The 72,089-nt window shown below is 39.6% G+C and overlaps 2 protein-coding genes and 1 pseudogene across 5 annotated transcripts in view; all 3 read right to left on the bottom strand.

Moving 5' to 3' along the window:
• The window catches only part of Cyp2c55 (cytochrome P450, family 2, subfamily c, polypeptide 55), a 35,751-nt gene extending 21,710 nt beyond the window's left edge, over positions 1 to 14,041 (bottom strand). Inside the window, exons 1-4 of one of the 2 annotated variants that reach the window (XM_006527355.2) lie at positions 13,768 to 14,041; positions 9,799 to 9,961; positions 9,142 to 9,291; positions 2,178 to 2,338 (exon numbers count right to left, since the gene is read on the bottom strand). In XM_006527355.2, the coding sequence (XP_006527418.1) occupies positions 2,178 to 2,338; positions 9,142 to 9,291; positions 9,799 to 9,961; positions 13,768 to 13,935 (642 nt within the window). In that variant the 5' untranslated portion in view covers positions 13,936 to 14,041. The remainder of the gene's footprint in view (positions 1 to 2,177; positions 2,339 to 9,141; positions 9,292 to 9,798; positions 9,962 to 13,767) is intronic. The other variant, NM_028089.3, reaches the window with a different exon arrangement.
• Cyp2c52-ps (cytochrome P450, family 2, subfamily c, polypeptide 52, pseudogene) lies at positions 17,354 to 44,319 on the bottom strand (annotated as a pseudogene).
• Positions 50,511 to 72,089, bottom strand: part of Hells (helicase, lymphoid specific) — a 40,209-nt gene continuing 18,630 nt past the window's right edge. For 2 of the 3 annotated variants that reach the window (XM_006526699.4, XM_006526700.3), the window contains 12 exons: positions 70,597 to 70,793; positions 69,050 to 69,146; positions 67,277 to 67,438; positions 66,151 to 66,290; positions 65,929 to 66,067; positions 63,863 to 63,946; positions 63,664 to 63,783; positions 61,821 to 61,937; positions 61,153 to 61,312; positions 56,288 to 56,384; positions 55,498 to 55,574; positions 50,511 to 53,248 (listed from right to left, as the gene is read on the bottom strand). In XM_006526699.4, coding sequence (XP_006526762.1) covers positions 53,154 to 53,248; positions 55,498 to 55,574; positions 56,288 to 56,384; positions 61,153 to 61,312; positions 61,821 to 61,937; positions 63,664 to 63,783; positions 63,863 to 63,946; positions 65,929 to 66,067; positions 66,151 to 66,290; positions 67,277 to 67,438; positions 69,050 to 69,146; positions 70,597 to 70,793 — 1,485 coding nt within the window. In that variant the 3' untranslated portion in view covers positions 50,511 to 53,153. The remainder of the gene's footprint in view (positions 53,249 to 55,497; positions 55,575 to 56,287; positions 56,385 to 61,152; positions 61,313 to 61,820; positions 61,938 to 63,663; positions 63,784 to 63,862; positions 63,947 to 65,928; positions 66,068 to 66,150; positions 66,291 to 67,276; positions 67,439 to 69,049; positions 69,147 to 70,596; positions 70,794 to 72,089) is intronic. The other variant, NM_008234.3, reaches the window with a different exon arrangement.

Below are 72,089 nucleotides of genomic sequence, written 5' to 3'. Positions count from 1 at the left end.
GAAGAATGCAAATTGAGCCATTCTTATCTTTGTACAAAGCTCAAGTCCAAGTGGATCAAGGACCTCAATATAAAACCAGATACACTGAATCTAATAGAAAAGAAAGTGGGGAAGAGCCTTGAACAAAGGGGCACAGGGGAAACTTCCTGAACAGAACACCAATGGCTTATGCTCTAAGATCAACAATCAACAAATGGGACCACATAAAATTGGAAAGCTTCAATAAGGCAAAGGACACTGTCAATATGACAAAATAGCAACCCACAGATTGGGAAAATATCTTTACCAACCCTACATCCGATAAGGGGCTAATATTCCAAATATACAAAAACTCAAGAAGTTAGACTCCAGAGAACCAAATAACCCTATTAAAAATGGGGTACAGGACTAAAGAGAGAATTCTCAACTGAGGAATCTTGAATGACTGAGAAGCACCTAAAGAAATTTTCAACATCCTTAGTCATCAGGGAAATGCAAATCAAAACAACCCTGAGATTCCACCTCACACCATTCAGAATGGCTAAGATCAAAAACTCAGGTGACAGCAGATGCTGGCAAGGATGTGGAGAAAGAGGAACATTCCTCCATTGCTATTGGTATTACAAGCTGGTACAAGCACTCTGGAAATCAGTCTGGTGGTTCCTCAGAAAATTGGAAATAGTTCTACCTGAAGACCGAGCTATACCACTCCTAGGCATATACCCAAAAGATGCTCCAACATATAACAAAGACACATGCTTCACTATGTTCATAGCAGTCAGAAGTTGGAAAGAATCCAAATATCCCTCAACAGAGGAATGGATACAGAAAATGTGGTACATGTACACAATGGAGTACTACTCAGCTATTGAAAACAGTGACTTCATGAACGTCACAGGCAAGTGGATGGAACTAGAAACTATCATCCTGAGTGAAGTAACCCCCACACAAAATAACATATATGACATGTACTCAGTTGTAAGTGGATATTAGCCCAAAAATTCACAATCCCCTTGATACAACCCACAGACCATATGGAGCTTAGGAGGAAGGAAAGCCCAAATATGGTGCTTCAGTTCTGCATTGAGGGGGAAATAGGATGATTGAGGGAGGTGGAGGAAGGGGGGACTTGGGAAGGAGAGAGGAGGAGCAGAAGGAAATAAGGGGGCCGTATCAGGTACTGGAGAGGACAGGAGAAAGGTTCAGAGGATCAGGAAATCGAATAAAAATAGGTAGCATGGCAGATGAGGAACTGGGGATAACCACTGGAGGGTCCCAGACACCAGTAAATGAGAGGCTCCCTGGACCCAATGGGAATGATTTTAGCAGAGAAGGGGACATAGAACCTGTATAGACCACCTCCAATAGATAGGCACAGTCCCTGGTCAAGGGATGGGGCCACACATTCATCTCAAAGTTTTTAACCCAGAAATATCCCTGTCCAAAAGAAGAACAGGGACAAAATGTAAATGAGGAAAATACCTAATAAAAATAAAAAATAAAAAATAAAAAGAAGAAGAACAGGGACCAAAAATGGAGCAGAGACTTAAAGTAGGGCCATCTGGGGACTGCCCCACCTGGGGGTCCATCCTATCTGCAGACACCAACTGTTGCTGTTGCCAAGAAGCACTTGATGACAGGAACCTAGTGTGGCTGCTCCTTGGAAGGTTTAGCCAGCAACTGACCAATACAAATGTGGATGCTTGAAACCAACCATCAAACTGAGCTCAGGGACCCTGGTCAGGGAGAAGCATGAAAGACTGGAGGAGCTGAGGGTGATTGAAACCCCATAGGAAGAAAACCATCAGCTGTCTGGACCCCTCAGTGATACCAGGGGCTAGACCATCAACCGAGGAGTGTACAGGGAGGGATCCATGGCTCCAGATACAGAGGAAGCAGAGAATGGCCTTGTCTGACATCAATGGGAGGGGAGCCCTTGGTCCTGTACAGGTTTGATGCCCCAGCATAGGGGGATGTTAGAGAAGTGGAGTGGGAGAGGGTGGGTAGGTGGGAGAACACCCTCATAGAGGCAAAGGGGAGGAGAAGGGGGGTTGTGAAGGGGAGGCCAGGAAGGGAGAATAACATTTGAAATGTAAACAAAAATAATTAGTAGATAAAAATATGTATATTAAGAACTTTAAATTTGATAGAGAAATAACTGTACACGATTCCTTGTGAAGAGAATATCTTTGACTCACCTGCATCCATGGGGAGTTCAAGATTTTAAAGTTTTCATTGAGTCTCTCCATCAAGTTAAGAAACTTCTCATCTTTATAATCAAAACGATTGTGGAAAATAACTGAACAGATCACATTGGAGGGAGCACAGCTCAGGATGAATGTGGGATCACAGAGTGAACCTGAAGGATTGAAAACCGCTTAAAATACCATTAAAACATCCATATAAACGTCTTCAGAAATTACTATATTGGCTTCCATTTAGAATACCACTGATTCTTTAGTCCCAGCTTGCTTAATAATCATTGGCTAAACCTTTAACAGTTGCTCCCTGTGTAAGCATCACTCTTTGTGTACATATTCTAAATTAAGTTCTAAGAAAATACATCATCACTTTTGTTGTTGTTGTTTCTTGGAGACAAAGGTTCTCTGTGTAGCCTGGTCTGTCCTGGAACTCTCTCTGTAGACATGGCTGGCCTCAAACTCATAGAGACCCACCTCCCTCTGCCTCTCAAGTATTGGGACTAAAGGTGTGGGCCACCACTGCCAGGCTATACATTACCAATTTTTTTAATGATGGCTTTATTATTATTATTATTATTATTATTATTATTATTATTATTATTTTATTGCTGTTGACAAGAAGCGCTTGCTGACAGGAACTGGGTATGGCTGTTCCCTGAGAGGCTCTGCCAGCACCTGACAATACAGATGCTGATATTCACATTACCACTTTTTTTTTTTCTGAGACAGGGTTTCTCTGTGTAGCCCTGGCTGTCCTGGAACTCACTCTGTAAACCAGGCTGGGCTTGAACTCAGAAATCCACCTGCCTCTGCCTCCCAAGTTCTGGGATTAAAGGTATGCGCCACCACTGCCTGGCACATTACCACTTTTAAGAACACATAACAATTCATGTCTTCAATATAGAACCTCACATCTCTTTGTGATTGCTACACAATTAAGGAAGAAAATAGCAACCTGGAAATATTTTATGCCCAGTGAATATCTGAAGGAGTCATGTCCACCACAGCCAGCAGAGAAGACTACAAAGGAGAAAAGATTACCAGAAATGCAGCATTCATCAGAACCAACTTAAAAGAACAGAAATACCTAGATTAATAATTTAAAAAAGGGGAGGTAACAAAACACAAGCACCAATTATTATAGATTTGTTTACCTAAAATAAAGGTGAAATTAATTTCAAATGAAAATTCAGATGGGACAAATATAGAGATTACATTAATAAGTGGAGCCTTTTAATTCCTTCATTTCAAATTGAAAAAAAGAAAAAATATAGAATTTTGTGTCCCTAGTCACCAGGAATATAGATTTCATTTATTTAGATAAAGCCTACCCTCTACTGAAATCCTGGGTTATTGTCCTATCAACTTTTTTTTTAATTTGACAGTTATTTAAGTCAATTTGATCATAAGAAATAAAAGCAGAAGAAATATTAATTTTGCATTGGCATATTTAAATAAGATAGTGGTGATTCAGACAGTGTGGTATAACAATCTGAATTCCATGCCCTTCAGGATGAGAGCATAGCAAGCTCGGGAACAAATTCTGGGTTACAGAGTAAGATGCTGTCTCAAAAACAGTTTTTAAATAAGTCCCCAAATTCATATCATAGATATAATAAACTAAAATTATGTAATGAGTAAAAAGTGTGTGCCCTGTATAGCTTGCAAATGTCATTGTCTCTTGACAACTACAAATGTGTGTGTATATATGTGTGTGTGTGTGTGTGTGTGTGTGTGTGTGTGTGTGTGTGTGTGTGTGTGTGTGTGCAGGCAAGATACCCATTGACATAAAGTAAAATTGAAAATAAATAAATATCAAAATTTCATTAGATTTCTAATTTCTCCTTACATTTAGGGAAGATAATTAAACGTGGGGTAACTTGGAACCCAAGCTGAAAATCAAATTCACTTTGACAATAATTATAATAAATGTTCCAAGCCAAAAATTCAGTGTTTTAAAATGCACCCAGAACTTCCTTTTTATCTAGATATGTAAAGGGCAGCACATCAGATGAGAATCATGGGAAAGACTGGTGGTTACAAAGCCCAAGAGGAGACACACAGTTCCACATAGACACTCGGGGAGAACATCAGGGTTGGCTTGCAGACAGGAGAAAGGAGAGGTCAGGAAGCCATATTAAGTCTTGCACAGGAGGAAGGCATGAGGCAGAGAAGAAACACTGGGTGAACTTTATTGAGAGTAATGTCAGTGGAATCTGGATGCTCTTAGAGATCCCACACCTTGCTTGCTGCCATGTGACCTGGAGCAAAGAAAACACAGGACTGCCATGTGTGAATTTGGTAAAGAAAACATTTGGTAGGAAGAACTGGCTGAAAAATCAAAGGCATGCTTTCTATGTCTAGGAAATAGCTAAACCTGGGTGGAGAGGCCCCTCCCAAGATCTGGAAGACATCTGTGAATCAGAAAGAGTTTAGAGAAAACTAAAACATGGCTAATAGGCAAATTACAAATAGACTGAAAGCTAATTTACAATTAGCAGAAGATAGGGTAGAGTTAATAGTAGTTGAAATACAGTAAATAAATAATGCCATACATATTAAATAGTAGCAGAATTCATCATAGTACATATTTACTCAAGAGATATGAAAAGCCATAGCAAGTAGTTATTAATACCAAGTAACCACCTGACAGCTTTTAAACAGCCCTTTGTTTACAGGGTAAACACAAAAGAAAATAAAAATATGATAAGCATCATTACTGGCAGAAGTTGCAGGCATGGGTCTTGAAGCAAACATGTGTCACTAAAACTGACCAAACAGATATAGAATACCTTAATGACAAAACATGTCACTTTCTCATCTTCCATGAAAATATGATGAGCTCAATCATATTATGTACAGTTGACAAATAGTGTCCAAGGAAATATTCTAAATAATAAAGTCACTATGACACTACAGGAAAATGTTACCCTGCATGAATTTTTAATGAGGCTTAACACATTTTTGTTGTTGTTCAGAAACAATGGCAATTCAATTTCTGGGCACAACAACTAAAACCTAATCTTGTAAGCTTTATTAAAATCAGATTCCTTCAGTGACAAATCCTTACGGATCCGCCATAATACCAGGAAACTAGCAGCTACATCTTACCCTTCTCTGTCACCATTCCAAACAGGAGCTAACTCTCCTGCTTCCTCTCTTCTTCCAAGCAAACCAGAAGTCCCGCCTACTTGCCCAGTGATTGGCTCCTTTATTCATTAGGCGATTGGCTCACAAGAACAGCACCAGGCCCGTCCACAATACTTCTCCCTTTCTGTTCTAATAAATAACAAAATCTTTCTCTCAAATCTAGAGCACAACTATTACCATATTGTAATCTATAAAGTATAAGATAGACCTAACACCCAGTTCATCATTTATGTCATTAAGATAGAACATTGTCTTCTATTATAAATTAAAAGACTTATGATTCTATCTTGACTTTTGTCCTAACTTTAGATAGTATGCCTTCTGAAAATCATCCTCTCAAATCTATTCTCTCAAAGTAAATAGCCTGGGTTGAAACTATAAGTAGTTTTTCAACCCCATCAGAAATCCAAGAATGAGTGATATTAACTGAGAATATATAGGAAGCCTAACACAGCTTCCAAAAGTTAACCAGTTTATAGAAACTGCTGATCACCTGGACAGTCCCTTACTTCAAAACGTTGGAGCATCGGTCTTCAGCCTTCTGGCCAGTATCATCTGACAGACCTAGAGAAACAAGGTATTAAGGACTAGCCTACTCTGTCTTGTCAGAATCAAGCTGTCCTAAACCTGTAATTGTGTCCTTTCTTTGGACAGTATTATGTCTGTAGATAAAAAGAGGAAATTTTTGCCTAGTGGCTGTCTTGCCACGACTGAAGCAACTCCATTGATGCTCAATTTCTTCTTTGAATCCAAAAAAAGGAAAGCTGTCAAGAGCAGACTAGTCTCAACAACAAGTGAATAAATAACATTAAATGTCACATTATGTGGATTTCTGACATTTTTGAAAACCAAGTATCTATGTAAAGTAATCTGGACTATTGTCTGATAACTACTCTTAGCTCTTTCTATTTAGAAATCTTGAAAACACCCTGACAATAAACTCAGAGCCATGAATTTTGCTATTTGGCTCTAAACTCACAGGCTTAAACATCTCAGATCAGATTAAAATAACAAGTATAGAAGGACTGGGTTTAATCCCTTTACTTACAAAATTTTGTATCAATAGAATAAATTTATACCAATGAAACCCTTGATTTTGCATCAAAATGAATTATGTGCTATTTAAGAAATTATGACTTCAGCTTAGTAACAATTAAAGAGATTTCTACCAAAAGAGATTATGGCTATGCAATCAATTCTAGCTATTCCTCCCTATTCCAATATTACCATTTCTACATTCCCTAGAAAGACAACCTACTAATAACCCTCTCCAGCCCCGAAGCCCAGGGAACTGGGTTGACAACTCTTCATAACTTCTTCAAGCTGAATATGGATGATAAGGTATTTTGAGGGGGGAGGGTAGGGAAAATGGAGGAGTTGGCTGGCCTTAAGAAGGCCACACCAACGATTGTATTAGTCTCTGATGTCTGCGTCCTGACTAGATCCAGCTGAAAGTTCAAGACATCAGGAGTTCAAGCAGGTGAGTTCAGAATGTCTGACAAGAAACTCACCAAGGCTGTATATTCTGTAAAATGCAAATCTCAAAACAAAATTTTAGGATCATCAAGATAATCCTTTTGTTTGATTCTTTAGATTCTAGTTCTCTGTGGGTCTCCTGCTATTAAATCTTATTCATTTTACTCTAGAAGGTGTATAGACCTTAATCACCTTTTCTAAAATCACAAAGACAAACCCTTTCTCCCAAATCAGCATATCCTTGAGCCATTAACCAGAAAAACCTTTATTCTGACCTCTATACCAGAGGAATTATATAACCACAAAACTCAACATCACACCCATTTTGAAAATCAAAACAATCTAAAACAAATGATGTAAATTAATGTTGGAGACCATACCGTGAGAAAGCGAGCCCTTCACAATCTCCCACCTTGACAAGCCAAATGGCCTTGTGCTAGGAGCTGGTCGTCACTCCCTTCTCCCTGTTCCCTTCCTGGCACCTGAGGCTGTAAAAGCTGAATTATAGTCCCCTCTTCCTTATCTCTTCCTGACTCCTATGACATCCAAGGACATGAGTTACGTGCTGAGCCTGGCCTAATACCCAAGGCTGTTAAGGAGGATCTATGTTCTGGAGATAAGACGCAGAGTGCCCACAGCCTGACTTCGGCCCTCATGTCAGCAGATGCCTACTTCTTTGTTCTTTGTTAATTCCCCCTCAACCCCTCTCTATTCCCCTTGATGTATGCTTTAAAACCCGGCGTCTCAGCCTAATAAATGGAAACCTTGAGAGGAACAATCTACTTGGTCTTCGGCTCTTCTTTCTCTCCCACCCCATTTTCTCCCAGGTTTGCAGTCCCCCTCGCACCCACGAATAACTGAGTCCCACGGGACAGGATAAATTAAGATACTGTATGTGCCTATACTTAGGCCTTTCCTATCTTGCCAAGCAGGAAAAGATACTCAAGACTCCCATGTAAACTACACTAGTAGAATATGAGTTTCCTGTGGCTGGTTAAACAGTCTATACCCACCTTTCCATTTGGCTCTCGGCCCAGAGCCACAGACATATTTTAATAATACCTGTATAATATCTGTCCGTTGATCTCTCTATATCTGGAGCCACAGACATTGGTAACTAATACCTGTTCAAAGCCGGCAGTGATTATCACTGCACTCTCGACTCTGGAGTCAGTGACTAAATTAAAACAATACAAAACAAATGAGGTAAAATAAAATACTGTATGTGCCAATACTAGGCCTTTCCTGTCTTGCCAAGTAGGAAAAGACACTCAAGATTCCCGTGTAGACCATGTTAGACAGAATATGAGTTTCCTGCGAGGCAAGTAAAGTAATCTTATACCATCTTATGGTTCGGCTCTCTGCCTAGAGCAGCCAACTTCATCCTTTTTCTCTCTCAGAGCAGTTTGTACTTTCTCACAGCAGGGGACCTCAGAAATATTAGCAGTGTCTTTGTTTAAACTTTCCTCGCATTTGAGTCACATAACTCGTTTTTTAGCACCACCCAGCCAATCATCCAGCAAAAAAATAAAATAAAATAAAATAAGACTGTAATTCTCAGGCTAATAATCTTAAATTTCTAATGGATTCGTGCCCATCCTCATGTTGGGCACCACCTGTTGTGGGAAATATTTTTTAAAAGTTAGAACTGCACAACCTGCGCTTGTGCCTCTGCCCCGGTGGCCTGGCTGGCCATGCACTGGCAGGCAATGGCCAACCTGTTTTTATCTAGTGGAAATTCTGACTCAGAACTCCATAATTTCTCCACCAAGCTCGATAGATTCCCACTGGCAGGTCACTACCACGCCAACCCCATGCTTCAAGTCCCCCACAGCCTTTGTGGTGCACATCTGGCAAACCCATGCTTTGCTGCCATATCTTTCTCTCAAACCCAGACAAGCCACACACAAATGCAACACAAACTCAGTTCAGAAACAGTGGTAACTCAATCTCTGGGTGCAACAACTAAAACCTAATCTTGTAGCCTTATTAAAATCTGATTCCTCCAGTGGTGAATCTGTGGATCTGCCATGATACCAGGAAATTCTAGTAGCTACATCTTACCCCTCTCTGTTCCCATTCCAAAAAGTGGCTTAACACTTTCTATCTTCATGATGTTCTGTTCTGAAAGCAACTGGGTCAGAATGGGATAATATGACTATTATATAGTCACACTGTGTGCACAATCAGCACGTACAGACGTGAGGACGGACAAGCAAAGCTCTGTCCTTGGGCACTAGCATGAGAGCTAACAACCACTACCCAGAAATAGCTGACTACCACTGCAGTGTTGAAAAGGGCATGTAGAGGTAGAGCCAGGCAAACAGGTACCCACCATTTGCTTTTCTTAGCTCTTCCACAAGACAGGATGCTTCCTCTTGAATGCGATCCTCGATGCTCCTCTTCCCCATCCCAAAACTCCTCAAGGTCATGATTGAGAAGCGCCGAAGCTCCTTCCATTTTGTTCCATTGCTGAAAATCACCCCTACCAGAACAGGAAACAGAAACTAGAAAGGAGAACCCAGACAATGGAGGGAACAGGACCCTGACTGCCACTTGGCTCCCTGCCGGTGGTGGTTTGAATATGCTTGGTCCTGGGAGTGGCACTATTTGGGGTATTGCTGGAGTAGGTGTGGCCTTGTTGGAGGAAATGTGTTACTGTGAGTGTGGGCTTTAAGACCCTTGTTATAGCTGCCTGGAAGTCAGTCTTTTTCTAATGGCCTTCAAATGAAGAGGGAAAACTCTCAGCTGCTCCTGCACCATGCCTACTTGGACACCCCCTTGCTCCTATCGTGATGATAATGGACTGAACCTCTGAACCTGTAAGACAGCCCCAACTGAATGGCATCCTTATGAGTTACCTTGGTCATGGTGTCTGTTCACAGCAATAAAACCCTAAGACACTGCCTAAGGAGATTTTCCTGTCTAGTCCCTATGATCCATGCTCAGCATACACATGCATAAACATGCATGTGCATACATGCACACTTACCCAGATCATTATTTATTCTTTCAAAAATTTGAAAACTACCCCTCCCAGAAAACTCCTCTCCAAGGTCATCCAGAGCTTCCTTTACTGCTTCATATCCATGTACCACCACAGTAGGCTTTGAACCAAAGTACAGAGTGAACACGGGGCCATAGACTTTTGAGAACTGCAAATAAGAAAGAAATTATAAGTAACAGAAGAAGATTCTAGGCTGATATGAGCATCTTACTGTCCACATCTGTAGTCTGCCAATCACAACTTCAAATTTAGATTCGATACATAAAAAGCTGTTTGCTATAACTTTCATATGCAGCATGTATCTTGTTTACCAGTAGATTTCCAGACAAACCAATGTGCAAATTGTCCGAACTGTGACACTTTGAAGGAAGTTAATCTGTAAACTTACAGATAAAGACACTGAGGATGAAGAATCTCAAATTCATTTAACTTTTCCGTGGGTAAAAATTCAACACTCAGATTTGAAACCCTTTTCAGTGAATCTCTGATACTTGGGCAACGAACCAGTGTGGGAAGCCTTTTGTCACTTCTCTGAAGCAGAGAGAGAAAAAGAAAAAAAGAAAACAGAAAACTCCACCTGCTAGGCAGAGTCAAAGTGGATCAGGGTCTGTTGGCAGATTTCTACAGAGTGGTGGATCATGAGAGGAGGAAGTCTGGTAAGCTGAAGCTAAAGGCTTGCATCACTAGAGACCCTGACGGGATGGTAGGAGCTTCACCGGTTCCCAGCACAAGGCCCAACTCATGTATCAACAGCCACCCATAGATTTGTGACTATTAGCCATGTAAGGGCAGTACCCTAAGCCCTTCCATATGTAGATGAGGCATCCCTAACATCTCAGACCAACACAAAAGGAAAAGAGCCATGACCACAGTCAAGTAGGCTCAAAACAGAGTTCTTCGTGCTAATGCAGTACCTAGATGCCCAGGCATTGCCAAAGCTTCTCTTCCCAGACAATCCTCCCTGCAAAAGGTATTTTGATCTCAGGCCCACCCTGAGAAGTGGGGTATGGTTTTATGCACTCATTATCTACCAAGACTGTCTCTTTTCATTGAGATCCATTGTGCGGAGCCATGGAGAATGTCTTCACCTATAGAGCCTCAGTTAGTCTCCCCTAGAAGACCAATCTGCACTCCCAGCCATGATCGCCATACAGCCAAGAACTATCGCTGCTGGGACCAGCCAGAGGTTCTCATAACTCTCCTCACCCCATCCCGACCCCAGGCTAGATGCAGCCTATGAACCCCCAACTCTGTTCTCTGTTCTTCTGCAACTCTCAGTGGTGCCTGGATGTCCAAGAGCCTGAGAACCCCACAGCCCCAGCCATAGCAGGCCCGGGACCCCCAAACCAGCTCCAGCTTTCCCATGCCTCAGACTGCACTTTCCCACCCCCAGAGTTCCCACCCCCAGAGTGGTATCTCAGTGCTTCCCTACAGCCTGAAGGTAGCATGGGCCTCCCCAAGCAACTATGCCCAAGGGTGGAGTGGACTTGGGCTCACAACCCTACAGATTTTCTGACCTGATAAGGAATAGAATGATAACAGCAGGAATATTTAAGGCTCACAGTGAGAAGCTGAAAATTCTATTGTATTGACCTTGGTGGAAGGAATAGGGAGTCTTTTGGATGGGGACAGATATCTTATATTTCAGCAATTATTTCTGTTAGCTTGTGGCTATGTTTCCCATGGTACTGTGAAGTATACAAAGGCTAAGGAAAACAAACTTGCCTCAAGGCTGGTGGGATATTGAGCTGCAGCCCTTCCAATTCTAAATCTTAACTTTGAATCTTTTTTCTGCTTTCCTATAATCATGCTCACTTCCCCCTCAGAAGCTGTTCGACTTCAAGCTAGCAGACTAGCACAAACCAGTCCCCTGTGTCCACACTGAAACAAATACTTAACTCTGAAGGACTTTGCTTCAGGATTCTGCTGAGCTCTTCTCACAGGGTCACTCGGTCACCCTATGATAAGTACTGAAAACTTATCATTTGAAAACTCTCCCTAGGAAGCTGCCAGGAGTCAATGTGGGTGACCTTAGCTGAAATGCCCAACAGTGGGACAATCACCTCCAGGAAACAGACAGGACCCCCAGTGGAGGAATGGGGACACCAACCCACCTTCAAAATTTTTGACTCAGAATTGGTCCTATCTAAAAGAAATGCAGGGACAAAAAAATGCAGCAGAGACTGACGAAATGGCCAAACAGAGACTGACCCAACATGAGACCCATCCTATGAACAGGCATCAATCTCTGACACTATTAGTGATACTATGTTGTGCTTGCTGACAGGTGCCTAATATAACTTGAGAGTCTCTCCTAGCAGCTGACTGAGACAGATGCAAGTACTTACAGCCAAGCATTGGATTGAGGTCAGAGACCCCTATGGACGAGCTAAGGGAACGATTGAAGGTCCTGAAGGAGATGGCAACCGCACAGGAAGACCAACAGTGTCAACTAACCTGGACCCCTGGAAGCTCCCAGAGACTGAGACACCAACCAAAGAGCATATACCAGTCAGTGGCCCAGGCACATATGTAGCACAGGGCTGCCTTGTCTGGCCACCATGGGAGAGGACGCACCAGGGTGAGGGTATACCTGGGGGTGGGGGGCACCCTTTCAGAAGTAAATGGGAGGGAGCATGGGGGAGGAATTCTGTCATCAGGGACCGAGAACAGGGTAGCATTTGGGATGTTAATTAATTAATTAATTTTAAAATATTGTCATATTACTAAAATCAGAGAAATCTCTCTCTAGTTGAGTGTGATGCCAGGCTGTCTGCAATCCTGATATAAGTGACTAAAGAACAGGCAGCAGGCAGAACAGCACATGCAGCATCCCACAGGACAATCTCTCTCTTTTTTTTTTTTTTTTTTTGAATTTTCAGTGTTCTATTTATTTATTTATTTATTTTTTCCATTTTTTATTAGGTATTTAACTCATTTACATTTCCAATGCTATACCAAAAGTCCCCCATACCCACCCACCCCCACTCCCCTACCCACCCACTCCCCCTTTTTGGCCCTGGCGCTCCCCTGTACTGGGGCATATAAAATTTGCGTGTCCAATGGGCCTCTCTTTCCAGTCATGGCCGACTAGGCCATCTTTTGATACATATGCAGCTAGAGTCAAGAGCTCCGGGGCACTGGTTAGTTCATAATGTTGTTCCACCTATAGGGTTGCAGATCCCTTTAGCTCCTTGGGTTCTTTCTCTAGCTCCTCCATTGGGAGCCCTGTGATCCATCCATTAGCTGACTGTGAGCATCCACTTCTGTGTTTGCTAGGCCCCGGCATAGTCTCACAAGAGACAGCTACATCTGGGTCCTTTCGATAAAATCTTGCTAGTGTATGCAATGGTGTCAGCGTTTGGATGCTGATTATGGGGTGGATCCCTGGATATGGCAGTCTCTACATGGTCCATCCTTTCATCTCAGCCAGGACAATCTCTTACATGCTGCTCATCCACAGCTCTGGCAGCAGCTTTGCACAGAAACACTGAGGCCCCACTGGACCTTACTAGTTCTCTTTCTTTCACATAAGTTTATGTTGACTCGGACTCCTTGATATCAGACATAACTTGTTTCCTTGAAGAAATGTAATTATTTTGGTTAGCTAACCTAAAGATAATACGCAACATGTACGTAGATGATGTCTCCAGTAAATACTAAAAATAATTCCAATACTTTTTATCTTATGCAAAAATTGCAGCTAAGAATCATGAAACAGTGAAAGAGTCACTGTTCTCTCTGCTATATGGATTTTACCTTACAGTGTAAAAATGATTATCCTGGACAAATATGTTATCTCTCTTAATCATTTCTACAATGAGAAACCAAATGTGAAAATCCACAGTGCACATTTGCCATATGATGATATAGTTTAACCCCAGAAATGTACTTATTTAACAGCAGAGAATAATTCTTACTTTTCAACCACTATATAGCAAGAAGGATACTTACATAGTTGAAGGATTTGCTGATGTTCTTTATATCTATCTGAAGGATGTTTCCAATAATTGGGAAAGGGGTGGGGCCAGGAGGGAGCTTCCCTCTCCCAGAGTTTTGTCTCCAGAGGGAGAGGAGAAGCAGACAGGAGAGAGTGAGCACCAGGACCAGGACTGGATCCATGGCAGCTTTCTCTTCTCAGGGAGACTCCTGTGAGCTTGCAGCCCAGGGCTTTTATAATGCTAGCTGCCAACTTAACAGTGCTTCTGAGACCTAAGTGACCAATCAGTTATGTGCAGTTTTATCTTCTGAATGGACTCTGGCCTGCAGCAAACATGAAAAGAAGCTGCTCTTTTCAATCTCCTGGGAGGAGATTTTACCAACCATGGTGAGCTAGTCTGGAGTTGGACTTAACCCAGATATTGTTATGAGTCTTTTATTGTTATTGTTGTGCTTGTTTTTAATGTGGAGTAGGGCAGATTTCAATACCTTCATAGTTCCAGTTACATCTTGAAGCCTGAATTAAGCTGCAGTGAAATAAATATGTGTTCATGTGTGCATCTTGGTGTGCATGCATTTGAGTTCATACGCATGTGTCTGTGGAGGCTAGAGATCGACTTTTGGTGTCTTTCTCGATTCCACCTCTCTCTCTCTCTCTCTCTCTCTCTCTCTCTCTCTCTCTCTCTCTCTCTCTCTCTCTCTCATTGATACAGGATTCCTCAGTGAAGCAAGAGATCTTCACTGAGGTTGCAGACATGTACTACAGAGCCCAGCTTTTACGTGACTACATGACTATTGGAGGAACTGAACTCCGGTCTTCGTGCTTGCACAGTGTATATTTTACCAACTGAGCTATTTTCCCAGAACCTGAAGTAAACTATTTGTGCAAAAATCATTCCAGCACTATACTGTTGACCGGCTGGGAATTTAGGATGTTGAAGGCAAGCCATGTATTTTATACCTAGTCTATAAAATACTATTTAGCCAGTGATGCTTCTCAAAACCTAGGGTAGTCTCCTTGAGACTGAAAATCTTATGCAAGATTTCAGCATTCTGTACCAATCTTAGAGTTGCCTAAAGAGGAAACAGGTACTATAACTCATACATCTATGATTTGGTTTCTTCCCCGCTGGGTATCTCAGACTGTCCACAGACTCAGGACCCTACTGCATCTGCCTCATATGTAGGCCACCACTTGGGAAATATGCACATTTTAGCTTACCCATCATGTGCCAAGTAATTAACTAAGTAAATATGTATATTTTACTGTTAAATTCCCTCTTTAAAAAAAAAACACTTAAAGCAGGAAGTTTTGTTTCTAATTTTTTATGGGTAAAGGAAATCTGGGAGCATACCATACATGTTATATATTGTACCTCGTACATGGAAAAACTTAGCTTTGAGATAAGATCTGTTGGCCTTTGCGGTGACCTATGCCTTGCACTGAAGCTATCCAGAGGGCAAACAAAATCAACCCCCCATCTTTAATTACTCCAAATGTACAGCTCCCTGATTTTGTTCCTAGGACATCAGCTTCACACAACACAGAAGTCCTTATTTGACTCTGATGTACTCAGGAGAACAAAAACAAAAACAAAACAAAACTGAGCAAATGTCACCTCTGCAGAGACAAGGAGGAAGAGTTAGGCAATGTTCTACCCATCTTTGACGGAATTTTGATAGTTTCATTTCCAGAGGTTTCACACCAAATGTATCCCTATGGAGTCCCTCAATTAGCTTTGCCCATCATGATAAAACCCTTTCTTTTTCAGAGCTGAGGAAGCTGGGCCTTAGAGAGTCACACAGACTGAGGGTAGTACAGTTAAGCTGGAACCCAAGTCCCCTGTACCTTACACTCTTCTCTTCAGGCTTCAGTTCAACTGGGTTCACCAGGATCAACTATGCCCTGAGAGTCAATATTTCATGACTCAGGCTGTGACTTTCAAATAAAAATGAGTTTAGTTAATAATTACACTACCTGTGGATTAAAATCTGTGTCAGAAGTTTACTATATAATACTTATTGCCTGAGTGAATACAGGTGAATTCTTTATCGAGGGCAAAGAGAAGCAGCTATATGGTACCTGACTCACATAACCCTAAAATCTAATAGCTGTAAAACATAGTTATCTCCCTGTAGAACAATCATGTTTTTCTTTTTTCTTTAAATTGGATACTTCATTTATTTACATTTCAAACGTTATCCCCTTTCCCAATCCCCCCCCCCAGAAACTCCCTATCCCATCTCCCCTCCTCCTGCTTCTATGATGATGTTCCCCCACCCAACCACCCACTCCCACCTCCTACTCTTACATTCCCCTACACTGAGGCATCGAGCCATCACAGGACCAAGGGCCTCTCCTCCCATTGATGCCTGACAAGGCCATTCTCTCCTACATAAACGGTTGGAGCTATGGGTCCCTCCATGTGTACTCCTTGGTTGGTAGTTTAGTCCATGGGAGCTCTGGTTGGTTGATATTATTGTTCTTCCTATGGAGTTGCAAATGCCTTCAGCTCCTTGGGTCCTTCTCTAACTCCTCCATTGAGGACCCTGTGCTCAGACAGCATCCACCTCTCTATTTGTCAGGCTCTGGCAGAGCTTCTCAGGGACAGCTTTATCAGGCTCCGGTCAACAAGCACTTCTTGGCATCCACAATAGTGTCTGGGTTTGGTGACTGTATGTGGGATGGATCCCCAGGTGGGACAGTCGCTAGTTGGCTTTTCCTTCAGTCTCTGCTCTACACTTTGTTTCTGTATTTGCTCCAGTGAGTATTTTGTTCCCCTTTCTAAGAAGGACCGAAGCACCCACACTTTGGTCTTCCTTCTTCTTGAGCTTCATATGGTCTGTGAATTGCGTTTTGGGTATTCCGAGCTTTTGGGTTATCTTGGTCCCTTTCTGTATAAATTTTTATGAAAACAAATATGGCCTCTTGAGACTTTGTTTTCTTTACTTCTTCCTTGAATTATGCCATAAGAAAGACAGTCTATGGCCAACAAGTGCGTGCTGACAGGAGCCTGATATAGCTGTCTCCTCAGAGGCTCTGCCAATGCCTGACAAATACAGAGGTGGATGCTCTCATCCAACCATTGGACTGAGCACAGGGTCCCCAGTGGAGAAGCTAGAGAAAGAACTGAAGGAGCTGAAGGAGCTTGCAGTCCCATAGGAGGAACAACAATATGAACCAACCAGTACCCCCAGAGTTCCCAGGGACTAAATCACCAACCAAAGAGTACCCATGGCTCCAGCTGCATATATAGCAGAGGATGGCCTTGTTGGACATTAAGGGGAAGAGAGGCCCTTGGTCCTGAGAAGGCTCAAAACCCCAGTATAGGGGACAGGGACAGGGAAGCAGGAGTGGGTGGGTTGGTGAACAGAGGGAGGGGGGATGAGATAGGGGGTTTTTAGAGGGGAAACCAGGAAAGGGGATAACATTTGAAATGTAAATAAAGAAAATATTTAATAAAAAATGTAAATGAAAAAAAATTAATAAAAAAAGAGAAATAAAGGAAGGAAGGAAGGAAGGAAGGAAGGAAGGAAGGAAGGAAGGAAGGAAGGAAGGAAGGAAGAAAAAGAAAGAGGAGGGGAGTCTAAGAACTGGTCCAAAATTTGTTTTTATTTAGCACATGCAGGAGACAGATAATTCTGAATTGTCATATTCTAAAGATTTTGCTGTTTATAGTGAAAACATAGTATTAACAGTAACTAAGCCATTAAAGTATCAGCACTTACTATGTAAGTATTGCATGGGAGTGTCACAAAATACAGGAAACAGGGAGAGAAACTGTGTATTGACTCTGGCAACTCTGCTCAATGAGGTTTGATATTCACTGGATAGGAAGGAAATGGAGAAATGTGACTGAAAGCCACTATTGTACCAATAATGAAGTAGGCAGGACCCTCAGAGGAGACACTACAGATGAGACCATAGAGAGTCTGCCCTTTACACAGGAATAAAACGAGCCTGGTACAAAGGGGGCACATGGCCAAATCCACTGACAACTGGTGTTGTATCAATGTCCTTTACATCAACCAGAGGCTTCAAGTTAAAATTCTGTAAAATGATGGTGAAGAACAGAAACAGCTCCATGCCAGTCAGGCCTTCTCCTGCACACATCCGCTTTCCTGTAATAGCAAAGAAAAGAAAAAAGGGGGGAAAGATTTGTTCCTGAATCATCTGTGAGTTGACATGGAGATGCATAGTAGTCAATGAGTTGTTCAGTATGTGGATAGAAGACACCCATATCACGGTCCCAGCCCCAGAAACAACTCCATTCACCCATCTCCAACACCATAAAGTTGAAAGCTTCAAGCTCCCATTGACGAAGCACTGTTCTGACACTCCCTTAGGAGCTATGGCCTCTGCTCTTTATGAGTCTTGTGATCCCAATAGAGTCTTACCCTCTGTGAGTTTCCTCATCATATACAAGATTCTACATAGCAGAGATTGTTTGAATTCTATGCTTTCTTATCTTTTGCCACCTTGCCAAAGTGAGTGCCTTAAAAGGAAGGGCTCTTTATACACATCTTGATTTGTACTAGTAGTCTACCACCAGCATAAGAATCAAACCCTATAGCAAAATGTGTAAGTGACACCATGCACATATAATGGAGCACTAGGGTTGGACATTCAAGGTATAGAATCATAGTAAAGGAAACTGTAGGGGCTCTGGAATCACTGTGCAGTGTCCCTCTACATGCCCAAGGTCTTTCCCAGCCTGCATTTGCTCAGCAGGTTTTGGCCTCCTGCATTGACAGAAAATGTCCCCTCCTGTACTTTATTTTCTCTGTATGGTACCCTGCCTCCTCTTTTCCTAATTCCTTGATCCCTATGAGACAACCACCTTTCCTCTGACCCCTTAGGGTAATTCTGTTTGGCTGTGAAAGAAGATCTGAGCAACTTCCCTCTGACTGCCTCGCTCTCTCAGCACTAATCCAACCAGATTACAGTGTCCTGTTGACTCACCTACTTCCCTAACTCAGATTGAGTCTCTGCGGAGCCTGTTATATTTTCTAGGACACTTGCATTCCCAAAGCTGTCTGGAAGACAAGGATACCACAGAGGGTATACTCAAAATGTGAAATTAGATCCCTCTCTTATGGCAGAAGAGCAAAGTCTAAAAGAAGAGTCCCTAGGCAGCTGGCAGTTACATACAAAGGCCATGTCCAGTTAATAAATGTGGGGCCAGAGAGCCATGGGACTGTGGGGAGCAGGCTCTGGGGTTGAGGCATGTTCAAAGCCTGGAAATCTCTTCCTGAGATCCACAGGAGTAAGAATGCTTGCCCTGGGCCTTACCCTTAAGGGGAAGCTGGAATGGGGAAAGGATTTCTGGGACAGGATGGTTACTGGGGGAGAGCAGGGGCTGATATTGGGATGTAAGCTGAATAAATAAATAAATTTTTTAAATGCCCCCCCCCCCGGCCAGGCAGTGGTGGTACACACCTTTAATCCCAGCACTTGGAAGGCAAAGGCAGGTGGATTTCTGAGTTTGAGGCCAGCCTGGTCTACAGAGTGAGTTCCAGGACAGCCAGGGCTACACAGAGGAACCTTGTCTCAAAATTAATTAATTAACTAATTAATTAATTAATTAAAAATAAAAATAAAAGTGCCCCCCTTTGCCCTGGGCCTACATCTTCTGGCAGACATAGCCCTGTGCCTGCACCTTTGCCCCACAACATTCTGAGCTCAGTAGCCAGGTTAAACTTCCTCTTCCCTCCTATTGTCATGTCCAACAGCACCTGTGCTAGACTCGGTGATTCTCACTACTATGGTCTAATAAAGAGGAATTATTACAAGTAGAGAAAATATATAGTCATTAAAGTGGAAGTTCTTGTGACATACAAGCAGAAAAGCTACCAGTCCCAGCAAAGTCACCATAGAAGTTGTATCTTATCCTAAAATTCCATTATGTCCTCCAAAGTACAAATGGAAAGAAATTTCTTTTACCTGCTGAGAATGGCACAAAGTAGTCACTCTTCTTAACGTTTCCTCTTTCATCTAGAAAGTAACCAGGGTCAAACTTCTCTGGATTAGGAAATTCTTTGTCATCATGCAACATGGATGTCAGGGATGTAATCACAGTGGTACCCTGAAAACAGCCAACAAACTGAAATGGGAAGGATTGAAGGAACTCACCTAAACCAATCTGACTTATGAATGAAAGTATTGCATCCAAAGCAGAGCGATGACGTTTACACATAGACCAAACAGGAACAGAGATGAAGTGACACTAACTCTTCAGCTAGGGATGGAACTTTATGCCTACCTCCCCTCTCCATGTTCTGGTTTGAGCTTGAATGAGTCTCATGCATGTTGTCATATGACATAAGTTCATAAGTATAATGTCACCCTGTGTCCAGAAGATACTGTTTCCTTGTATGCATCTACCACCTCCGGTCCTTAAAATCTCTCTGCCCTCTCTTCTACAATGATCCTTTAGCCTTGGAAAAGGAAACGTGATATGGATGTTCCATTTAGGGCTGAGCATTCTGAGGTCTCTTATTTTGTGCTACATTTATCACGTCTATTCTCATTTAACTCATATTGGCTATGGCTTTAGATGGAAGTCTATGTTCATTCTGGAAAAGTCAGGATAATTGAGAATCCTTTGCTTCAGCTTTTGTTAAATGGAGATCTGGCCTGATTAGTGATAATGTTGAATATACCATTGACAGGTATACCATCACTTGAGCACTTGTCATTGAGGTGTACTACATGCTTCATACACTTCAAAACTGTGGAAGCCTTATCATCACAGATGAATCCTACCTTAAAAAGTGCAAGAGAGGTGAAAAATGAGAACAACCATAATTTCACAACTCCGAATGATCAATTCAGACAAGGATTACTAATTAGTGGTGTGACCACTTAGTCCCTCAAGATCCAATGGATATAGTGCCACACCCATGCAAATGTTGTCGGCCCTCATTAAGCAAGGTAGGTAATAAAAACAGAACAAAAAGATATGAGAATGAGAAGAGAAACTGTTGGAAGAGGTTTGGTGTAAGACAGAGGGGGATAAGAAGGGAAGGAGAAGGTAAGTGTGGTCAGGCTGTATTATAGACGCGTGAGAAAATGTCAAAAATTAGATTTATCTTTAAAATTACTGAGTAGTTTTATAAACTGATGGTAAATTATTTGTAAAATAGAATACCCAGGTAAAGACTGTCAATTAATATTAAAACTCTTGATAAATTAATTGGAAAATAGGAGACTAAAAGATTAAATTCCACCCTGCAGCGTTTGGAGTTTTGTTTTATTCTTGGTGGTGGTGGTGGTGGTGGTGGTGGTGGTGGTGGTGGAGGAGGTGGAGGTGGAGGTGGTGGTGGTGGAGGTGGAGGTGGAGGTGGAGGTGGAGGTGGAGGTGGTGGTGGTGGTGGTGGTGGAGGTGGAGGTGGTGGTGGTGGTGGTTTTTGGTTTGTTTTAATGTGTAAATAAGAACATCAGCAACAGAGGATCTGAAAACACTCTCTTAGAAACATGATCCATAGTGTTACAAACAAGTGGGACCACAGTATATCCAGGGCCACAATCTGATGAAGCAGGCCATTGATGTAGCATCACCTATTTTATATCCTTGCTCAAAATACAATTGAATTTTAGTCTCCAAGAAAACCTGCACAAGAAACCAGACAGAGGACAATTTCACAGGACAAGTGGATTTGATTCTTCAAATAATTGTTATACCAAAAAAAAATTCTTTTAAAGGAAATGTTCTCAGTTTTGGAGAAGCAAATTGTTCCTTTATTGCCCTATGAGAAGTTTTCACTTCAAATCTATTTTAAAAAATCTTGGTATAACTAGAAAACATAATCAAGCTATGTGGAAGATAATTTTACTATAATGATAACTTCTTCAGTGTGAGTGTGCTTATCAAATAGTAAGAAATTCTTCAGTCTTTGGAAATACTTATTAAAGGTTTTAGTTATTAAGTGTGATTGATTTAATAAACTAAAATATAGTTCTAAACACCTTTATATCTCATATACATATGAGATATAAAAACTCATATAACCCTTTAAGTGCTTTTTAAATACAGATATTCTCCTATTTACCTCAGCTATCAGCTTGATACAACCCAGAGTTATAAGAGGGAACTTCAAATGAATAATTGCTTTGTTTAGACTGGTCTATTAGCATGCCTGTCTTGACTGATAGCTGACATGAAAGGAGCCAGCCCACTATGAGTGATGCCAGAAAAGTGAACCTGGGTTGTATAATAAAGCTTTCTGAACACTAGCAATGGAAAGAACACCAGGAAGGGATATTCCTACATGGCTTCTGCTTCAAGTCTCTGCCCTGGTGGAGTTTCTGCCCTGCTAGTGTTCCTGACCTGACTTTTCTCAATGATGGACTCTGACCTGTGAGAATAAATAAATCCTTTCCTCCCTAAGTTCCCCGTAGTCATGGTTCTTATCATAGCAACAAAAATCAAGCTAGTAATCATTAATGAAAATTTGGAAACTCCATGTTTGTAAGATTATGAGATTAAAGAGCTATACTTTTCTTTTTAAGATACTTTCACATATTACTACTTTTAATTATTCTCTTATATATTTGCAACTATAGTGGGAACCAAACTAGGAACTCCACAGACACTAAGTTGCCATGTGAAGCAAGCTTACCTTGGGAATGAAGTAGTTTCTGAATTTTGCATCACAGGTCACTGAATGAGGCAGGTTTGTGGGGATAAGGACAATATATCTCTGAGTCTCATGCACCACGGCACATGTGGCTCCTGTCCTGCACGCAGGGGCTCCTGTGTCTGCCAACTACACGTTCTATCTCTTCCTGGACTTTAGCTAATAAGATAAAGTAAAAAATGATGTAATGGAAGAAAACTGGCACAACTGCCACAGCATGTCAGTGTAACACGGAGCATGAGGAAAGTGTCCCAACAGTATCATCATAGGCCCTAAGCACATCTATCCTTGTAATACCACAGGGAAATGCAACACCTAAAAACCAGGCATTCATTAAGTAGATATACTTCTACATATCATTGTACAGGATAATCAATGTAAATCAGAATGATTCAATGCTTCACTATACAGATGTCTTCCAAATATGAACTAAGAAATTCCTATTCCTGCAAAGACAAAAAAACAAAAAATAAGAATTAGTGTCATAAATGCTCTCCAAAATGCACCAACTTAAACACAGGAGAGTTGACTGTTGCACACTGCCAAGACAGAGTAAGAAGTCCTTAATAATCTCTGCTTTACAAATATGTCTGTCAGATATACTGGGACAGAAGGGTGAAGATGGATGCTCCAACTTTACAGAGATTACTAGATAGCTGTCCAGGTAACCTGCTGTCTGTCAGTTCTTGGTCTAGGAAGCTGCTTGCCTACATGACCTACTTACTCAGGTAATATTTACTCATTCTCAGGTCTCTAGTAGGGTTGAACACTGTATAGTTATAGTCTTACAATTAAGCTTAAGTTGTTTAGGGTTTAAGAATATGCCTTAAATGTAAGAAGATGTTTTTAGGTTGGTAATACAGGTAAGGGTAGAAATTGAGTTAAAAACAAACCTTAAACAAAACAAGATAGGATAGAAAATTAAGTATTTTCTAAAACTGTCAAATACAGTAGATGAGTCATTATAAATGTAAATCTTACCTTATAGTTTTCATAATTGTTTCATAATTCTCACATTTATATGCAGTTTTTATTTAAAAGTTAAAAAGCCTTTTGTTGGACTAAAAGGGAGAATTGTAGAGAAAATATCTTAAGTCTATATGGATGTGGCACCCGTCAATTATAAATTTGATGGCCTATGGCTGAGGCAGGATATAGGAGGTAAGACAGCCAGATGGCAGAATGGATGCTGAAACAGTGCCATGCATGGGAGATTCATCCAAGAAAATGTGATGTGGTAGACGCATGGTACCTGAACACAGGTAACCAGACACATGGCAGAATGTAGGTTAGAATAAATTGGTTATTTTAAGTTATGATCTAGTCAGAGAACAGTTTAGCTATTCAGCAAAGTTATTGGTGAATATAAAAAATTAATGAGCAGGGCTGGAGAGATGGCTCAGCAGTTTAGAGCATTGACTGCTCGTCCAGAGGTCCTGAGTTCAAATCCCAGCAACCACAAGTTGGCTCACAACCATCTGTAATAGGATCTGATGCACTCTTCTGGGTATGTGTCTGAAGACAGCTACAGAGCTATAGTGTACTTACATATAACAATAAATAAATCTTTTTTTAAAAAATTAATTAGCATCAAATCAAATTAGCATAAGGTAGTAATTGAATTCCCTTGGCTGTTGAATGTCTGTGTGTTCTTATCTAAAAATTCCGAATGAGTAGTAATTGAATTCCCTTGGCTGTTGAATGTCTGTGTGTTCTTATCTAAAAATTCCGAATGATTCTCTGTGTTTTCTTCATATGACAAATGCACTCACAGAAACATTTCTTTAAATGTCTTGGGCAATTTGTATGCACATTCAGAGGTTATTGGCATTTCTGTTGTTTTATGATTCTATTTACGAACAATTTCTCAAAGTTCCTTTTAAAGGAGATGAGGACTCACTTATTTATTGCTACATATAAAATAGACAACATCCCCAAACAACAGACTCTCTCTCTCTCTCTCCCTTTCCCTCTCTCTCTCTCCCTTTCCCTCTTTCTCTCTCTCCCTTTCCCTCTCTCTCTCTCTCCCTTTCTCTCTCTCTCTCTCTCTCTCTCTCTCTCTCTCTCTCTCTCTCTCTCTCCCCACACATACACATACACACACATACATACATACATACAAACACACACACACACACACCCTCTCTCTCCTGGAGGACAGTTATAATTTTTAGCATGCACATGTTCATTCTTATATCAGTGTAACTTTATAAATATTTCTTACATGTAAGAAAATATTTTGTTACATCATTTATACATTCTTGGACATAAAAGAGCTAATTTAAATTCCTAATATTGGATACTAGCTTGGAACTATTACAAATGCTTGAGTATGTTTCAAACCCTAGAGATAAGTTTTTAATAATTATTAGAACTCATCCAGTGTCACTCATGTCTCTAAGATTCCTCATACCCAAATTATCTACTGTCTAATCTAATCTGAAGCTAAAATAAGAAAGGTTGTTATGAGAAATGCTGACACTACCCCTTCCAACATGTGTGTCATACACAACTCTCACATGTGCTGGAGCTGATATGATCCCATCCAACAAGAGTGCTCAGCAGAGACTAACAAATGTCAGTGTTATACACCCCAGTCTCCAGAACTGGGAGCTAAGTACAATTTTCTTTATACAGTCTATAGTCTCCATTATTATTTTGTTATGGTGATCAAAAATACACTATGACACATACATGACACTGTATGCCTCAGGAAACCAGTGTACCCGTCTACACTACTAAGTGGCACATGTGCCTGCTATGGACACCACCCATCAAATGCAGACACTTTATCAGAGTGAAGTCACTAAAATCAGAGCTGCATGCTTCTGCTACTGTTCACACTATCGTGTTTCTCTCAGTAACTATCTCCCATTGTGAAAACTTGCCTCACTTTTAGTTCTTCCTCATATGTACATGTTACAGTGCAACAGAGCAATTTTAGTAATGGGGTTTCTATGAGACCCAATGAGGGACATGGGTAATGCCTTTCCAGCATGTATATTGAGTTTCCCCAGCTCCTTGTCTGCAGTCATACCTGTGATGTCCACATGCTTCAGCAGCAGCAGGAGTCCATACCTCAGAGTGTTACTTGTTGTTTCTGTTCCAGCTCCAAACATGTCAGTTACAGTAGCCACCAAGCTTTCATGGGTAAACTCAGACTGCAGACTGTGCTTTTCCTAGGATTTATGTGGATATTATTTTGGTTTGCTGGCATGCTTAGTTACAATGAATCAAAAAGAATTCAGGTTGTTCTCAAAGACAAGAAACTTACACAATGCAAAGTCTACTACTGAAACTAAAATAACTAAACAGGTCCAGTAAGCTGGGTACAGTGATGGACACTGAGGGAACTAGAAGCATGTGCAAAGGAAAGTAAAGAAGATTTGGGTCAGTGGTGAATAAACCTTATAGAAGGACAAGGATGCTGAAGGAGCATGCTAGCTGCCAGAGTGATTGGTGAGGCGTGCTAATGCTGGGACAAAAATGATGCTGACCTGTGAGCTTGCTGAGTGCCCTGACAATGGTGACAGGAAAGCTGTTTTGGACATATGTTCCTGACCCACCTTTGCTTGCCTATATTCCAGATTGGACAAGCTGCCTTGCTTCAAGCTTTTAGACCTTGTGGGACAGAGAACATGGACACTGTAGAAACTGCCTTCAAAAACTTAATCAAAAAGAGAAGTTGTGATGACTCTTCTCTTTCCTTGAATGTGACCAGTTATTCTGACTCAATCATGGACTGGTCTATGAATCAATCCAATATTGGAAATAACAGACTTCATTTGGAAGGCTGGTTCTGGACATATTTAGAGACATATTTAAAAGTTAGCTGCAGTTCTCTATGATGCTATGTTAACAATAGATAAAATTGGAACAGGGTCTGGATTTCAAAAAAAAAAATGTTAGTACATGTGTTAAGACTCCCAATCTTTTATTAATTGGTCATGTTAAAATTACTTTTGTTCTACAGTATTCAATTTAAGTTGTATTGATTGTACTCTTTCCTATTGTGTTAATGTATTGGAACCTGGCATGTTTGTTACGGTGGTTTATCAACCAGCTTTTGTTTTATTGCCTGTGAGTAGTACAGGACCTTGGTGTTCTAGAAAAGCTTGCAGGTACGGGAAGAAGTGAGTCGGGCTTTAAGTAGAAGCAAGAGGATAATGTGCTTGATCAGTGCTGGGAAAGCACCTTTTATTAAGTTAATAGCTAACACCACTGCTGCAATTGCTTTGACACAAGAAGTTAAGACAGCTACTTTTGTTAACCATTTAGCAAAAAATGTTACTAATGCTCTGAGTATTCAGGAGGATTTAGATAGGCATTTGGTACAATGGATTGATGCTGTTTATAATACAATTCAAATGATTGGAGAACAGGTTCAGAGCCTGAAAGTAAGGAGCCATCTTGACTGTCATGCCAGATACCAGTGGATTTGTGTTACTCCTAAGGTTTACAACGACAGTCACTATAGCTGGGAAAGGGTTCAAAGACACTTGCAGGGTATTTGGCATAATTCCAACACCTCTCTGGATGTTTTAGCTTTGCACACAGAGATTATGAATTTAAAGAATGCTGCTCTGCTAAGCTTTGATACTGCTGATATTGCTGGTAGGATTATTCATGGCCTGAAGTCAGTATTTCCATCTTGGTCAAGCTTCAAGAATGACATATGTAGCTTGATCATGCCAGCCCTTCTTGTCCTGGGAATACTTTTATTCCTGCCCACCGTGTTAAGGCTTGCTTTTAACAACATCAACATGTTGGTAGCCAAAGTACATGGCTTGAAATTAAAAATGAACTCCTAGACAGAGTTATTAATTTAACAGGCTGGCAAGCCATGGATGGGTAAGATTCTGCACAGGGCCTTACTAGCCTAAGACAGGCATGCACTGAAAGGCCATGTTTGTTCATATAATACAAACAAGCATGTCTTAAAGACGGGTATGGAAGGAATTCTTGTTAGAACAACCTAAGACAGGTTCAATCTTGTTTATTAAATTAAAAGGGGGGAGATGTGAAGAGCCTTTTTGGGGTGCCACTTGGCAGGAGTCTGACATTGGCCATGAGAAGGAAATGGGTTTCAGGCAGGAGTCTGACATGGGCCATGACAAAGAAGTCCAGGCAGGAATCTGACATTAGGCCGTGACAAAGAAGTAAGTTCAGGCAGGGACCTGACATTGGCCAAGGACAAGGAAGTAAGAATCTGGTTTTAGGGTAGGACAAAGAAGTAGGCTCAGATATCTTGATCATCCTTAGAAATAGCTATCACCAAAGTGACCATGGAGCTTTGTGTTTATTGTCTTGCTTGTTCCTTGACTTTTATTGTCTTTTTAGTTCCTCATTGTACTGCTCACCCTTAATACTTGCGTGTAATTAAAATGGTATAAAAAGTGGATTGGGAAAATTAAATTTGCCTTCAGTCTCAGAATTGACTGGGATCACACTAAAAATAAATAAATTAAATAAAATAACTAAACAGAATAGCAAAAAGTGTTATTAATTTACCCACTTCTTATTTCCCTTCCTTTAAAATGGTTACAATTGTGGAGTGTCAATGTTCTCACCACAACCAAATGATATTCATGTGAGGTAATGTATATGTAAATTGGCCTTATTTGATCATTTCATAACATGTGGACCAAAGTACCACATTGTATGCAAACATATATTACATTAGTTATATTTATAGATGCATATAGAAAGGTTTAAAGCAATGTAAGCAGTTTCCCATCACTTTGACAATACATCTAGAAGCATGACTAATTAGAAGAGATTCAGTGATGTTCATAATCCAGCTGTTTGGCTCTTGACTGCTTGGCCCTGGGACACTGGGAACCCAAGGAGATAGAACAGTATGGTAAAGAGAAATGTGGTAAAGCAGAGCTAATCACCTCCACAGGCATAAAGCAAATAAAGGAAAGGGGACAAGGGATTAAAGCATGAAGCATAAAAGATAAAGCCAAGGAGGCCTTTGTAAGACATTTAAGATCCAAGTCATGGGGCTGGAGAGATGGCTCAGTGGTTAAGAGCACTGACTGCTTTTCCAGAGTTCCTGAGTTCAATTCCCAGCAACCACATGGTGGCTCACAACCATCTGTAATGAGATCTGATGTCCTCTTCTGATGTGTCTGAAGAGAGCAATAGTATACTCATACACATAAAATAAATAAACCTTTAAAAAAAGATCCAAGTCATAACAAGGACAATGATTCTTCTTAAAGATATTGTAACTAATTCTTCTGTTAAAGAATTTAATTAGTTACAATATTGACTTGCTCATTATGAACGCTGATATGTGTAAAACTAGCAGAAATAAGAATGTCAGAGGTTTTTTTTTAAAGAGCTGATAAATTACCTTTCATATGTGAGCTTTACCAAGAAACAGAACCTTGTGAGAACAGAGCTATGATCAATCAGAACCTGAAGTGGAAACGCATTGACAGGGACAGGGTCTCATTTTGGAGGCAGCATGACAGGGTCTTTGAGGGAAAGTGGCCCCCTTTAAAACCTGGGAAGAAGAGCCAGGCGTGGTGGCGCATGCCTTTAATCCCAGCACTAGTGAGGCAGAAGCAGGCAGATTTCTGAGTTCAAGGCCAGCCTGGTCTACAAAGTGAGTTCCAGGTCAGCCAGGGATACACAGAGAAACCCTGTCTCAAAAACAAAACAAAACAAAACAAAACAAAACAAAACACCTGGGAAGAAGCTTCATTATAAGAGATCAATTAAAGAAAGAAGAAATACAGACACACAAAATGAAAGATTGATCAAATCATGTATAAAACTCTCAAAGAACTAATAAAAACTGGAAGAAGATACCATATTTCTTTCTCCTTCCAGGCTCCTGTGATACTACTGTTCATGAGAGATGTGTCCATGACAATATGGCAGGGTTCATAGAGACAGGCACACACATGCAGCTGCAGAAGCTCAAGCAAATATCCTGATTTTTACAAGTTTTGTGTGACCGGCAGGAATTTCTACAGGATTCAAACTGACTTAGTCGACATGAGTCCATGCATGGAGCCAGGTACTTTGCCTGATCATAAATCTCATAAATCATTCTTGAGATGTGTGTCTGTGTGTGTGTGTGTCTGTGTGTCTGTGTGTGTGTGTGTCTGTGTGTGTGTGTGTCTGTGTGTGTGTGTCTGTGTCTGTGTCTGTGTGTGTGTGTCTGTGTGTGTGTGTGTCTGTGTCTGTGTCTGTGTGTCTGTGTGTGACAGGGTCTTTGAGGGAAACTGGCCCCATTTAAAACCTGGGAAGAAGAGCCAGGCGTGGTGTCTGTGTGTCTGTGTGTGTGTGTCTGTGTGTGTGTGTCTGTGTGTGTGTGTGTGTCTGTGTGTGTGTCTGTGTCTGTGACTGTGTGTGTGTGTCTCTGTGTGTGTGTGTCTCTGTGTGTGTGTGTCTGTGTCTGTGTGTGTGTCTGTGTGTGTGTCTGTGTGTGTGTCTGTGTGTGTGTCTGTGTGTGTGTATGTGTGTGTGTGTCTGTGTGTCTGTCTGTCTGTGTGTGTCTGTGTGTGTGTGTCTGTGTGTGTCTCTGTGTGTGTGTCTCTGTGTGTGTCTGTGTGTGTGTGTCTGTGTGTGTGTGTCTCTGTGCGTGTGTGTCTGTGTGTGTGTGTGTGTCTGTGTCTGTGTGTGTCGGTGTGTGTGTATGTGTGTGTGTCTGTGTGTGTGTGTCTGTGTGTGTGTATCCGTGTGTGTGTCTATGTGTGTGTATGTATGTGTGTGTGGGTATGTGTGTGTGTGTCTGTGTGTGTGTATGTGTGTGCCTGTGTGTGTGTCTGTGTTTGTGCGTCTGTGTGTGTGTCTGTGTGTGTGTGTGTGTGTGTGTGTGTGTGTGTGTGTGTGTGTGTGTGTGTGTGTGTGTGTGTGTGTGTGTGTGTGTGTGTGTGTGTGTGTGTGTGTGTGTGTGTGTGTGTGTGTGTGTGTGTGTGTGTGTGTGTGTGTGTGTATGTGTGTGTGTCTGTGTGTGTGTGTGTGTTGCAGAAAGGAGGACAATATTTCCACAGGGCTACCAGGAACATGACTTGATTTCTCTAGGCTGATGAGTCACTCTCAGAGTGACCAGTGATGAGGAGTAACACCTACGGTTGGCCTCTAACCCACACACATGCACACATCTGTACATAAGTATATACTTGTGCATACAAAAATATAGACACAATAAATTATACACAGATGGTATCAAGCCATAGTCAATAGACAGCTAGATTCTGATACTATGCGTAGGTCTGAAGACCAAAACAGCTTTTAAGTATAACACTGAGGCAAAAAGCTGAAGGTAAGTGAGTAACCGAGGCCTTGAAGGTCACTTGATACAGTGAGGTGAACGGTCTTCACAGCATTGTAGAAGTCCGCCTCAGCAGTAACAATCCTTCTCCTCTCTCAGGAGAGAGGCGCGGAATGAGAGTAAGTGACTTGTTTTCTCCTCCAGTTTCTTCCCATTGTTACCTCCTCTTCATCGTGTTCCATATGATGACCCGAACGCCACTGAAAATGCTTTCACGGGCACCTTGTCAACACTTTGTTCTCACTTTGACTAAATGAGCTTCACCTCTCGGTCTAATGTCACAAATGGTGATGAGAAATAACGGCTACTCGCAAGCTGGCTTTCTTCTCCACAGTCAGCTCTTTTTAGCTCCTTCCGTTCTTTACCTCCCCTCAGTTCAAGCCGTATGTATGTTTGTACACGTCTTTATTATATCTACATTATGCTTTTCACCCAGTTTCCAGACTTCTACTCTCACCATTCTTTTCTATTTGTAATATTATATCAATTATTCGAGAACTTTATTCAATCATACAGTGTACTTTGATCTTACTTAACTCTCCTCTTCCTCTCTCCTCCAAGATCCATTCCCATCCATTTCCCCTCAACTTAGTTATTTTTTTCACATGAAGTACACATGGAGTACAATTTATGCTGCTCACATACACCTGTGTGTATGGCAGACTTGCCCGGGACCACATCCTTAAAGAAAAACAACTCATCTCCTCAGAAGCCATCAATTGTCAACAGGTCCTCAGCCAAGACTAGGGACTGGACTGATCTTGCGTAGATTTTGAGCAGTTAGCCACAGCAGCCATGAGTACATGAGTGTGCCAATCCTTCCGGAATGAACTGCTTTGGTCCAGTCCTGTCTGATCTCTGGCTCTCAGAATCTTTCCACTCCAATTCTGCAATGGTTCCTGAACCTTCCCTACCACTATTCTAATTGACCACATTGATCCTTTCCTCTTGGTTACTTATTATTGAACTTTCCAACATAGCTCCTGCCATTTCCAGCATCTATCCCATTGACTAAAACAAAGCTTATGGACTCTGAGAATAGAAAAAAAAAAAACACCTTGAATTTATTTCTGAATCAACATAGCTACAATCTAGACATGTATCAGCCTAAAATGCAAACAGATAATAAATCCCAAGTTAATACTCCTCTTCAGTATCAATGCTTAACCATATAGATCATTCTATGGAGCTTACAGGAAATTTACCCTGAGTATTTTCTGCATTAGACTCCTGTTCGGGCTCATAGATACAGACTCTCATGACAATACATATGTTTGTAGAGTGCTTGAAAAACATGTCCACAACCTCATCTGTGGACAATCACTTCCAGCTATACTCAGCTATGGATCTCTGCCCCTCTCTTTACCACATCACTTCGGTGTGCCCAGGAGAAATCGTCTCCCCTGTTCCTCACTGAAAATACTTGAAAATCTGTATCAAATCTCAGGTCACCCAGGAAACTTGCACAGCAGGTTTCTTCTTCTCCCACATACTCTGATATAACTATGCCCCCTTTTATTTCAATGCTGGGTATTTTTAATGCCTGACTTGTTTGTTTTTCTACTTCACATAGTGCATATTCTGTCTTTACTCAGACAGCCTGTTAGTACCTAAAAGCTGTGTCCACATGTTTCAGTTATTAACAATGTCATTTTAAACCCTCCATGGTTATTAGTCCAGTTCTATGCACACAGCATGTACTTAAAGTGTTTACCAAGTATTTCTGGCCTGAACAGCTATGCATTCCTAATTATAGAAATGATCAATAAGGGCTGGTGAGATGGCTCAGTGGGTAAGAGCACCCAACTGCTCTTCCAAAGGTCTAGAGTTCAAATCCCAGCAACCACATGGTGGCTCACAACCATCCGTAATGAGATCTGATGCCCTCTTCTGGTGTGTCTGAAGACAGCTACAGTGTACTTACATATAATAAATAATAAATAAATCTTTAAAAAAAAAGAATTTTAAAAAGAAATGATCAATAAATCAGATAATGCAACACAACAGATCATACTTTACCTGTTTCATTTTGATCAAGAAACAATCAATGAAATCCCGAGGATTTTCCATGTCTAAGGACTCTTGATGTTTTTTTACTTTCTCCAAAACATAGTTTTTTTTTATATAGGAGAAATTCTTAAGTACTTGGTTATGACTTCCAGGGAAATAATCAATAATGGCAGGGAAAGTATTGCAGACCTTGAAAATTAAAAACCATTAATTAAACTCAAGACATGAGTGCTATAACGATGGTTAAAAACTAGGGTGGCTTAGTGAGCAGGGGGAAGGGGGATAGGATAGGGGAGTTTAGGGAGGGGAAATGAGGAAAGGGGATAAAATTTGAAATGTAAATAAAGAAAATATCTCATTAAAAAACTAGGGTGACACAGCCAAATATTAGGCAGAGGAAGGGCAACGCTGAAGAAGAGTGGAGAAGGACTGTAGAAGCTTGGGGGTTGAGGATACCAGAAGAACAAGGCCCACAGAATCAACTAAGCAGGGCTCATAGGGGCCCACAGAGACTGGAGCAACAATCACAGAGCCTGTATGAATCTGAGCTAAATCCTCTGCATATATGTTATGGTTGTATAGTGAAACTCCTTAACAGTGTGAGTGGGGGTATCTTTTACTCTGTTGCCTGCTCTTGGGACCCTTTTCCTCCTGTTAGGTTGCCATGTCCAGCATGCTATGCTATTAGGTTTGTGCCTAATGTTATTATGTTATATGGTTATGTCATATTTAATTGATTTCCCTGGAAGACCTGCTCTTTTCTAAAGAGAAACAAAGGAAGAGGTCTGTGGAAGAAGGGAGGGGATGACTAGAAGGACTGGAGGTAGTGGTAGCTGTGGTCTGAATATAATGTATGAGAAAAGAATACATTTTTAAAAACTAGGGTAAACTTGAGGAGAAACATTTCAATGTATATGATGTGTGAATAAAGGGAAAGGCTGACAGAGACAGCACTGAACTGATCACATGACCAGGGATGACAAGCCAATAACTTTGACATTATTGAAGCATCTTTCATCCACTCTCTTGTTTTTTACCTCCAATCTTAAGCTACAGGAAGGCCATGATTCTTCTGCGTGAGGTTAGCTACGAGGTGAAGGAAGTTCAGAGACAGAGTAGTCACTCCCTGTTACTTCTACCACTAACAGTTGACCTCTGGGAGAAAATCAGTCATGCTTTATAGCTGGGAAGGGCTCAAGGATACATGAAACTCAATCCTACATTTTATGGACAAATACTTATATACAATAGTGGTCAAATGACTCCTATAAAATTATGTAACTATCTTCTACAGAATAGCATGCCAGCTTGGTAGATGATGATGTTAGTGAACATGACAGTCCAACACAGAGTTAAGTTTTACACACCCCAGATGTCAATCATCTCAATAACCTGACCTAGACTACTTTCTCAGCCAGAGCATTAACTTCAGCTAGGCTGAGTCTTTAATTTGGAAGCCCCAGTTCTCAGAAATTCCTGGCAGCATCTGTGCTCCCAAATATTCTCTGCCTTTGATATCCTCAATTACAAAGTCACTGGTGGGCAAGATGCCTCAGTGGTTAAAAAGCACTGGCTGCTCTTCCAGAGGTCCTGAGTTCAACTCCTAGCAACCACATGGTGGCTCACAACCATCCATAATGTGACCTGATGCCCTCCTCTGGCATGCAGGTATAGGTGCAAATAGAACACTCATATACACTAAATAAAATAAATCTTTAAAAAAGAATCATGCAAAGTAATGAGATGAAAATGACTTTAACTTTGATTGGCAGACAAGCTGGCAGACAAGCCTGTTGGTGATAAAAGGATTTCAACAAGCCCCTAGACTGCTATCAAGAAGCTGGGCATGCCTTTGCAAGAACCAAAGTAATACTTAGACTTTTGAGGTTTCATGGGTTAGGGCTTGACTTCCAGGCCTGTGTCCAGGCATTTGCCTTCTCTTCTGAACAATAAAGTCCTCTGCTGCCTTACGACGTTAATAATATACCAAAAGGACAGTTGTGTGAAAACATTCTCATGGTGGGATGCCAGGACTCATCCTCCCACATAGATTCCCCCCACCTCAACACACACACCTAAAGTCAAAAACTGTCTGAACCAACTTTGTTAGAAGTATGGAAAATAGAACTTTCCATAAACCAATGGAAGATTGAGGGCTTTTTAAATGTGAGGGATAGGAAAGTATTGCTTTGCCTTTGTGTCACCTCTGCCCTGTCTCGGTGGAATCCATAACAAGAGCCCTGTTCCCAATGTGTGGCCCTTGATGCTAGAGGGGGTAGGGTATGATTGTCTCCATGTTGTAAGGGGTTAGGGAAGGAAGTTGAAGTACTAGGCAAAGCTTGTCTTTGTTTCATCCCACTCAGAACGCATCAGGGTGGAGACGCTGTAAAGACTATCAAAAAAACGTTAAGATTCCTCTAGGCAACATAGGGTCACTTGGGACAAAAGAAAACAAGCAAAGCTCCTGGCCATACAGTAGACTAGGAAGAGGAGCTGGGGAGAGACTATCTGGAAAATCAGGGTACCCAAAAGCATCCGAGTATATTGATGTTTTCACAGAGCCAGGGCACATGCATGCATGACAGGTAAAAACTATGAAAAGACCTGGGGGGAAAGGTCTAAGCATTCGCTTCTGCTGGCCCCTTAACTCTGGGACTGGGTCTGGGCATACAGCCAGTCTGGTGGGAACTTCCCCTCCCTGTCTCTTCTACTCTTCAGGCCGACTTCTCATCTTTGCTTTCTTTTCTTCCTTCTGTTTGTCTCTCTACATCATCACCTTCTTCCTTTTCTATCTCTGTTTTCCACTTTGTCATCTATAACTCTCATCTATCCATAGGAAGGAAGAATCTGTCAGCAACGAAAGAAACAGAGACCTCAGAAAACAAACATGACACAACGTGTAGTTTAGGAACTTGCTAACACTTTCTGCCTACAGAACACAAAAACTACAAAGGAAAAAATTAAAAACAGCACCAACAGCTGGGGATACAGCTCAGCAGTTAAGAGAACAAGTTCTCATCTTGAAGAACTGGAGTTTGGCTCTCAGAATCTACATCAGGAAGCTCATAACCACCCATAACTCCAGCTTTGGCTTCTGTAGGCACCTAAATCCCCTACACAGAGAGAGAGAGACAGAGACAGAGACAGAGATGGAGACGGAGACGGACACAGACAGAGAGAGACACAGAGAGACTTAAAAGGTATGCAGAAAAAAATGAAGGAAGGAGTGAGAAGACTAGGGAGAAAGGGAGGGAAGGAGGAAGAAAAAAGAAAGTTGCACATTATATCTCTGGAATGTATAAAAAGAAATTAGTCCAAATAGTGCTGTGGCCTTCCTGGAGACAAAAGCCTAGATGGCTCCTTACAAAAGAAGGCCTTGTCCTCACCTGTATCCATGGTGTGCTCAAGATCCTGAAGTTTTCATTAAATTTATCCATCAAGTTAAGAAAAGTCTGATCTTTATAATCAAAGCGTTTCTGGAAAATAATGGAGCAGATCACATTGCAGGGAGCACAGCCCAGGATGAAGGTGGGATCACAGGGAGCACCTGGATGATGGGAAATAGTAAATAAAATAACTTTAATGCATATATGTAAGAGACTCTTTAATAACATATTGGTGTATTTTATGAATTAATAAATTCCTACAGAAGCCTAGAAAGATGGCTCAGAGGTTAAGAGCACCGAACTTTCTTCCAGAGGACATAGGTTCAAATACCATCAAACACATGGCAGCTCACGTCTGTAACTCCAAGAACTGACCCAGATATACAAGCAGGCAGAACACCAATGCACATAAAATAAAGTAAATAGATTAAAAATAAAACATGCTTAGCCAGGTGGTGGTGGTACACCCCTTTAAACCCAGCAGTTGTGAGGCAGCCGCAGGCAGATGTCTGTGAGTTCAAGATCAGCATGCTCTACAGAGTCAGTTCTAAGAGAGCCAGGGGCAGTTACATAGAGAAACCCTTTCTCAAAAATAAATAAATAAATAAATAAATAAATAATAAAATAAGTTCCTAGAAATTCTGTTAGGTAGAACTATGGCATACTAAAAACTAGCACAACTGGAGCTGGAGAGATGGCTCAGTGGTTAAGAGCATTGACTGCTCTTTCAGAGGTCATGAGTTCAAATCCCAGCAACCACATGGTGGCTCACAACCATCTGTAATGAGATCTGATGCCCTCTTTTGGTGTGTCTGAAGACAACTATAGTGTTCTTATATATAATACATTTAAAAAAAAAAGAAACCCAGCACACTGCTTTTCTCAGACCTGATTTAATAACTCCTCCTCATTGGGATGTAAAGTGAATAAACAAATTAACTAGTGAGAAAAAACTCCTTCTAACCTTGTTTCTGGATGGTTACCCAAATATTATGTTAGTGTCTCTACCTTTGTTTGCACATTAGGCCCAAGTGACCTCTATGGCAAGCAAAAGAAGAATGAAGTGAAAGACATGCTTTTTAAAACAGGTATTAATTTGTTTGTCTGTTTCTTTGTTGTTTGTTTTTATTGATTATTTTATTTATTTACATTTCAAATGTTGTCCCCCTTCCCAGTTTCCCCTCCAAAAACCCTCCATACCATCATCCCTCCCCTTTGCCTCTATGAAAGTGCTCCTCCACCCACCCACCCACTAACCGCTCTAGCATTCCCCTATGCCGAGGCATCAAGCCTCCACAGCACCAATGCTCCACTCCTATTGATGCCAGATAAAGTAATCCTCGGCTACATATATATCTGGAGCCATGGATCCCTCCATGTGTACTCTTCATTGGTGATCTAGACCCTGGGAGCTCTGGGGTGCTAGGCATGGTGGTGCCAACCTGTAATCCCAGCACTCAGGAGATACAACAGGAGAGCTGAGAGTTCTCCACCATCCCCATTCTGAAAGTTCTAGGCCACTAAGAACTGAACTACACAACAAGACTCTTGTCTCAAAGGAGGGGGGCAGAGAAAATGAAACAATTTTAAAGACCTAACAGTTACAAACACAGAATCACATCCCCCTAGAAAGCTTATATATAATTAAATATTAATATAGGAAGGAAGAAAATAACAACCTGAAAATCTTTAACATAGATGAATAGTTGAAGGAATTGCAAATAGAACCAGCAGAAAGGAAGACCAAAAAGAGAAAGATTATAGGAGATGCAGGTATTATGTGGGACTAGCATAAAAAAAAAAAAAGACAAAAAAAATTTATGGGGGGCTGGAGAGATGACTCACAAGTTGAAAACACTGGCTGCTCTTGCAGAAGACATGAGTTCAATTCCCAGCCCCCACAGGGCACTTTACAACCATTCATAACTGTAGATCCATCAGACCCAATTACTTATTCTAGTGTGCAGACATGCATGCAGACAAAACACCAAATTACATTAAAAAAAATAAACCTTTAATAACAGTAACATTATTTTTTAATTAATGAAAATGAACACACCGTGGCCAGATGGTGCAGGCAGGGAATCCTAACTACTTAGGAAGCTGACGTAGGAGGGTCTTAAGTTCTCATCCTGCCCAGGCTACAGTGAGTTTAAGACAATCCTGAACACGTTATAGAGACTTTCTCTCAAAACAAAATGTAAAATCAAAGATTTTTATGTAGCCGGGCGTGGTGTCGCACTCCTTTAATCCCAGCACTTGGGAGGCAGAGGCAGGCAGGTTTCTGAGTTCGAGGCCAGCCTGGTCTACAGAGTGAGTTCCAGGACAGCCAGGACTACACAGAGAAACCCTGTCTCGAAAAAAAAAAAAAAAAAAGATTTTTATGTAACTCACTAGTTGAGTACTTTCTTAGCAGAGTCAAGACCCTATATTAAATTTCCAGTGCCACTTTTAAAAAGCAAAACTGAACACAATTATTAGAAGATAGCGCCATTTGCCTAAGTAAGTTAATTTTTTTTAAATGTCATTTCTAACTTAATTCATGTACAGGTCAAACATAAGGTTCAATTCATAAGTAATATTCTTTACTTCTTTTTTTAATTTTTTTTTATTTTCTTCATTTACATTTCCTCTTATTTCAGAGTTCAAACACAAAACAGAAATTTCCTGTTCAGAAAATGTTCACTATCACCAATCAGAGCTCACATTTACTTGTCAAAGCCCGCCCTCTAGTGGATGGCTGTGCTATTGCATGACAAACCATCAACAGACTACTGCAATTTTTTTGGTTGTGACTTACTCATTTTATGTGTGTTAAGTGTTTTACCTGCATGCATGTATGGGCATTGTGTGCATGCCTGGTTCCATTAGAGGTAAGAATGAGAAATCAGATACCCTAGAGCTGGAGTGTTGTAAACCTGCAGGTGTATGTTCTAGGATCTGAACCCAGGAAGGTCTTCTGCAAGAGCAGCCAATGTGATAAACTCATACACACTCTCTCCAACCTCTATAATGTTATTAAATTGAGCATCAAGTTAACCTATTACATTACATTACATTACATTACAGACAAGCAAATTAAGTCAGAGGGAATTGTTTGGTGGGCAATTTTCAGCAAAATTGTTCTAATGAAACATGAATAAATTTTAATATGAAAAGTCTATAAATGTACATCAGCAATAGTGAAGGATGATAAGTCAAAATATGCATCCTACTCACAATAATGAAGAAATGTCCACAGGTGCGGTAACTGAGGTCTAGACCCACTCTCAAATATTATTGTCTTTAAAAAGAATGAAATCCTGTCCTTTATACTAAATAGTCATATTTGGGACATATTATGTAAAGTGAAACAAGCCAGACACAGAAAACCAATGTTCCATGTTCTCATTCATAGTGGAGACAAAAAAAAAAAAAGATTATCTTACAAAATGCAAAGTGGACTGGTGTTCATGAAAGGTTAAAAGGGATGCTTTGTGGAAGAATAGAGAGGCTGGAGAATAGCATGCACACATAGTTACACAGGAAGGACAGACTCTAGTTCTCCATAGCAAAGCACAGGAGCTGCTCTTTGCATCAGTTCCTTACATGTTTTATAAAGAACTAGAAGACAGTAATCCTGATTCTCCCAAGAAGAACTGAGAGAGATCTAAGGAGACAAAATGCTAGTGACTATGCCATCACTGCAAATATAATGAATGTGCTGTAAACAGGTACAATTATTGTGTGTTAGTTTTAAAAGTGCATGTGTGCACCAGTGATGGGGAATTCAACAGAAGAAGCCCATTTGGTAGTCAACCATACCTAAGCCTGGCCCCTTTTCTGTTATAACACACCATGACACTGAGTGTCAGAATTCTTTTTAATTTTGGCATAGGAGAGGGAGAACAATCATTGGGATTCTTAATTTCAAATTTGGGAAAAGGGAGTTTGCAGTGAAAGTCTGATTCTCGGTCTCCCTTCCCAGTTCATTGTGAAGAGGCAATATTAAGTCAATATTAAGGTCATTTGGAATCCGAGCTGAAAATCACATTTACTGTGGCAATTACATCTCAGATGGGCAGAGCCAAGAGTGGAGAGTGGGTAAAAAGTTACCATCAATATTCTAATTGTTTCAAAATCCAGCTAGAATTTTGTTTCATTCAGATAAATGTGAGGTTGGCAGATCAAGATGCCCTTCAACAGACTCTCCTAGAAAGGACAAAGTCAGTTTCCATGGGGTAGGAAGCAGATGGCCTAGGGAAAGCAGAGACCGGGCCTTTGTTGGAGTTTGTAGGCAAATGGATTAATGAGACAGGAAAGGCAGACAGGAAAGTTTAGGATTGCAAAAGATGCAGAAACCTCTGGGCCACGGTTTTGAGGGGTTCTTAACAGTCCCACACCCTGGCCCTAAAAGGATTTAGAGCAAGAATAAGAACCTGATGTCTGGGAATGTACTATAGGAAGTGGTTGAGGGCCATAGATAGGATGGATTGTATGCCAGAAGCATGCTTTGGGGAAAGTATTTGCTATTGTTAGCTATATTCACTAGCCTTGGGTGGGGCAGCCCAAGATGTCAGAGCCCCATAAAATACAGAAAATAAAACACACAATTAATACAATAATATAGATAGAGGATAACATAAGAAGAACTGAAATAGAGCCAACTTACAAAAAGGGAAGTTGAGGCTAAGCATTAATAATATTTTAAAAAATAAAAAATAAAATAAATAAAATTTAAAGATTAAAATAAATAATAATAAAAATAATCATATTTAAGATTTAGTCCAACAAATCAATTTAAAACTTCTCTTTTGTGATGTAGACATCTCTTAAAGTATGCAAACAACAAATTACACTATGGGTAACATGAAATAACTCCAGCTGACATCTTTAAATAGTCAAAAACCTGAACAGCAAATCACAAGCACTCAGGGGCGTTAACAATGCCTAGGGACTAGAAAGTATGTATGAATACCATTGCTGTGAACCCTGCAGACACGGGCCTTTAAAGAACCCCAGATATGACGGTCAGGGAGGCTCTACAGCCAGAGCTACTAAGTGAAAGCATGCATAGCTTCATGTCCCATGGAGTAACAGGTCACTTCCATAATGTCATCTCACAAATATTTCCTAGTGAAATGTTCTAGAATAGTTAGTCCACGATCATGTCAGGGAGGAAACATTGCCAAATTCGGTACGTGATATTCAATCCTTCTATCTGTCTGGCATTGTTGGAAAGTATCGTTTGGCACAAACTAGATTTTAATGAAGTTTTATCGCCACCCCCAGATGCAAACATGAAAGACACAAGGTTACAAAGGCGTCCTTGTCTCTCTGTACCAAGCCATTTTTCATGCTTAGCATTGCCAAGCATCACCCTCAATGTAGGCTATCCCAGAAGTGTTGCCATGGAGATCATTACAGAAGCAAGCTGGTCCGTGACTCTAAGCAACACCTACCTTTGCCATTCCTCAGTTCCTCCACAAGACACCGAGCCTCCTCTTGAACACGATCCTCAACACTCCTCTTGCCCATCCCAAAATTCCTCAGTCATGACGGAGAAACGCCGGATCTCTTTCCATTTCATCCCATTGCTAAAAATGATTCCTACCAGAACAGGAAACAGAAACTCGTCCGAGGGCAGGCGAGGAACTCGCACACAGCGCCTGCCATCTGGATGGCCCATTGCTGCCCGAAGAGCTCAAGTCTCAGGTGCATGAACTCACGCAGGCGCACATTTGTACTCTCGCTTCCCAAGGCCTTTGCTAGCTTTTTCAGCTACTGGAAAACTGCCTCTCCCAGAAAATCCCTCTCCTAGATCAACAAGAGCTTCCTTCACGGCTTCATACCCATGCAACACCACGGAGGGCTTCATGCCAAAGTACAGAGTAAATACGGGGCCGTAGACTTTTGAGAACTGGAAAATTGAAAAGAAAAAAAAAATTCAAATAACAGCAAAAAAAAAAAAAAAAAATCAATATGTAGCCTAAATTTTTCATGATCCACTGATGTCATCATAGTGTTCATGATTTTTTTATTCTTATAAAACACCCTCAAATGTTGTGGATTTCATACATTAAAAATGTGCTGTTTTGGCGAGGATGTGGAGAAAGAGGAACACTCCTCCATTGTTGGTGGGAGTGCAGGCTTGTACAACCACTCTGGAAATCAGTCTGGCGGTTCCTCAGAAAACTGGACATAGTACTACCGGAGGATCCAGCAATACCTCTCCTGGGCATATATCCAGAAGATGCCCCAACAGGTAAGAAGGACACATGCTCCACTATGTTCATAGCAGCCTTATTTATAATAGCCAGAAGCTGGAAAGAACCTAGATGCCCCTCAACAGAGGAATGGATACAGAAAATGTGGTACATCTACACAATGGAGTACTACTCAGCTATTAAAAAGAATGAATTTATGAAATTCCTAGCCAAATGGATGGACCTGGAGGGCATCATCCTGAGTGAGGTAACACATTCACAAAGAAACTCACACAATATGTATTCACTGATAAGTGGATATTAGCCCCAAACCTAGGATACCCAAGATATAAGATATAATTTGCTAAACACATGAAACTCAAGGAGAATGAAGACTGAAGTGTGGACACTATGCCCCTCCTTAGATTTGGGAACAAAACACCCATGGAAGGAGTTACAGAGACGGAGTTTGGAGCTGAGATGAAAGGATGGACCATGTAGAGACTGCCATAGCCAGGGATCCACCCCATAATCAGCATCCAAACGCTGACACCATTGCATACACTAGCAAGATTTTATTGAAAGGACGCAGATGTAGCTGTCTCTTGTGAGACTATGCCGGGGCCCAGCAAACACAGAAGTGGATGCTCACAGTCAGCTAATGGATGGATCATAGGGCTCCCAATGGAGGAGCTAGAGAAAGTAGCCAAGGAGCTAAAGGGATCTGCAACCCTATAGGTGGAACAACATTATGAGCTAACCAGTACCCCGGAGCTCTTGACTCTAGCTGCATATATATCAAAAGATGGCCTAGTCGGCCATCACTGGAAAGAGAGGCCCATTGGACTTGCAAACTTTATATGCCCCAGTACAGGGGAATACCAGGGCCAAAAAGGGGGAGTGGGTGGGCAGGGGAGTGGGGGTGGGTGGATATGGGGGACTTTTGGTATAGCATTGGAAATGTAAATGAGTTAAATACCTAATAAAAAATGGAAAAAAAGAAAAAAAAAAAAGAAAAAAAAATGTGCTGTTCTTAATAGGTGCCACAGGCAGAATGATGCTATCTAATGATGGGAGAGACCATCACAAGTCACCAACACCTTGACCGCATTTACTAATTTAACAGCTAAAGAGACTGAAGCCCAGGGAATTTCAAATTCAACTCAGTATTACAGGGCTAGTAAATAAAAGACCCAAATTTGAGCCCTGCTTAGCTGATTTCTGCTACCTGGGCAGTGAAACGTGCAGCTGCTTTGAACATACTTCAAAATCACCTGCTGAGCCCTTTCCAGGGCATTCTGTGGCTAATAATTAGAAATTTGCATTTTTTAAAAAAATTCCCTTGGGAATGGGAAGATGGCTCAGTTGGTAAAATGCTTGCTGTGCAGTCATGAGGACTGGAATTGGGAGCCCAGCATACACATGAAACGGTAGGTGCTCTCCAGTCAATCAATGATCCCAGCCATGGGAAGGCTCAGACAGGAGGATCTTGGGACTTGATGGTCAGCCAGAAGAGCCAGTCACTGAGCTCTAGGTTCAGTGACTAACCAACCTTGTCTCAAAAAAAAAAAAAAAAAAAGACAATCAACTTTAACTTCTGGCCTCTTCGCTCACACTTGCAACACCTACATCTACATACATACACACACACACACACATACACACACACACACACACACACACACGCACGCACGCACGCACACGTGCTCGCGCTCTGAGGGAGAATTTGTACACACTAAGAATTCCACTATTTCTAACTATGGCACTCTCTATATAAGAAGCTGTGGGAATATTTGCTTTACAAGGAAACAGATAGTAACAAAGATTAATTTTCTTTTGTAACAGTGGAGAAGCTCTTAAAAAAACACTTACTTTTTCCTACAGATTGGCCGGTGTTCTTCACATCTATCTGGAGGATGTTTCCAATAATTGGGAGAGGGGTGGGGCCAGGAGGGAGCTTCCCTCTCCCAGAGTTTTGTCTCCATCATGAGAGGAGAAGCAGACAGGACAGAGTGAGCACCAGGACCAGGACTGGATCCATGGCAGCTTTCTCTTCTCAGGGAGACTCCTGTGAGCTTGCAGCCCAGGGCTTTATAATGCTAGCTGCCAACTCAACAAGTGCTTCTGAGACCTAAGTGACCAATCAGCTAGATGTGCTTTCATCTTTCTTCTTTGTGGACTTTGGCCTGTTGAAATGCACAAAAGGAAGCAGTTCTTCACTCTTACTCTCCACAGCTCCACTCTGAAATCCTGTTGTAACTAGTCTGGGGTGGGACCCAGTGTGAGCTTGTTAGCATTCCTCCTTGGCTCTGCCCAGCTTTTATGTAGCATCATCCAGATAGGAGCCTCTCTGGTCTTTTTCTTCCTGAGTCCTCTCTCATCCTCTCTCCCCCTCTTCCCTCCCCTCTCCATGTATTCCCAGCCTGCCTCCTCCTCTTCTCTCTTTTCTCTCCTCTCTCTCTGTCTCTCTCTCTGTCTCTGTCTCTGTCTCTCTCTCTCTCTTTACCTCTGTGTCTCCTCTCTTTCTCTGCCTCAACTCCCTTCTCAACACCCCCACCTTCCTATGGCCCCAAATAAACTTTTATACTTGACCCACCTCGGGGGAGGGGAAAGAGGGGAACGCGGGTGGGTGTGCCTCAGCATGAACACCAGGTACTGTTTGGTTTTTTGTTTTATTTTGTTTTGTTTTCCAAATACCCCAGATAGTTCCAACATACTATCTAAACTGAGGGTTAACCAAGCAAATCATTTGATCCAAAGATTGCTGAAACATCTGCATTCTTAGACGGATGATCACTGGGAATTTATGGCATTGAAGGTAAATCATATACTTGAATATAAAATAATGTTTACTCAGTAAAGCTTCCCAGTCATTAGGACACTTCCTTTAATGTGCTATAGTAACATTAGGATTGATTAATCACCAGTTAGGCCATGGAATTAGCTTAGATAATAAACACACCTTTTGTCATTGAACATCCTACAAAGCCCAGTTACTTCTCACCCCTCAGAGGGTGCAGGATAACAGAACGGCCATACTGCCACTCACAGACATCACTCAGGATATACACTACACTGGGTTTTTTGTTTGTTTGTTTGTTTTCATGTTCATCGATGTTTTGGCTCCATGTATGTCTGTGTGAGAGGGTCAGAAGCTCTGGAACTAGAGTTACAAACAGGTGTGAGCTGAAAATTGAATCCAGATCATCTGGAAGAGCAGCCAGTGCTCTTAACTGCTAACTCATCTCTACAGCATTTTTTACTGCTTAAATTTTTACTTTTATTGCCTACATTTAAAGTGTGCAACATGATACTCTGATATACATAATTAAGTGATTACTACCGTCACACACAGTGACATAATCCACCGCCATATGCCAGTTGCTTTCAAGTAAGTCTGTGCTTCTTGGGGTTCTGGGAGCGGGGACCTAAATCTGACCTTTCTCCAATTTACAACAAGCTTTATTATTAGTAGTAGTATTATTATTATTAATATTATTAATTTCATACCTAGCTGCTAAATTCCGTGCAATAGGGGTACAACTCAGTGATAATTTGTCAACTGTACACAAGGTCACACACACACACACACACACACACATACATTTTGTAGCAAGTTTTCATATACAGTAAAATACTATTAACATTAACTACTGATTTATATGAATATATAAATTATATGCAAATTGAAGCATATGACCTAATTCTTCCTATTTCCTTCTCCCCTCCCCTGAAGACAGTAACTTCTACTCCTTTTGTTTGCTAGATGTTAGCTTCAGCATATAAGGTACTTTTTTGTCTCTGTCTGGCTCCTTTCACTCAACATGTCTTTCAGATTCATCCATATTGTGACAAATAAGGCTGAATGCCACATTGAATACAGATAAACTACAATATCTTTATCAATTCATCTATCTGTTAATGAACATGAATTTGTTGTTTTAAGATTTTTCAGTGTGTGTGTGTGTTAACATGAATGTAGGTGCCTATAGAGTCTAAATGGTCAGTCTTGTTCATCTTTTTTAAATGCTTGCAATTTCTTTTACTTTTATCATGGTATTGGTTATTTCATTTTCATCTAAAAGCATTGTATATTCAGCCATGTTCTTTAAATTGGGGGGGTGGAGCGGGGCGGGTTCGAGCCAGGGCTATTTCCACTGGCAAGCATCACCTTATGGTATATTGTCTTGGTCATATATTGATTGATTAATGAACACACCTTTAAGAGTTTATGTGAACATATACACGTATATATTGGCATAAAGTCCTATTTCTCTATAATGTCTTTGCCATGTTTTGTGTCACAGTAATACTGATGTTTGAAATCAAGTAAGAAGGTATTTTACTTTTTGGAAAAAGTGCTTTCTGCTTTTGTCACAAGGCCAGCATTGCTGCTTCTGTTTCTATTACAAGGAAAGCCATTTGAACCAGGGGACAATTCTAATTATACAACCCACTTATGTGACTACCATGACTTTTAGGATAATCTATTTCAGACTATGCCATTTGTATTATATTTGGTGGTTAATGAACTTTGCGCTCTGACCTAGGTGAGGAGCTATGGCTCTCTGTAGTTCCTGTTCTTAGGTAACCTCATGGATCTGGTTGATTTGATTGGTTCTTCAGTACAGACTATGAACTATCTCCTTGTGAATGAATAATTCATATTAGATCAATGTTCAGCGAGAACATGCATTTGGATTAGCTGTTTTCATCAGTATCACGCATCCTTCTGATTGCTAGTATAGAGCTTACCACAGAGCGAGTCATTGGGAACAGGGCCATGCAGCTTCAGCTTTTGTTTTCCTGATTCCTATGAGTCAGCTCCTAGGGCCACTGCTAAGCCGTTCCTGTTGTCATATCCACGGGCAGGGGAGGAAGCTGAAATGCAGTGCAGTCTCCAGCTCATCACCAGCTCTCATCTGTCTGACGTGAAGGCTCTACTATAGTTCTCTTGAAATCCGACAGCTGCTCTTTCCAGAAAGTCTGTGGCCCTAGACCAGACTCAGGATTGGCACAGCCTGGTCTGTTGTTTATATTATGTGATCTTTGGTTTGTATTACATGTTGTTTGTATTATGGGCCTTAGGCTGAAGGCAGCTTTTTTTTTTTTTTTGCCCCCCAAGACAGGGTTTCTCTGTGTAGCCCTGGCTGTCCTGGAACTCACTCTGTAGACCAGGCTGACCTCGAACTCAGAAATCCACCTGTTTCTGCCTCCTGAGTGCTGGGATTAAAGGCCTGCACCAGCACTGCCCAGCAATTTAACTTTATTTAAATCCAAACTTTTAAAAGTGATTTTATTTTTAAGTATTTTTTCATACAATATATGTTGATCATGTTCCTTCCCCTCCCCCCTTAACTCCTTTCAGATCCCTTCTACCTTCATACCCACGAAAAAGGCAAAAAAACAAAAAGCCTGGTGTGGTGGTGCACGCCTTTAATCCCAGCACTTGGGAGGCAGAGGCAGGCGGGATTCAAGACAGAGAAACCCTGTCTCGAAAAACAAAAAACAACAACAACAACAACAAAAGAAAGAAAGAAAGAAAGAAAGAAAGAAAGAAAGAAAGAAAGAAAGAAAGAAAGAAAGAAAGAAAGAAAACAACAAAAATTCAAAATAAGGTTGGAGAAATGGCTCAGAAATTAAGATCACTGGTGGTTCTTCCAGAGTTCCTGAGTTTAATGCCCAGCAACCATATATGGTGGTTCAAAACCATCTACAATTGCCAGGCGTGAGGAAACAAAAGGGTGTGAGAGATGACCCAAGTCCTGCCAGAGCTCCAGGGCTCTGGGCCAGCGGATGCTGGAGACTGACATGGGACCCCATGGAACCGCTACAGGATGGACATCAGGTCGTGTTAGGCCACTGGACCCCCTGCTCTGGTGGGTGGGGAAGGAGCAGTCTCTGCTCTGACTCTTAGGCACCACAGACTGCTGGGTACCATGGGAGAGGCGACTCTAGGACCTCTGGGCCTCAGAAAGGCCAAAGATGACAGGTTCTGTCTTAGACACACCAGGTAACTGTGGGGGTGCAGTCTAGACAGCCTGCATGATTGATGGCCACAGAATTATGGAGCTGGGTCAAGTCAGGAACCTATGTCTGGGAGCATGGCAAACGTCCTTTGCAGATTAATCTGTTGGGTCTCTGGGGTTTGAACCTAGCTCAAACAGAAAACCCGACACAGTTGCCATTGCCAAGAGGTGCTTGCTGACAGGAACCTGGTGTGGCTTTTCCTTGGGAGATTTGGCCAGCAACTGACCACCAATACAGATGTGAATGATTGGAGCCAACCATCAGACTGAGTTCAGGGGCCCTAGAAGGGGAGCTGACAGAAGGGCTGGAGGAGCTGGGAGTGGGAGGGGGCAGGTGGTTGTCACTTTTTAAAGGAATCTGTGGGGGTAATAATGGAATATTACTAATATTGCATTATATAAGTTGCTTTCAACAATATAGAAAACATGAGTAAAGAGAAGGAATACAATAAAGTATAAGGAATATTCTTAGATTTGTCCTTAACTAATTCCCTATTTGCATGGCTGAACAAATAAAATGGACATGAAGTTTCTGGGTATCAATAGCATTATCATGGCAGGGTTATTAGAAATTTGCCAATGATACTCTTTCAGAAGCACTTTTTAATTATGTGTGTGCATTTACACATCATGAATGCATACTCCTGAGGGCCAGAGATGTCAGGTGCCATGGAACTGGCATACAGGCAGGAATGAGCCACCTGATATGAGTAGTGGGAATCAAATTCAGGTCCTTTGCAAGGGCAGTCAGCCATCTCTACAACCCCTCGATATACTTCATGTTTTACTGCAGGCTCCAGCAGCTACACTGTTACATTGTTGAAGGCAATAATGAGCTTATTAGTAAAATACATAAATATGTGACTAAGGATTGATGTCATCTCTAATTCAGGAGGTAAATACATAAACATGATGTCTTCTGTACAACTAAGTTAAAAGAAAATATGGTTAGCGATTCAAAAGTTGTAATAAAATGTGGTCGAAAAGAGATAATAAGAGTGGATGTTCTTCACTGAAGTGGATGAAAGGGTTTATATGAATCAAGAGAACCCTGGGAAAAGCAATGATAAACACTGATTTTTAGAATGATAGCATTAATTTCTTTCTTAGTCCATTTGGGCTCTTACAATAGAAAAAAATTATAGATAGCTTTTAAGGGCCAGAAATTCATTTATGCAGCATTGGAGACGTGTCAGGCAATTGACAATATACTTACATCTTGATTTATAAGCATTTTTTATTGTATCCTCACATGGTAAAAGAGGCAAATATGTCCCACCGACACTGCATTTCGGCAATCTACTTACACCTTGGTTTACAAACTCTTACTGCACTTCCAAAACGTCATCATTGAGATTAGGTTTCAACATGCATTGGGGAAGACATATTCATTCAACAGCAAATCACTTTTAGGCATAGAATTTTAGGTATGTATGTATTCTTAGAGTACAAGAAGCCAACCATTGTCATGTGTGTAAGTACACAGCAGGCTCAGAAACTGAACAAAATCCCTAATATCCGATGAAGAAATAAAGCAACAGATGCCAATTAACGCCCACTGCCCTGTAAAACGGAGCAGAGTCCATATGTGTGTGGCATGGAGATTTCAATATCTGGGATGAAGTCATCTTTTTTTCTTTTCTTTCTATGGGGAATAACAAAAGGACTATCCAAACAAGGTCATTTCTGACTAAGGAAGGGATGAAGTCATCTCTAATTAAGGATTGAAGTTACCGCTAATGGTATGTTTTAGGCTGGGATGACGTCATCTGAGGTGATGTAATCTCCAGGAGCAAGCAAGATGAGACCATCTAGGATATCCTAAGTGCGCGCTCACTGTAGCCTCTACCATTGAGGTGAAGTAGTTCTTTTTATAGGGCTAGAAATTAAATGACTGTAAAGCAATAAAAGTATGGTAATAAGACTAACCATAGCCATGGTGTGTACATACCCTTGCAAATTCTGTGTCTATATACAAGTTTGCTAAAACAAACAAAAAAAATTTTCTTCAGAGCAAACAACATAAAGAAAACCACTGGAGAAAATTCAGCTGAAGAAACGTGGTTCAGAATGCTTGTAACTCTTGCGAAATATCACAGTTCTGTTCCTACAACTGTATCTGGCGGCTTTAAACTAGTAGTGTAATTCTACGGAGAATATAACAGACAACTAAAAATTTTTAACAAATAAGCTTCTCAAAAAGAAAATTAACAAATTAAGCAATTATGGATATTTATTAAAGAATAAAACAATTTGTAAAGCAATAATCAAAAAAAGTATATTTTTTCAAGTATAAATGAAGACATTCACAAAACTGATCATGTACTAAGTCAAAAAGAAAGTGAATCATCTAAAAGTTAACACCATACATGTGTGGTGGAGCAAGCCTGCAATGCCTGCACTTGATGGGTGGAGGCAGGAGGGTCGGTAGTTCAGGGTCATTCTTGGCAAATGTGAAGCCAGCCCAGGAGACCCTGTCACAGAAGCAATAAACAAGCAAGCAATACAATGCACTGAGCATCACACTAATAATGTTTTCTGAAAATAACACAATGTAGGTAAATGGTAACAATAACTTTTAAAAGTAATATACCTGCAAGATAAGTATCTAAGAAATCCTTGGTTTAACAGGAAAATTTAGGAAACAGATAAATAACTGTGAAAATATAACCCACAAAGTTTATGGAATGTCTAAAGGAATAGAGAAAATAACATCTTTAAATATGTAAATAATCAACACTGAAAACTCAGTTATTTATATTATCTAACATAGTTTAAAGAAAATAATAAAATGAATACATGAAACAATGGAATATGATCATAGAAATAACAAAACTTGAAGCTGATTCTGGTGTAGATTATATAGGCAAAACTACAGCAAGACTAACCAAATGAAAAACCAAAATGGGCTGGAGAGATGGCTCAGAGGTTCTGAGCACTGACTGCTCTTCCAGAGGTCCTGAGTTCAATTCCCAGCAACCACATGGTGGCTCACAGCCATCTGTAATGAGATCTGATGCCCTCTTCTGGTGTCTAAAGACAGCTACAGTGTAAGAAAGAAAAGAAAACTTTAAGCATACAATCTCTTCAAAAGACTCCAGCTGACATGTTAAAGGGCAGCATCCTAAGAGATAGATATATATTTACTATCCCCCTTCTGAGATGAAAGAAAATTTTATTTTGCAGCTGTATTACATATAACTTAATCCTTACACCAATGCCTAGACTTATGGTTTCTACAGTTTGCAGGAAACTATAGCTACTAGGTCATTCATTTCCCAAAGATCACATTAAAATATGATCCCAGAACTGACTACAGAGCCCATGTTAACAATCACAAAATTATATTAGTTCCTGTGATACACTTTTCTGACATGCAAATCTTCTATTGACTCCAGAGAGTAACTATTAAACTAAACAAGCTGAGTATGGTATGTACTATGATCCTAGCTAAGTAGACAAAGACAAGGAGATATTAACAAAGGACAACCTGGGCAACCTAAAACACTCTCTCAAAACGAGTTAAAGAAGTCTAAGAACAGTCAAGTACTTGTCTAGCAGGTACAAGGCTCTGGGTTCCTTAACACTAAATATGGATGCCTCCCAAGAGCTGTTACCCCAGAAAGGAAAGGATGACTCTGTTCAAGATTAGCCTGGTGGTAGTGGTGCACGCATTTACTGTCAGCACTTGGAAGGCAGAAGCAAATAGATCTTGAAAAGTCCTAACCCAGCCTGATCTACAGAATGAGTTCAAGGACTACAGAGAAACCTGTCTTGATCCCCCCAGTCATAAAGTAGAACAATTTCCCACAGGACAATCAGTAAGCAGATAAATGTTTCAGGGGCTAAAAAGACAGCTCAGCAGTGCTCTTCCAAAGGACTTGTGTTTGTTTCTCAGCAACAATGTCAGGAAGCTAATAACCTACTATAACTCTAGCTCCAGGGGAATCAAACAATACATGTACACATAAAAATATTTTTTAAAGGAAATAAATAAATAAATGGGTTGTTGAATATATCCCCTCTCCTAGGTAAGGTAAACTCAGGATTTCTTCTTCACTGTCATATAATCTCCTGGGCAGGGCCTTGATTGTTCTCTTTGTGGCTGGTATGCTCCCTTAATTTGTATCCTGAGTTTCTTATGCATATCGCTCTGGTTGTATCCGCATCCCTTCTATAAATTCTCCATTCAACCTCCATTCTTCCTTAGTACAATATATCACTCCTAAATTCTGTTTTTTCATCAATATCTTACATTTTCTTTGCGCCTTCCTGCTAAAATCTTTATATGACATCCTTACAAAAGAACGAAGTCAGTTCAGACAATATTGTTGAATCCTAATATTAAATAAGGCTTACTAATTTAAATAAATTACTAGTTTCCTGAAAAAATAATGTGACCAGATCATATTATAATAAACATTTATTTGGTAAGTCAAATTATTGACCCAAAAATCAAAAACTTTACTTCAGCAACAGAAAGTACAGTTTCAATCAATCTCCCCCTATCAGACGCCTACTCCATAACTGAAGTCCAAATCCCATGAATTACATTACTAAAGGGGGTGGGGGAGACACTAAACTTCCACAGGAAGACTGATAAACTTGGCAATGGTTAAGTACATAATAACAAACTCAGAAGTACTACCCAGTCCCAAAAACTAACTGAAAAATTTAAATTTATAGGAATTTTATACTAAGTAAAATCCACAAAATTTTCATCAAGTATGCAATACTAGTTACATTATAAAAACTGATATATTATAAAAGTAAAGTGAACAATATGGATTTCAAAGCCAACAGGCAAATTACCAGAATGGATGTAAACCAAAGTTTTTAAAAGCCATTTAGTTCTACATTAAAATAAACATTCAGCACTGGAATCTTCAGAATTTTCTAGTATTTTGAATATCCCTGTCTTCCCTTTAATTGGTCTTGAAGCCTTCATTTGATCTAAGAGAGAAATATCAGAACACATACATTTTTAAATGCATATTAAATCCAAAGTATATTGTAAAATATTTCTAATATAATGTTGAGATGTCACAAGTCCTCTCTCTAAAATTTTATATAAAGACACAGAGAATTGTGGGATATTCTTTCCCTTACCCACAGAGCTCACTTTAATAATGCCTTATTTCAGCTCCAATCAACAGAGAGGAAACAATATGAAGCCTTATTTTGCTGATCCAAATCTATGTATACAAAGGTATAAACAAAAAAACTAATCTAATTCTTTTCTCAGAGATGCTTTTTTAAGAGACAATCATGCAGAGTTTGAACGCTGGTGGCTGGAGAGATGGATCAGTGGTTATAAGCATTAGTTGCTCTTGCAGAGCTCTAGCACGCACATTTGACAAGCAAACAGTTCGAGGACATGACAAATGTTTCTGGCCTCTGCAGGAACCAAGTGCGCACCTGCTACAGACACACACACATACAGGCAAAATACTCAGACATACATAATAAAAAGCAACTTTTTTAAAGTAGACACCACGAAAAACTAAATTTCAGCTTAGAACCAGTGCAAACCTGTTTATGTGCCATGTATCTCACAAAATTCCTTACCATTAATTTAACAAAATTTGATTTTTTTTCAAGGTGAGCTCTGTAATTCATATGTATACTATCCATACACACACCAAGTGCATGTGCCTCTGTGTGCTCACACCTGAGAATAAGTAAAGATCAGGAGGATGTCAGGTGCCTTCTCCATCACTCTTCCCTCCTTCCCCGACCTCTCACAGTGAAGGTTACTGGCATACGTGCAATCATGACCAGCGTTTCATGAGTGCTGGGTATGTAAATCACTTCCCCAGCCTTCTGAGCTGCCTTATTCCTGCTGGGCCTGGTGTTATTTAACTGTTTTCCCATCTTTTGAGAGCTATTTTAATTTTTTTTCTGCTTTGTTTTTCAAGACAGGGTTTCTTTGTATAGCCCATGCTATTCCAGAATTAGCTCTATAGACCAGGCTGGCCTTGAAATCAAAGAAAACTCCCTGCCTCTCTCTGACTCCCTTAATGCTGGGGAAAGGGGCTGTGCTCCACCACCACCACCAGTTGCCACCACCTGGTTCCGCCATTTCAATTCTTGTTTCTGTCTATTGTTTCATGGTAATTAGAACTTCCTTCTGCACTGTTAAAGTGACAGCTACTATGCTTGGTTAGTCCTGAATTCAGAAATAACTTCCCAGATGGGTGTTTAAGACCTGCCTTCTGAGTAGTGGGAAGAGCTTAGTAATGCCTTCAATTGAATTCCCCACATTCTCTAAAACACAAATAAGCAACCAAACTCAAACTAGGTAACAAACCTAAAATAAAGAAACTAGAAATCTAAAGCTTAAACAGATAAATTCTAACACAGATAAAGATGGCTCAGACATGGAACTTTAAGACAGTGAGTAATTTCAGGTTATAGGGCATTTTGCAAGGACAAATCACTGAGGTCCTCCAGGAAGCCACTAACACAGAAAAACAAAAGATGAGTAGTGGTTTAAGTTAAATAATGAACACAATTGTGGATACTGTTTTAAAACTGCAGTAAAAAAGTAAGACAACTGCAAAAACATGAATGAACAAAATAATAGATGAAATTACATTCTTAGTGCCAATATTCTGACCCCAATTGCTCAGTTTAACACACCATGGAGAAGTGCTCAGTTAGAATGTCTCAACTGATGCTTTTTTTTTTTTTTTTTTGAACTACCAACTTTCCTGTAAACACTGAGATTCCCACTATCTGTACACATATGTACACACTGGCTGATCCTCCACTATCTACAGAGGTAATAAAACAACTAATACACAACGGGGACTGGGGGGGGGCCAAAATTCTCCTTTACCACCCCCTCCCTCATTGGTCTCCTTCCTGATTTTTTTTCCCTTTTAAAAGATTTATTCATTTTTAAAATTATGTACATGTATGTGTCTGCGCATGCCATAGATCCCCCTGGAACTGGAGTTGAGGAGGATTGAGAGTCAAATCGAAGCCACATTCTCAGCAAGAGCAGAACTCCTAACCTCTGAGCCACCTCAGCAGTCTCTCAACTAAGTTTTAAGTCTTCAACAAAAGACAAATAGTAAAAAAATAATGTTCACTAAATGGTGGGGACAATTACGCCTGAATAAACTATACCAAAGCTTCATTACACTACATTCTGAATAGGTTTCAGGTTTCTTTACAAAAACAGGGCAAACACTCACCAATGAGATCACTTCGATCCAACAGTAATTCTAGATCTTCGTCACTAATGACCTTCTCTCTGGATCCTTTTACTTCCCTATTTTAAAAAAAAAAAAAATCCAAGTATATGAAAATTTACAAAGAACTCTATATTACATTATAAATTAAGTAATTTTGCAGACAAACGAGATAGCTTAAAGGCTAATAGGACTGGTTGCTCTTATAAATGACCTGAGTTCCATTCTCACATCTCACCATCTAACTCAGCTCATAACTATCAATATTTAACTCCAGCTCTGGGAAATCTAATACCCCCATCTGGCTTCTGAAAGTGTAAGCCATGCATATGATACAGAAATATAAGCAGCTAAAACATCAATATACATAAAATAAAAAATTAGAAAGTTTAAAAAATAAATAAATTTTGGGCCAATAAATATAGCTCAGTGGGTAAAGATCCCTGCCACCAAGCCTGATAACCTGAGCTCAATCCCGAGAACCTATATGGTACAAAAAAGAACCTGGGGTTATACATTATGACAATCAATGAACTGTATACTTAAGATTTATGTATTTTTGTTTGGTTGCGATCCCTAGGAGGCCTGACTTTTGTTTAAGGAAAGAAAGTAGTAGATAGGGGAAAGGGACAGACATGGGAGGGGGATGGAGAAACTTCAGTCAGGATACAATTATGAGAGACTTAAGCTAACTCCTACAAGTTGTCATCTGATCTCCATACAGGTACAGTAGCAGAAGCACTCACACACTCACTCTCTTAAATTATTAAATGTTACAATGTTTTAATTTTACCTTTCATAATCTCTAGATTTTAATAACTCCATTAATTCCTTTGCATCTAAGAAATTCTTAGATTGACTTAACCCAGACTGACCACCTTTGAAATGATCTGGGAAAGAAAAGAACAAAACAAACAAAAGAAATCAAATTTATTATAGAATTTCTTTGAAAACTACAAAATATTACAATCTGAAAGAAAACTTAACATTTACTGATTTGTATGTACGGATCCATTGTAACATTTCATTGGCCTTTAACTTTTAAATGAAAACTATTGGATCTTGCTCGAAGTATAAAATTATATGGTCATTTGGCATAAATTTGGTATTTATTGACAGGTAAACACAAAGCCCCTCTTAAAAAGGGGACTTTTTAATAAACAATGACTCAAACAATTAGTTTATTCATAATAAACACAATCTGGTAACATTTCAAATGTCCATCAGCAGAAATGTTAATGAAATGAGTAAAGCAAAACTCCTCTAATATAAACAGATGAATCTCAAAATACATTAAAATTAGGAAAAAAAAAAAAACCTAGCTTAACAGTTAAAGAAAAAGAATAATTTTTGACAAAAACCAACAGTGTCTGTCAGAGAAACATGAGGAATAACTAGAAGGGCTTCATAAAAATTTCCTGGGGTTATACATTTATGACAACCAATAAACTATATACTTAAGATTTATGTATTTTTGTTTGGTTGCGATCCCTAGGAGGCCTGACTTTTGTTTAAGGAAAGAAAGTAGTAGATAGGGGAAAGGGACAGACATGGGAGGGGGGATGGAGAAACTTTAGTCAGGATACAATTATGAGACAGTCAGGATACAATTATGAGAGAGTTAAAATTAAAAACTTAAAAGAGATGCATATGTCTGTAAGTCTGGATTTTTACATTCCTCAATATTTTGTTAAATTAGTATCTTCAAATACTGGGAACAACTTGAGAATACATACTCATGAATAAAATTTATATAAACTAAAACTATAGTCAATATTTAAGCAAATAATTATGATTTTATCAAATTTCTTATTTATCACTGGTAAGAAAAAATTATGAAAGACAAGGTCATTTTACTCTCAAATTTTCTTTTTTTTTTTTTTTTTTTAAGATTTTATTTATTTATTACATGTAAGTACACTGTTGCTGTCTTCAGACACTCCAGAAGAGGGAGTCAGATTTCGTTACGGATGGTTGTGAGCCACCATGTGGTTGCTGGGATTTGAACTCCAGACCTTCGGAAGAGCAGTCGGTGCTCTTAACCACTGAGCCATCTCTCCAGCCCCAAATTTTCAACTACAATTTAAATTTTCCACCAAGTCAAAATAATAACGTCTCACATTTTTCTCTCAAAATGAGGTATGAGGGCCAAAGAAAGGCGAAAGTTCTAAATTCAGTGCCTCGATCTAATTCACAAAATAATGATGACTATAAAATTAAAAAATAAAAATAAGCCAGGCATGATAAAGAAGTATGTGCAGGCTAAAGAGGATTATAAAACTCAGGAAGTGATTTTACCCTTTGGGTCTGCCTCTCCACCCTGGCCAGATCAGAGGGTTGCATACCCTCCTACACATTTGCCTCCCAAGAGGTGCGAAGTAACCGGGGACACAAGTGAGACCAAATTATCCCAAAGTAAAAGCAAATTTAAACAATATCTACCAATCCAGCCCTACAGAGGATTTTAGAAGGAAAACTCCAACACAAGGAGAGTACCTACACAAAACAAGAAATCAATCATCTCACAACAAAACCAAAAGGAAAGAATCACACACACACACCTACAACAAACATAATAGGAACTAACAATCATCTGTCTTTAATCTCTATCAATCAACAGACTTATGAATTCCCCAATAAAGACATAAGCTAAAAAGACTGGATATGCAAGCAGTATCCAGCATTTTGCTGCATACAAGAAACACACCTCAATGACAAAGACAGACACTACCTCAGAGTAAAAGGTTAGAAAAAAATTTTCCAAGCAATTCGTCCCAAGAAACAAGCGGGAGTTGCCATCCTAATATCCAATAAAATAGACTGTCAACCAAAAGTTATCAAACAAGATAGGAAGGATACTTCATATTCCAAGGAAAAATCCATCAAGAAAAAGTCTCAGTTCTGAACATCTATGCCCCAAATGCATGGGTACCAACATTCATAAAAGAAGCTTTACTAAAGCTCAAAACACACATTGAACCTCACACAATAATAGTAGGAGACTTACTCTCACTAATAGACAATCATGGAAAAACAAAATAAAACAGAGACATAGTGAAGCTAATAGAAGTTCAGATATCTATAGAACATTTCACCCTAAAACAAGAGAATATACCTTCTTCTTGGCATCTAATGGAACCTTCTCCAAAATTGACCATATAATCAATCAGACACAAAACAAGACTCAATGACTATAAGATTTAAACAATCCCATGCATTCTATCACATCACCACAGAATAAGGCTGGACTTCAATAACAACAAAAACAACAAAAAGCCCACGTACTCAGGAAACTGAACAACTCTTCGCTCAATGATAACTTGGTCTGGGAAGAAATAAAGAAAGAAATCAAAGACTTTATAGAATTCAGTGAAAATGAAGACACAACTTACCCAAACTTAGAGGACACTAAGATGTCCCTCAACAGAAGAATCCATACAGAATCCATACAGAAAATGTGGTTCATTTATACAATGGAATACTATTCAGCTATTAAAAATTAGTATATCATGAATTTTGCAGGCAAATGGATGGAACTAGAAAATATCATCCTGAGACAGGTAACCCAGACCCAAAAGGACATGCATGGTATGTACTCACTGATAAGTGGATATTAGGCAAAAAGTACTGAATACCTAGGATACAACCTACAGACCATAAGAAGTTTAACAAGCAGAAAGGCCCAAATGAGGATGTTTCGATTCTACTTAGAAAAGGGTAGAAAATAATCATGGGAGCTAGAGGGAGGGAGGGACCTGGGTGGAAGAGAAAGGGAAAAAGGGGAACAAGATCAGGTATGGAGGAAAGGGAGTACAGGAGAGAAGCCCAGAGGGCCAGGAGAAAGGAAATATGCAGCCTCTGGGGCAGGAGGGTAGGAATATCCTGTGGACAGTACTAGAGGCCTGGAGGTCTCAGGACTCAATGGGGGTGACCTTAGCCAAAATTCCCAACAATGAGGAGAGGGAACTTGAAGATTCCACCTCTAGTACAAAGACAAGCCCTCAAGTGGAGGGACAGGGTTATTAACCCACAGTCAAAATTTCTGATCTAGATGTCTTCCTGCCTAAAAGAACCGCAGGGATAAAATGAAGAAGAGACTGAAGGAAAGGCAGTCAGCTCAACTTGTCATCTATCTCAACAGGAGGCATGGGTACCAAGGTCTGACTCTATTACTGATGTTATGATGGATACAGACAGGAGCTGTCCCCTGAGAGGCCCTACCAGCAGCTGACTGAGATAGATGCAGATACCTATACCCAACCATTGGACTAAAGTCAGGGATCCCTATGGTTGAATTAGGGGAAGGATTAAAGAAGCTGGAGAGGAAGGCAACTGCATAGAAAGACCAGCAGTCTCAACTAACCCAGACCTCTAGATCTCAACTATCCCAGAGACTAAACCACCAACCAGGCAGCATACATGGGCTAGACCAAGGCCCCAGCAGCATACATGGGCTAGACCAAGGCCCCCAGCACAAATATGTCAAAGGACTGCCTGGTCTGGCTTCAGTGAGAGAAGATATACCTAACCCTTGAGACACTTAAGGTCCCAGGGAATGGGGAGGCCTGGTGTAGTGGGGAGAGCGTTCTCAGAGCAAGGGTGAGGAGGAATGGGATGAAGAACTGTAGGAACAAGGAGGGGGGACAATAGTTGGAATATAAATAAATAATAAAAAGAAATAAATAAAAGGAAAAAAAGTGTGTTTACACAGTATTTTAAAGATCATGTTCCTCTCATTTCTGTAGACTTAGAGAAACAATTTCAACTTTTCAACTTTTCTTCAGGTAGCCAATGAACCATCTAACCAAGTAAAATTTTATGTTAAATGAGTAAAATGAAATCTGGGTAAACAGGTCATGAAACTCCCCATTCATTTTTGTCCTTCAAAAATCTATTCAACAGTGTAAGAATTTGATAATACTATGATATTCCATTAGCATTTAGTATCTAGAATATGTAGAGCACTCAAGTTTTAAAACTTTTGATAAGTATTGTTATAAGGACTAGAGGTGATGGCTCATGCTTGTAATCCCAACACTTGGGGCGGGGGAAGAGGGAGAGAAGGAGAGAGGAGAGGGGAGGGGAGAGGAGAGGGGAGGAGAGGAAGGGGAGAGGAGAGGGGGCAGGGAGAGAAAGCAAGAGAGCGAGCAAGCTAGAGAAATGGTTCTGAGGTTAAAAGCACTGATTGCTCTTGGAAAGGTCTTGAAGAGTTCAATTCCCAGCAACCACATGGTGGCTCACAACCATCTGTAATGGGATCTGATGCTCTCTTCTGGAGTGTTTGAAGGCAGAGACAGTGCACTCATATACATTAAATAGACAGACAGATAGCAGTCAGAGCTGTGCACAGAGAATCTATCTTCAAAAAAAAACCAAAATGAATGAATGAATGACTGTAAAGATGGATGGATAGATGAACAACACTGGAAATTTTCGCCATATAACATGGATAACTGAAGCACAAAATTACCTCGTAATAATCATTACAGAGCTATAGAGATGGCTCAGATTTGGATCATTGGATGCTTTTACAGGGAACTTGAGTCAATTCCCAGCAGCCACAAAGAGGCTTGCATATGGAAGAGACATACATGCAAGCAACACACTCATAAATAATAAAATAAACATACTAGTTAAAGCAATTTAAAAATTACTTACTTTTATGGATTATCAACTTCTCCAACTTTCTTTTAGCAGCTGCTCTTTCCACAATTTTCTGGTCAATAGTATTTGCTGTTACAAGACGATACACAACAACTGGCTTTGTCTGACCAATTCTATGACATCTATCTTGAGCCTGGAGATCAGACTGAGGATTCTTAAAGTTGAAAAGAAATGTACAGTTAATAGAATTGTTAAACCTGAAAAAAAATTGGTGAAAAATAAAATCATATACATTATCTGGGGAGAAACTTTTTTAATGGTTTAGATTCATTTTAACTTCCAGTATGGCTGTAAAAATTACAACTCACGTCGTAACAATTATGAAGTTTTCTACTTAACTGCTCCCACAGGGGCCACTGAGATGGCTCAGCGGGTAAAGGTATCATGCCTTAGTAAACCTGACCACTTGTGTTCAATACCCAGGATCCACACAGTAGAAAGAACCAACTCCTGCATACTGTCCTGACTTCTATGTCACTCACATACACAAATACACCCACTAAATTAATAAAAGTAACAAAATTATTTAAATACTCTGAAAATGTCTTGCTTTTATCTACAGAAAACTTGATAAATTCCTACCTGCAAACAGGCACTTTTCAAAACAAATAAAAGACGTTTTCAGAACAGAAATATAGTCAGCATATTGCTGCATTTCTTACCCAATCACTGTCATAAATGATCACTGTATCTGCTGCAGTCAAGTTTATGCCTAAACCACCAGCTCGTGTACTCACTAAGAAAAGAAAAACATCTGGATCCGTGTTGAAACTGTATATCTAAATGCAAAAGAAACAGACATAAAAATTTTTTTAAAGACACTAACTATAAACATGGAGGGCATTATTTTTAAATATCACTGTTAAAGTCTTTTCCCACAGATCTAGAAAACAATTAATTAGCTAATAAAACCTCTGCTTAGCCGGGTGCTGGTGACGCACGCCTTTAATCCCAGCACACGGGAGGCAGAGGCAGGCAGATTTCTGAGTTCAAGGCCAGCCTGGTCTACAAAGTGAGTTCCAGGACAGCCAGGGCTATACAGAGAAACCCTGTCTCGAAAAAACAAACAAACAAAAAAACAAAAAACAAACCAAAACAACAAGAACAACAAAAAACCTCTACTTACATAAATATTGCTTTTCAAACATTTACATTATGCAAGATATTTTTATTTTGTTAAAGGTATGTATCATAACCAGTATCAAAAAACAGACAAAACTACGTTAACAGACAGCTCAATCAGTAAAGCACCTGCCATACGAGCACTCACTAGACAGCCTAATTAATGAGTTCTAGGTTCAGAGAAATACCCTGTCTCTAAGACATGGTAGAAAAAGAAGACGACATTGAATGTCTTCCTTACCTTGGTACATGCACATATACACATCCATACAACAAACACATACAAAGACAACCAACAGACAAATACACACACACAAACCAGAAACAATATTAAAAAATGAGGTGGGTTGCTTAACTAGGAAGAAGCACATACTTTCCTGGCAGGTGGTAATTTTGATCTCAGTACATGTATTTAACAAATTTTGCACATGCTTGTCAAAAACAATAATACATATTTTATTTGCTACACAGTAACTCTTATGCAAAAGTCAATGACAATATATAATCTAAACACATCCAGAGAACAGTTATGTATGGTGGATCACACTTGTAATCCTAACACTGGAGGTCAAGAAAACAAGAGTATTCCAAGTGCTACCCAGGGCAATATAACGTAAATGTGCCTGACAAAACCAAAACACTACCCATAAAAATAGCTGTGTCTCTAAGACTGACAACCTGAGCTCAATCCTCGGAGCCCACGTGATGGAAAGAGAGTAACTCATCAAGCTGTCCTTTGACTTCCATGTAAGTTGTAGACCATGCTTATCTTCATACACATAAAAACATACAAATGAGGAAATGCTGAAATAAAATTGGGTATAGTGTGGTGAGTATGAGTGCTTATTGTCCTCACAGTGTCTGGGATTCAGTTCCTACAGATTGCATATCCTCTTCTAGTCTGCCTAGGTGTCAGGTATTCATTCATGTGGTACAAAATACATACAGGTAACAATCATGCACATAATATAAACATAAATATAAACATTGTCAAGTGATACAATGGCCTACTGCTACATCACAAGTGTGATAAAAAGAAACAATGAGATGTTAACTGGCAGGTTCTGGGTGGAATAATAGCCAACTAGGAAACTAATTGCCACATGCTTACAATTTTCATGATGAAAAGATGAAAACTAGGATAAAAAGCAGAATACAACCCCTATTGTGCCATTATTCTCACAGCAGTGGTTAAGTAGGATACTATTATACAAAGACTGCAACAGAAGGTTGCCTGTGCATACATAGGTATGGAACTCAAAACTAAAGTCTGTTAGTACTCAAAATGCTTATCCTTAATCAATCTTACTACAAAGTTTTTGGTCATATTATTTCAAAGATGAAGACAGAAATCACAAAAAAGAAATTCATGTGAGGTCTTACATTTTTTTCTCTTTCCGAATAAGACATGGACCCATCAAGTCTGCTAAAGATGAAGTTTCTAAGATGGCAATAATCCATCAAGATGTCCAACATGCTTGTCATTTGTGAAAACACCAGAACCTAGAATTTTAACACATCTATGTTAATAACTATACTGATTCATAAGAAACTAAAGACCTAAAATTCTAGTCAGAAGTACCTTGTGACCTCTTTTTTTAAGTTCGGGCAGCATTCGATCCAAAATTAAGAACTTCCCAGAATTTGTTACCAACTCTTCATCAATCTTAAATGTAGACAAGAAAAAGGAAAGAAAAAAAATGTTAATATAATTTCCAATCATGTGCCATTTTAATAGCTCAATTTTTTTTCTTTCTGGTTTTTAATCTGAGAGATCCTCCCGCCTCTATTTCCCAATAGGAGTGCTGGTATAAAAGGCATGTGTTACCACACCCAACCTTAACAGTTCAACTTTCAATGACAAGTTATAAATTACAAATTATTTATATTTTTAAATTGATATAATTAACTTTTCAAGAAAAAGCCAAAAATTAAGTTCAAATATAACTATGAACTTAACCACAAAACATGATTCACATTTCCTACAACTCTCTTAAAAGTTTTGTATAGAGAGGTGTGGTAGCACATGTCTGAAATCTAAGCACTGAGGAGGCAGAGGCAGAAGGATCTGAATGAAGTCCAAGGCCAGCTTCACTTATATAAAATGGTTGTGGCCAGTCTGTGCAAAAACAATTAAAATCGGAGGCTGAAGCGATGGCTCACTGGTTGAGAAGTCTTGCTGTTCTTGCAGAGCAGGCAAGTTTATGTCCCAAAAAACCCTTGGCAGCTCACAGGCCATAATATTCCAGTTGCTGAGATAAGACCCCTTTCTTTTGACCTAAACAAGCATGATGCACATACATAATGCATATACATACATGCAGGCAAACACTCACACATAAAATAAAAATAACCCAAAGTGGTAATGGCACACACTTTTAATTCTAGCACTTGGGAGTCAGAGGCAGGCGGGCAGAATGTTAGAGGCCAGCCTGATCCAGAGCCAGTTCAAGGACAGCCAGTACTACAGAGAAAACCTGTCTTGTAAACAAAACAACAACAAAAAAAAAAAAAACAAAAATTCTATTTTAGCCAGAGATATGGTGTGGTACACATCTTTAATTCCAACACTCAGGATCAAAGGCCATCCTGGTGACAAAGTGATTTCCAAGGCAGCTCTCCCCACCCCCACCTCCAACCCCAAATTAAAACAGCAAACTAAACTAGAAAAGTTTTGCATGAGAAAACAGTTCATACATGTATGTGTGTGTTAAGGTTTGTTGTGTACAACTTAGTAAAATATACACAAAAATTACTATCAGAACTCTTAATAAAAATTAAAGAAAACACATGAACTTGTAAACAATATAAAGATTAAGGCTAAAGAAACATTTAGTAAACACTTTTACCTTGATGATCTGATATTTGATCACTGGAATCCACATAAACATGGAAGAGAACTATACAAAGCTGTCCTAACTTTCCACATGCACACTGTTCCATATGTATACACATGCACACAAGTACACACTACTAGTAATAAATAATAAGGAGTATTTTGGAGCTAGAGAGATAGCTTAGTATTCAGTGACTTGCTACTCTTGTAGAGGGCCAGCATTCAGTTCCTAGCATCTGCCAGGCTCTTCAGAACCACTTGGAAATTCCAGTTCCAGAGATTCTGGTCTCTTCTGGCCTTTTAAGGCACTGCACTCACATATGCACAAATACACACACAGATACATATGAATACACATATAACTAAAAATGAAACGTAAGCCAGGAGTGGACCATGTTTCGAATCCCAGCAATTAGGGGCAAAGACAAGTAAATCTCTGTGACTTTTAGGCCAGCCTGCTATACAGAGTGAGTTCCAGGATACATAGGGAGACCCCACCTCAAAAGAGCAAAAAATTAAGTAAATGAATGAAATGGCTTAGTGTTTAATCTATTTTTAAAAAGATTTTGCCTCAATATTTAAAAAAGTAACTAAAAGCCAGGCAGTTGTGCCACATGCCTTTAATCCCAGCACTCAGGAGGCAGAGACAGGAGGATTTCTGAGTTCGAGGCCAGTCTGGTCTACAGAGTGAGTTCCAGGACAGCCAGGGCTACACAGAGAAACCCTGTCTCAAAAACAAAAACAAAAAAAAAAACAAACAAACAAAAAAAAAAGCCACAGAAAACAAAACAAATTACTAGCTAATCTTTTACCTTAAATTCTTGTGTGACAGGGTCAATAGGATATTCAATCATATATGGGTGATTACAGCACTTTCGAAGTAGCATCATTATATTCCGCAGCTTCAGATTAACTTCAGATTCTATAGGGATATTACCTTCCACAACAGTCCTACAAAAGGACAGTAAGTACATTAAGTATGACAAATGTAAAAAACACAATTTAAATATCTAAATGTACCTTTAAACTCTTACCTCTCTCTGTTTACTTCTGGCTGTATTTGACTTATTAGTTTTTCTAATTCACTAGGGAACTGATCTAGTTCGCTGTAATTTATTGACTTTCTACTTCGTCGTTTTGGTCTTCCAGTAGGACTTAGCTCAACTGTTTCCTTCTAAGAGAATACATAAAAAGCCATTTGTTTAAAAACAGCAGAAGCCAGGCAGTGGAGGTGAATGCCTAAGAAGCAGAGGCAAGCAAATCTGAGTTCAAGGCCAGCCTAGTTTATAGTGTGAGTTCAAGGCCAGCCAGGCATACACAGAGAAACCCTGTTTTGAAAAATCAAAACAAACAAAAAAACTCTAAATGTGTATATGAATGAAGTATACTTCTACACACACATAACAAAGCAATCCCATCAACTCTTTTAATACAGTAGATATTATTGGAAATTTTCAAATATTCATGAATCCTCCTAGTGACTGTTACATCTCCATTAAGGAAACAGGGTTGGAGAGGGTTGGTCTTGTTGATAAGTCTTTAGAACAGTGACTTTAAAAATTCTGTGGCTGTAAAAATGGACTTCTAAAGGTGGTAGGGCGGGTGAGATATAGGATAACAAATGTGGTCAAAGTACATGAAACACTTAAGTGAAAATGTCTTATGAAGCCCATTACCATATGTGATGATTATGTCTGACTTGTTGTCTGTAGCATAAAGGATCATGAACCCAGGCTGTTGAACATATAGATATGTAAATTTTAAACACGCATTTATTTCCAAAGACCACAAAACAACTGATATACAGATGACCAGTAAGTTTAGCAGAACCATAAGTAACAGAAAGTACCTTCTGCTTTTGGGGTCTTACTTACTCACAAAGTTCTGAGAATGGGTGAGGAGACAAAACACTAAAAATTAGTCATAAAATGTTATGCCATGGCCGAACGGTGGTGGTGCACGCCTTTAATCCCAGCACTTGGGAGGCAGAGGTAGGGGGATTTCTGAGTTCGAGGCCAGCCTGGTCTACAAAGTGAGTTCCAGGACAGCCAGGGCTATACAGAGAAACACTGTCCCGAAAAACCACAAAAAAAAAAAAAAAAAAAAAAAAAAAAAAAAGTTATGTCATCTCATTAACAGTTACTTCAAATTCACAATTACCTCACAGGATCCAAACATGTTTGCAATTGTGCGGTTCACAATAGCTGTATAGAAGATCTCTTGTTTATTGCAAAGTGGTGCATAAACAACTACTTCTCGCTTAGGGGGGACTTCAAGAGCAACATCAGACTTCAGTCTTCTCAGTAGGAAAGGCGTTAAAATCTAAGATTTAAACATGAACAAATAAATATGAACATTAGTTATCTTTTTCTCTCCTTAGGGACACTCTAAACACGCCTTCCCCTTTGTTCCTATTGAGTTTAAAAAGACTAATGTATCGCCTTGAGATGTTCTCATACCAGACCAGCACTTGATAATTTTAAAACAAAAACATATATACCCAAAGATGCCATTACTACTTTAAACAAATAGCTACACTAGGTGGGCTGCACATGCCTTTACTTTTAGTATTCCAGTGGCAGAGGCAGGGAGATCTGAGTTAGAAGCCAACCTGGTCTACAAAGAAACCTTGTCTCAGGAAAGGTAAGAAAGAGAAAGAAGATATTTACAATATATAGACCAGTAAGTTACTCAGAGCACACATGAAGAACCACTAAGATACTAGAACAAGTAATTCATATGAAAACTACCACAGTTATACTTGATAGTGTATTTGACAAACTGAGCCACCAAGACTGCATGTTCTTAATCCTATACACATGCCTACAGATGAAGTGTGCTTTTGAGTATCCAGTGTTCATAATTCTTATCAAATGCTGGTTTCATGTTTCAGGATAGTAACTGACTATGAGCGCCATGTGTTCTTGTCAACAGCTCCTTCCTTATGGCCCTGTAAATAAAGCTGAATATTTTAACAAGAAAAAAAGAAAAAAAAGAAAAAGAAAAAAAACTACAACAGATCCAGAGACATTTGAGTATCGCAATTCTTTGGTGTGCTAATGAGATTAAGGCTGGGTTTATCAACTTTTCTTCAATTCTGATACTGAAAGATTTCTAATCTTCAAAATCTGTATATGCAGATTCAACTAGTTTCATTTTTAAGTTTTTGGTCCCATGTAATTTTTATAAATATATAATTTCTTTCTGAAGCACAATTGCCTGTCTGTGTTTTCAAAGCTGGGGAAATGGCTCAGTGGCAGTGTGCTTGTCTGGGACACATTCCCAAAATATAGGTGAAGGATTGTCTAAAAATTTAGACAAAAGGCAATGGAAACTCAACAAGATAATTTTTAACCTAGAATTTTCTTCTAAGGAAAAACTACATATTTTAAATTTATTTATGACACAAGAAAAATGCTATAAAACCAAATATAAGTATAGTGGGACAGAGCAACAGTATACTAAAGCATAATTGAAATCCAATGTGCCTGCCTCGCACTAACCCCAGGACTCCAGGCAAATCTGAGTTTATATAGTTTATATAGTTTATATAGTTTATATAGTTTATATAGTTTATATAGTTTATATAGTTTATATAGTTTATATAGTTTATATAGTTTATATAGTGAGGCCTACCATGGCTACATAGTGAAACCCCATCTAAAAAATAAGTAAAGAAAATGTATGCACTAAAGAACGACAAGGAAAAACGTTAATCTTTTTAATGAAAAATTATTGACTTCGCAGAATACATATAAAAGCATGCTTACAAAGTGACAGGTGACTGTGAGGACAAACAATACCAGTACACTGGTAAGGACGACGACTTGGAGAAGGAGGATTATTACTTTTCAAGTCTCTTCTACAGAGTTTAAGTCTCTAGAATTCCTAATATATTAAGTATAAATTGAGCAGAATAAGGAGATTTGGTACCTGGTGCAGCATATGTAAAACATTCTGTTCTCTCTCTTTAGCTATAATATCTTCAGCAGTTTCAGAAAGACTAGTGATATCAAACCAAGACTCAAAGCTGGAAAAGAAAATTAATTACAAATTAATCTATCACATGAATCCAATTATACTAACATGGTACATATTTACAATTTCATATATATATATATACATATACTACATACATACATACATACATACACACATACACACATACATAAATACATATTTGGGGGGGTAGATAAACAGGTTCTCATTCAGGCCAGCTTGACTCAAATTCACTGTAACTCCAAGTCTGACCATGAATTCCTGTCTTCCTGACCTTCTCCATCCCCAAGTGCTGATATTACAGGATATGCCATTATACACAGCATAAATTCCATATTAATTTGTGTATTATGAAACAGGAACATTGTTCCAAAAATTCAAAAGGCAATTTTATTTTTAAATAAAATTAAGACTTCATCCAAATAAAAAGGAAGCAATTGTGTTGAAATCTAAAATGGTTGGGAAGCAGAGGCAGGCGGATTTCTGAGTTTGAGGCCAGCTTGGTCTACAGAGTGAGTTCCAGGACAGCCAGGGCTACACAGAGAAACCCTGTCTCGAAAAAAAAACAAAAAAACAAACAAACAAATCTAAAATGGGACATTTTTTTCTAAAAAAGTCAAATCATATACAAGTCAAATACAAATGATGCTATACTTTTTCCTCATTTGTTTTTGCCCTGCTAAGACTAGAACCCAGGGCTTCAAGGATGCTAAGCAGAAGCTCTTTTTCACTGGGCTACATCTCTAGTCCAAAGCACATACTTAGTATACATCTTTTTCCATCCTGAAGATACTGTTTTCCGAAAATGTTTTGAAAATATAATTTTAAGTTTAAATTGTAATACCAACAATAAAAGTTTTAGGTTGACACTGAGACTCTTACGATATTTCTCTGGTGCTAACTAGTTATTTTTTTTCTAAACTTCTATGCAGGTTTCCTTCTATGAGCTAAAGGACATGTATGCTGCCTGGCTATTCTGTGAAATGGAATTATCCACATTAAAGTATCTTAGAAAGCAAAAATCAATGTCCTATAATCTCATGAGTATTTAAAAGTTCACGTTTTACTTTGACTGCTTTTCTTTCTTTTTTTTCTTTGTTGTTTATGTACCCTTATTTATTTGGGGAAGGAGTGCATACATGTGCCATGACACAGGAAGGGAGGAAGAAAAGCAAACTGCAGACACCACTGCCTCCTTCCACTGGAATTCAGGACTGAATTCAGGCCTTCAGATTTGGCGGTCTACACGTGCTGTGCCATCTTTCCAGCCCCTTACAGGATTATTTTTGTTTTCTTTTAATCAATCTGAAAAGTCATTATCTTCTCTCATATATATTCTGTCAAAAGTAGAACACATAATATATAGCACAAAAAAAAAAATCGCTAAAAATGTCATTTAAGTTCAGCTACCAAACAGAAAGGAATCAGTTTCAGCTTAGAACACAGATTTTTTTGAGGTTTTAAGAAGACATAAAACCTACCTTTTCAAGTCATCAAATACATCTGGCAACAAAAAGTTTAGCAATGACCAAAGTTCTGATAAATTGTTTTGCAAGGGAGTACCAGTCAAAAGAAGTTTGTTATCAGCATTGAACCGTTTTAACTCCCTGATTAGCCGGCACTTCATATTCTTAATCCTGTGTCCTTCATCTACTATTAAGTATTTCCAATAGCAATGCTAGAAAATGAATTGAGGAAAGAAATTGTAAGAATCAATCTCATAATTTTCTCCTAGAAATATTTCTTATACCTATAAAAGTTCTTGTGAGGAACATCTATTGAATTTCATTAAATGTCATTTTACTATCTACTAGGACTATTCCTTTCTCCCGGTATCATAAAGATAATAAACTTTAAAACCCAGCGGGTATTGTATCCTTAAACTATAGCTTACTGGAAATCCCCATTATCATGTGTTAATATTTTCATTCATTCTAAAGTCAACATCATCTTAGCTTTTTAACTGCCACGTGCCATTAGAGTCCTGAAAAAACGGTATCAAAATAATAATAGTAATAATGAAGGATAAAAAGAAAGAAATCTTCCATTAGTTATATGTACTCCAAACTTATTACTTTTTTACTTTTTCTTTATTTATTTTGTTTAGACAGAGTATCTCTACATATTCCTAGCTGGCCTGCAACTCAGATCCACCTGCCTTTGCCTCCTGTTTGGCTAGGATTAAGGGCATGAAGCACCAAGACTAGCTTGCTCCAAATTTTTAAAACATTCTTGGAATTTTCATTTTGAGACTCACATATAAGATTGACATTATTTTAATCTCATAATTTTCCTCAATTTCCTTCACTGACTTTAGGTGCTCCCTATCTTCAGAAGCCATATTTAACAATTAATATTTTCAAAAAGCACCCCACATTTATATTTGTAAAGTCCTAAAAACTGTTCTCTCACTTGTTCTTTCTTTTATATTGATCAAGCAAGTTAAAATAATCCATCTAGATTATTGTGTAACAATACAGAAATATACATGATTTCTAGAATCAGTAATATCAAACTGTCACGCCAAGATATCTTGGACAGTACGATTAGCCGATTAGCTAAAAATATATCTAAAAGAAAAAAATAGGTAGCTAGAGATAGTTTAATGGTTAAGAGGACTTTGCTCTGTCTGACAAAGGATCTGGGTTAGGTTCCAAGCACAGACATGCAGGCTCTGTCACCGAAACTCAGGGCATTTCATGCTCTCTTGTGACCTCAGGACACCAGGCATATACCAGGCACAGATACATATGCAGACAAAACACCCATACATGTCAAATAAAAAACTTTATACATTTCCTTTTTCTAAAATTAATATCAGATTAGATAAAATACATGAAATGAGGTACACTTTAAAATTATATAGTAAATTCCTAACGGAATGAAAAATGTTTAACAACTACAAAGGAGATTACTTTTCTGGAAACATAGAAAGCCAAATAATCTGAAAAATCTCCCACTATAAAACATCTAT

The sequence above is a fragment of the Mus musculus genome, chromosome 19, assembly GCF_000001635.26.
Source record: "Mus musculus strain C57BL/6J chromosome 19, GRCm38.p6 C57BL/6J".
Taxonomy (NCBI): Eukaryota; Metazoa; Chordata; class Mammalia; order Rodentia; family Muridae; genus Mus; species Mus musculus.
Note: the sequence above shows the minus strand (reverse complement) of the source record. Positions and strands in the feature narration are given on the sequence as shown.